This window comes from Syzygium oleosum, unplaced genomic scaffold (assembly GCF_021117445.2).
Source record: "Syzygium oleosum isolate NSW1041296 unplaced genomic scaffold, Sole_v2.1 Sole_v2.05, whole genome shotgun sequence".
Classification (NCBI taxonomy): Eukaryota; Viridiplantae; Streptophyta; class Magnoliopsida; order Myrtales; family Myrtaceae; genus Syzygium; species Syzygium oleosum.
The window spans coordinates 6,420,050-6,490,673 of NW_026607489.1; the positions used below are offsets into that span (position 1 = coordinate 6,420,050).

The 70,624-nt window shown below is 39.8% G+C and overlaps 6 protein-coding genes across 10 annotated transcripts; 1 reads left to right on the forward strand and 5 right to left on the reverse strand.

Annotated features, from left to right (window-relative positions):
- Positions 1-8,668: 8,668 nt before the first annotated feature.
- LOC115676513 (probable protein phosphatase 2C 10) lies at positions 8,669-11,427 on the reverse strand. Of its 3 annotated transcripts, XM_056311131.1 has the most exons (6): positions 11,283-11,427; positions 10,906-11,054; positions 9,641-9,880; positions 9,251-9,527; positions 9,005-9,159; positions 8,669-8,898 (listed from the first exon to the last, which is right to left on the reverse strand). In XM_056311131.1, exons 2-6 carry the CDS (start codon positions 10,942-10,944, stop codon positions 8,758-8,760), a joined length of 852 nt encoding a protein of 283 aa, XP_056167106.1. In that variant the 5' UTR covers positions 10,945-11,054; positions 11,283-11,427; the 3' UTR covers positions 8,669-8,757. The 3 variants fall into 3 exon arrangements, with proteins under 3 accessions (XP_056167106.1, XP_056167107.1, XP_030455320.1); XM_056311132.1 differs by lacking the exon at positions 11,283-11,427 and having other exon boundaries at positions 9,641-9,873; positions 10,906-11,253; XM_030599460.2 differs by lacking the exon at positions 11,283-11,427 and having other exon boundaries at positions 10,906-11,253.
- Positions 11,428-20,164: 8,737 nt separating this feature from the next.
- Positions 20,165-21,587, forward strand: LOC115676318 (nodulin-26-like). Its single transcript, XM_056311616.1, has 5 exons — positions 20,165-20,311; positions 20,565-20,783; positions 20,858-21,064; positions 21,225-21,286; positions 21,380-21,587. Exons 1-5 carry the CDS (start codon positions 20,165-20,167, stop codon positions 21,585-21,587), a joined length of 843 nt encoding a protein of 280 aa, XP_056167591.1.
- A 10,841-nt stretch (positions 21,588-32,428) lies between these two features.
- Positions 32,429-34,068, reverse strand: LOC115664790 (transcription factor MYB93-like). The gene is made up of 3 exons (XM_030586681.2): positions 33,863-34,068; positions 33,661-33,790; positions 32,429-33,477 (listed from the first exon to the last, which is right to left on the reverse strand). Exons 1-3 carry the CDS (start codon positions 33,993-33,995, stop codon positions 32,691-32,693), a joined length of 1,050 nt encoding a protein of 349 aa, XP_030442541.1. The 5' UTR covers positions 33,996-34,068; the 3' UTR covers positions 32,429-32,690.
- An 11,014-nt stretch (positions 34,069-45,082) lies between these two features.
- Positions 45,083-51,607, reverse strand: LOC115664294 (uncharacterized). Of its 3 annotated transcripts, XM_056311937.1 has the most exons (9): positions 51,051-51,607; positions 50,810-50,950; positions 50,468-50,695; positions 49,504-49,711; positions 48,673-48,809; positions 47,890-47,970; positions 45,967-46,033; positions 45,549-45,832; positions 45,083-45,327 (listed from the first exon to the last, which is right to left on the reverse strand). In XM_056311937.1, exons 1-9 carry the CDS (start codon positions 51,407-51,409, stop codon positions 45,309-45,311), a joined length of 1,524 nt encoding a protein of 507 aa, XP_056167912.1. In that variant the 5' UTR covers positions 51,410-51,607; the 3' UTR covers positions 45,083-45,308. The 3 variants fall into 3 exon arrangements, with proteins under 3 accessions (XP_056167912.1, XP_056167911.1, XP_056167913.1); XM_056311936.1 differs by having other exon boundaries at positions 45,083-45,832; positions 51,051-51,606; XM_056311938.1 differs by having other exon boundaries at positions 45,083-45,832; positions 50,810-50,972; positions 51,051-51,192.
- A 2,613-nt stretch (positions 51,608-54,220) lies between these two features.
- Positions 54,221-59,586, reverse strand: LOC115676433 (probable mitochondrial adenine nucleotide transporter BTL3). The gene is made up of 4 exons (XM_030599352.2): positions 58,845-59,586; positions 57,570-57,873; positions 55,479-55,946; positions 54,221-54,794 (listed from the first exon to the last, which is right to left on the reverse strand). Exons 1-4 carry the CDS (start codon positions 59,297-59,299, stop codon positions 54,726-54,728), a joined length of 1,296 nt encoding a protein of 431 aa, XP_030455212.1. The 5' UTR covers positions 59,300-59,586; the 3' UTR covers positions 54,221-54,725.
- Positions 59,587-67,333: 7,747 nt separating this feature from the next.
- On the reverse strand, positions 67,334-69,119 carry LOC115676434 (protein CURLY FLAG LEAF 1). Its single transcript, XM_030599353.2, has 2 exons — positions 68,647-69,119; positions 67,334-68,010 (listed from the first exon to the last, which is right to left on the reverse strand). The coding sequence occupies exons 1-2, from the start codon at positions 68,911-68,913 to the stop codon at positions 67,561-67,563; spliced, it is 717 nt and encodes a 238-aa protein (XP_030455213.1). The 5' UTR covers positions 68,914-69,119; the 3' UTR covers positions 67,334-67,560.
- Between the last annotated feature and the right edge of the window lie 1,505 nt (positions 69,120-70,624).

The following is a 70,624-nucleotide window of genomic DNA, read 5'->3' on the forward strand; positions in this document are numbered from 1 at the left end:
ATAGATCTTATTCTCACGTGTGTTGTACTATGTGTGGTGTTATTCCAACTCCCAACACTGACATCACTGAGAAACTCCAACAGCAGAAACATCATACGGTCATGGAAGTCCATACATAATCCGCCAATTAGAATTAAAAGACCTCATTAATTTTGTAATTTACTCAAAACTGCTTGCCTGTTTCTCTAAACAACATGGCATTCTGTGGCGGCATAGTTCCAACGGGAGGTCATGTCATGCAACTGAAAGCATGCTGTTTAATGAAAGCCGGATCTTGTTAGCAACTGTCCATTCACAGTATCAGTAGCTCATTTCAATGCAGATTATTTCCACATTTATGCCAACCTTTTATTTTTTCTCTTATCAATGGCAATAAGTCTCACGAACCTGTGAGTACATTGAGGAGTAAACCTGCAAAATTTAGGATATCGTTCACATCCCACAGTAACACCCTTGAGGAAGTTCAAAGAAAAGCTTTTTCCCTCCAAAATGAGCAGGACATCGCTCCCAATTAACAGAACACAAAGGACATGATTTTGCTTCCCAAATGATCCAAAGTTACACACAACGTCTATATAGTGGCTACTTTTACCTTAAAATGGGTAAAATATTCATAAAATAGACGATAACGATGAGGACTCAGTAGTAATAAGGGGTTTGGCTTGTCAAGATTTGGAATTCAATATTTTTGATATGATAGGTGAATATCTCTGATGAATTGTGGTTTTTCTGGCTAAATTATCTTATTTGGTTTTGATCAACTGAGTATTAGTAGAGGCCTGATGGGATGATCGATTTGGAAAACCAAGAACCCAGCAATGAGAATGGCCCGAGCAGAACTCAAACCGGCTAAAGTAATAAATCGTAAGTTTTAGTTCGAATCTATTCAGTTCAATTCCTGCATAAATCCAATTCATTAATTTTTCTGGGAAGCATTAATTGCCTCAACCAAAGATTCAATTTTGTGGCTCCTATTGAAATTACTATTTACTACTTCAGTTGTAAGTCACCCCAAATCTGTTTTCTACTGCTTTGATATATAACATTTTGATCACTTGACTTTGCGACGTTGGCGATAATGACGACTTTGGTGCTTTTCCAGCAGCAACATAGTTAGTGAAGAAAGATCACAAGATTAGAGAGAGTTGAGTTGCTTGTCCAAGCATATGTCAAGCCAATTTATGTGTGATTTATGCAAGGCTTCCTGCTAAATCAAGCTTGATGGTTTGCTCTTTTTTGCCTTTCTTCATCCTTTGAAACCCCTTTCTGTTTAGCCTGCCTTGCTCTAAATCAATGCTATTTGTAGCTTTTTGTTTCTCACCTTGATGAGTTCAGTACGTCAATTAACAAAGCCAAACATTAGCAGCAACGATAGACCTCCATACAGGTGATAAAATAAGAGTTCAACATGAGTGATGCGCCTTACTTTCGCTATCCCAGTGGCGGTGATCGGGGGTCCCGTTAACCCGGGGATCAGAAGGACGCAAGGTGAGCATGGATTAAAGGGCCTTAGCCAATGCATTGGTCCAACAGATCCATAATTCCATCGCTTTAATGCCCCACTCGGTTGCATGCCCACTTTACTGAGCTCAGTGCGCCAAGATTTACTTGGAAAGCTCTTTTCAAGAGAAAAGAGAAGAAACAAACAGACAAAACTAGAATTTATGATCAATGTAATCCAGAGTACAAGTGACTCGTCGTACTGAGTACATCGGAAATACCACAAGCCCTCTGTACAGGTTGCAAACTAGAGTGGATACAATAGAAACTTGTAAACGATCTTGGTACTCTTATGTAGATAATTTTCATAGTTCTTTTGTCTCATGTGTTATACTATGTGTTGAAGTTAATCTAACTCCCAAGACTGACATCAATAAGAAACTCCAACAGCAGAAATATAAGGTCGTGGACGTTCAGACATATTCCGCCAATTAAAATTACAAGACCTCATTTATTTCAAATTAACTCAAAACAGTTTGCCTGATCTTCTTAACAACATGGTATTTTGTGGATATGTTGTTTGATCAGGAGGTCATTTCCATGCAACTGAAAGCATACAGTTTAATGTAATTGGATCTTGTTAGTGATTGTCAATTCACAGCATCAGTAGCTCATCTCAATGCAATTTATTTCCACATTTATATTAACCTTCAAAGGAAAGCTTTTTCCCCCTGATATGGCTAGTACATGGATTCCAATTAACAAAGTACCAAGTACATGATTTCACTTTCCAAATGATCCAAAAGTACAAACAATGTCTATTTTGTAGCTACTTTTACCTTAAAATGGATCATATATTCATAAAATAGACGATGTTGATAAGGAGTCGGTAGTGAGTAGACAAAGCGAAACAAGAGATAATTTCTATCAGCTCCGTGTAGGAAGAAAGGATTGGCTTGTCGAGATTTGAAATTCAATGTTTATGATAAGATAGATGGAAATCCCTAACCAATGGCGGTTTTCCCAGCTGACCTATACCATTTTGTTTCGATCAACCGAGTACCAGTAGAGGCTTGGTGGGATGATCAATTTTGATGACCAAGAAAATGTGAACTGACCAATAACCCAACAACGAGAATGGCCCGAGCAGAACTCGAACTGGCTAAAGTAACAAATCGGAAGTTTTAGTTCGAATCTATTCAGTTCAACTCCTGCATAGACCCAATTCTTACATCTTCTGGGAAGCAGTAATTGCCTCTAGAGGTACCAAGTATTCCCTCATCTTTATCTGCTGATAAAAACTTGTTTGCTACTTAGCATAAAATGGAGAAAAGAAAAATTGAAAGGCTATTTAGAGATATATTGTTCATGAGATCTTTGGCCATAAAAACTTAAAAAGTCTCGTCTTGTTTACTTTATTGAGTTGACAAGTGTTCATTACTAGTATTTGGATCTTTTAACTTGAGCATGAATATATTTAGCCCGCTTACACTGTATGACTCACAGTGATCCTTACTGAGGCTATCGCCATCGGTCTTCAGGACCAAACCAGTGCTCTTATTGTTCACCAGGCTTGCCTCGTGAGCTCGTTCACATTTCAAAATCACTACAATGCTGGAAAATTTGAGTATTAAGATGAGCTATTTTGTTATCTGATAGTTTCATTAATGCATCAATTTCTCTTCCAGCCATTGTCATGATACTGCTGAGAACTCAGTGCTGAAAATATGTATTAATCCCCTCTCTTCAGCCACTAGCCCTTTTTTGTTTCCTTTACAATTTTGTGAGAAGAGGGCACTAACCATATCATGTGAACTACATCTTACTTCAACACACTACCATGTTCAACATTATGTTAGATACAGTAGATGATGACTGCACGTCGTCTCTTGAAATTTCTGGATTTCCTCTGTCGATTCAGAATGAGGTATTTTCCCTATTTATCAACGAGAAGTGGGATGTGCTTGAATTTGAAGGGTTCTCCAGATCCTGGGAGAATTTAAGCTCTAGAGTCCATGGCGGTAGGACGACAATTTCGATATGTTTTCGTCAGAAAGACGATGTTTTACGCTTCTCGTATATTGATATATTCTCGACTAGACTAGATCCATCATGGAGTCGGTCGATAATATCGTAGAAACACTCTTCAAGATTTACTGATACGAAATTGCTGCAGTTCATATGGGGATTCACTCAATTTTGGACTGTTGGGTGTATTTTAACCTTGATTATTCCACCATACATAAGAGGACAGCATTTAACATGTCATCCATTCAAAGAGAGATTATCTGGCTTCTCTTAACGGTGAAATGTTACAACTTCAGAGTAATTTGTGAAACTTTAAAACGGAAAGCGAAAATGAGGTATGTGAAGGATTAGGACCAGAAGCGGAAGGATTACCAGACGACAATATATATATATATATATATATATATATATATATATATATATATATATATATACATGGGGTTTCAGAAAAGTGTTTATTGAATTCCCTCATGAACATGAAGAAATTCTTTAACCTTAATACTCAGAATCTTAAATGACCATACATGCCCCTATTAGTGCCGCTAATCACAAAATTTTCTTTCATCGTCATTATAATGTCTAAGCCTTCTTTTTTTTTATTATTAAATTGAGTCATTAAACTATATTTTTCTATTGATGTTATTTTTTTATATTAAGGAATATAAAGGAAAATGATGATTTGGATGGTCACAATAATGCCTGCTAATAAGAAAATTACAAGAGAAAAACACGAAATTTAGCATTTTCGTACATTTTTTTGTTAATGAGAGGACCAGTCGGAGGAGAAAGAAGCTGCTGGCACCAGTACCTGGGTGTGTCAAGACTCCTCCGGGAAGCTGATACATGGATTCACGAGCTCGGTGAAGGTCAGAGCTACCCCTCCATGCCGTAACCCTAGCTCTGCTTGAAGCATTGAAATGAAGTACTTTATGAAAAGTTGAAAGAGTTGAGTTTGAGTAAGATAAATTATATTTAGTCTGAATTGCTTCTAGGTGCAATTGAAATATCTTGGGACGTTCACTCACTTATAAGAGAATGTAACCACTTGTTTATCAAAGTAAAGGGCCATCGGTTGGCGCACTGTGCGCATACCCAGAATAAGGTTGCGGATTGGATTGTAAAGGCGCAAGCCCAAAATACATTTCCTCTTAATTGGTTATGCTCAAAGCGTACTTGGTGTGTCTATCAGTTTCTTCAATGTGAATGAAATGGTATTTCTTACCTACCAAAATAAAGGACCATTATGAACTAGAACAGTTTGATTTAAGGACATAATTAAACAAAAGAAAAATTTAGGGATGACCACCTAATAATAGACAATAATTATCAAGTATTTCTTAAAGTGAATACTTATCCTTTCCTTTTACAATATAATAAATCACACTAAAAATGGGTCATAATTTTTGCAAATTATTTGACTATTTGCTAATTTTGTTTTTTTCCCACTATTTGTCTTCATACGAAGTGCGCGTACTCTTTTGTAGGGTTACTTCGTGTCATTACTAGATTACTCAAATGTTACAAAAGGTTCTTTTCATAAAAAAGAGCGGGGGAAGCCTGAATTCGTGTTAGTTTCAGGTTAGTCATATGTCTCGTGTTTTTTATATTTAGGTTTCTCTAGTTGAATTTATGTCATTTTCAAGTTTTGTTAAAAAGGATGATCCGGACTCTGCCTTAGAGTTTCTATGATAAACTAAATTGTCATGTCAAAAGACACCTCCTGAGCATTCTTAGTTCTGCTCATGTAATTAGTGTTTAAAACATGTTCTGTCCATTTTTTTCCCTTTCGCTTCCTGACTATTAAATTTTTGTAATGTCCCCTCTTAAAGTCTTGAAATTAGTTGCAACATTCTACCAGCATGGACTAATGATAATTTAGTCATGTGCTTGTCATGTGACTAATCTGATCTTTCGTCATGTGTTTGTTTCGTGGAAAATTAATGATTTGGAAAATATTTTCCTAAAAATAATTGCTTATATTGCTTACAAAAATGAATGAACGAAAAATATTTTCGTTATTGATAAAAATATTTAGACATAAATTGTTATCACTAATGAAAATAGGTTTCATTGACTAATTATTTTAAGCTATACAAGCGATCATGTTTATGAAACTTTTTTTTTAAATCATTCATTTTTCGCGCAATAAAAGGAGTCATGGAGTAAACACGTTAGTTTGTACTAAAAAACAAAGTGGGCGTATCGTATTGTAATGTTATGACATTTCTCTTCATTTGTAAGTTTGCTTTTATGTCTTACCCTATTGAAAGCCCTCAATGTCATTTTTTCTCAAAATTGTATAGAAATTTTAATTGATTACTTCTAAGATTTGGATGAAATTAAGAGGCCATAATCGAAACAAAATACAAAATTCGGTTTGGTAGATTTGAGAAATTATTGAAAGTGTAGGCTTTTTATGAAAATTTGCCAAAGTCTAAAGCAGGGGAACATTGCAATCGATTCCGAGATTTTAGGGTGGAAATTGCAAAAATATAAAAGTCGGGGGACCACTCACAACGAGTGCCAAAACTTGGGGGACAAAGTGCAATTCACTTTGATTGTTGAACAGATTTGCTCTCCTTAAAAGGAGCTGATTCGTCATGCGACGAGCACATGACTAGAGATTGTGAAACCGATTTCAAGACTTCGGGGGCACATCGGAAAAGAAGTGGAAAAATTTAGGACAAAAGTTGTGACAAGTGCCCAAATCTTGTCGGCAAAATGTGAATTAACCCCACAAAATTATAGGCCTAATTCCAAAAAAAACCCCAAACTTTACACTTTGTCCCAATTATACCCTGAACTTTTTTTTGTCTCAGAAAAGCGCCGAAACTTTTTAAGTCGAATCTCTTACCTAGTTATAACTCTGTCCAATTAACGTCAGAAAAAAAAAAAAAAAAAAAAAAAAAAAAAAACAGAACAGCAGCTGCGGCGTGGCCAAGCCTTCGCCGGTGGCCGCCGCCACAGCCGCCGGGAAGGAGCGGCGGCCCTCGCCTGGGCCTTCCCGAAGGCCGGCGACCCTCGCCGGCCCCGGGCGAGTCGCCGGCGAGGGCCTGCAGCCCCCGATCTGGGGCGAGGGTCGCGCCCTCCCCCAGATCGGGGGTTGCACGCCCTCGCCGGGCCTTGCCCGGGGCCGGCGAGGGTCGCCGGCCTTCGGGAAGGCCCAGGCGAGGCCTCGCCTGGGGTCGGCGGCCCTCGCCTGGGCCTTCCCGAAGGCCGGCGACCCTCGCCGGCCCCGGGCGAGTCGCCGGCGAGGGCCTGCAAGCCCCGATATGGGGAGGGCGCGACCCTCGCCCCAGATCGGGGCTGCAGTCCCTCGCCGGCGAGGGTCGTCGGCCTTCGGGAGGCCCAGGCGAGGCCTCGCCTGGGGTCGGCGGCCCTCGCCTGGGCCTTCCCGAAGGCCGGCGACCCTCGCCGGCCCCGGGCGAGTCGCCGGCGAGGGCCTGCAGCCCCCGATCTGGGGGAGGGCGCGACCCTCGCCCCAGATCGGGGGCTGCAGTCCCTCGCCGGCGAGGGTCGCCGGCCTTCGGGAGGCCCAGGCGAGGCCTCGCCTGGGGTCGGCGGCCCTCGCCTGGGCCTTCCCGAAGGCCGGCGACCCTCGCCGGCCCCGGGCGAGTCGCCGGCGAGGGCCTGCAGCCCCCGATCTGGGGCGAGGGTCGCGCCCTCCCCCAGATCGGGGGCTGCAGGCCCTCGCCGGCGACTCGCCCGGGGCCGGCGAGGGTCGCCGGCCTTCGGGAAGGCCCAGGCGAGGGCCGCCGCTCCTTCCCGGCGGCTGTGGCGGCGGCCACCGGCGAAGGCTTGGCCACGCCGCAGCTGCTGTTCTGTTTTTTTTTTTTTTTTTTTTCTGACGTTAATTGGACGGAGTTATAACGGTAGGGTAGATTTGGGACTCAGAGCAAAGTTTGAGGTTTTTCTTGGAACAAAAAAAAGTTCAGGGTATAATTGGGACAAAGTGTAAAGTTTGGGGTTTTTTTTGGAATTGGGCCCAAAATTATAGGGATATTCAAAACAAGCCCGCAGCCTCACGCTTGCGACCATGCTAGGGTTTGCAGCTCCACCGTCCCCTATATATACCCCGCAAACATCAGCTCCTTTCTGCCACTCCAGATCCAGAGCCGCGCACGTTTGCTTCTGCGACACCTCTCTCTCTCTCTGTTTGTTCCGCGTTCGCTTGCCTGAATGATGTTACGTGTGGTGCGTGATTGAGAAGTCTTGCCTCTCCCTCTCTGCGTTGCGTTTGTCTGTGTGAACGATGTCATGTTCGGTGTGTGTTAGTGAGGAGTTGCCTCTCCTTTCGGCTGCAAGAAGCGAGATCCGACAAGGATCGATTGCTTGCAGGCTTTGTTCTGGAGGCACACAGTGACGTTCTCTGTTGAGGGGGGTTCTCGTTTTGTCCAGATTAGCCAAAGATCTCTTGCTTCTCTGGATTGCCCTTTCTGCAGCACATCCCATATCAGTTGCCATCTCTCTCTCTGCTTCATCCAATTGTGACTAAGTAAACAAAAACGTTTGTTTTTTCCGTAAAACTCAAAATGGGTCTTCGCCAAGATTGCAGGATTTGCTTCGTCGTCTTGCCTTGCCACAGTTGAGATGTGATAGACGTATGACGGGGAGGACTAATCGTTATTCATGAGTGCAGTGTATACTAAGCTCAATCTGGTTGATCTAGATTGAGCTTGGTATATGGATTAGGTGGTTACAAGCAACAAAATTGCTAAGACATGGTCGGTGTTGTTGATTGTTTGTAAGATACTATGGCGAATTTGGGTAATCTGAGCTGATGAGTTGCTTGGTCTCGGATCAGGCCACAGATTCCGTGGCTAAGATCTGAGCTTAAGCAAGGTTTTGCCCATTTCTAGTCTTTATGAATGCATTCTGAAGAATTAGTTGAGTAAGATTAGAAGTGTTTAGCTCAGTACATAGTGTGAAGCCATTGCACATATGAATGAGATAGTCGTGGAGTTTCTAACTCTCAAGGCGAATAAGAATGAGATATGGGAGCTGAAAATCCGAAACTTTAGTTACTCTCGATCGTGCGGCAAACGGCAAATTAGATGAAAGATTATTCATCGCAATTGAGGATATTGACAACGAGTGGTCGTGGGGGCACAACATTACAGCACAGCATATCCAAAACTAAGATCAAATAAAGTACAACCAAAATAATAACAAGCGAAAAGGGCAAAAAAAAGCACAATGTACATCGGAAACCTTTTACTTGTCCCTATATGTTTAAGTAGCCTTATTGTGATGATACAAAAACAAGAATTCCAAGAAAGAGACACAACGCTATCCTCTAAATCTAACAACAATGCAAGAGATATCATCTTTGCTGTTTCTTCTCAAGGCTTCGTTAGTCAAATGCTTAGCAGCCTTTTGTGGGTCTTTCGCTGATCTTGCAATATCGACTGCCTCTTGATTTTTCACCACCTAAGTCAATCCCAAGAAGAAGGAGATAGCTTGTCAGGAGAGTGTTCCTATTCCTATGTTTACAGGAACTGGATTTGATAAACAATACTAGAGAAACATACATTACCTTCCAAAGACCATCACTTGCCAGGATTAATACATCAGTATGTGCATCAATTTCAGTGTTTCTTATGTCGGGGTCGGAACGTAAATGAGACTTGAGGCCCTTATCTCCAAAAGCACGGGATACTGCGAGCTGCCCATTTACTCTTGGGACGTCGCCTGTGTTAATAATAGCAATGTCATTAATGTACAAGTAAGGATCTTTGCACTTACATTAGAGATTACAAATGTTATGGCTCGGAGAAAGAACCTGGCATCCTGGTGACGAAGCCACCTAGGTTCTCAATGCTGTCTCTCTCTGTACTAGGCTCATGATCCGTTGTCATCTGTATCGCCTTACCCTTTCTCGAGAGGACTGCTCTTGAATCTCCAACATTAGCAACCCACAGCTTTTGATTGTTTAGCAGAATTGCTGTCACGGCAGTTGATCCACCGTAACCCAACTCTGAACTATTTGAGAGAATTGCTCGATCTGTTGTCTCATAAGCTTTTGAAATTGATCGATTCGGATCGACCCAGAATTCTTCCTACATTGATTAGCACAAAAAAAAAAACGGAAAGAATGTAAGGACAACTCCCTTGGAGATTAAATGTTAACAGAAGCACGGAACTTTCAATCGTTTCCTTGTATAAATCACACCTCCTTCAGTATATTCAAGAACAAATGTTTCTGTAGGTATGCAGGAACACTATCTCCCAGATGACCATCATAAATAGCAAACAATCCCAATTCATTGCCTTCAGTCTTCACAAACTTAGCAACATGATAATCCTCCATCGGATGATTAGCTCTCCCTTTAACTAGGCTGAAACCATACTTGACGATGCCATCATGGTTTCTTCCCTTACCGGAGAAAGATGATGCTTGTCCTCCTACATGCTAATGTTTGAAATAATGAACAAAAGTTAAGAAAGAGAAAATCATCTCATTGAGGAGTGAAGACCTGAAAAGCTAGCACAAAACTAACCTAAAACAGAAAGCAAGCTAAAGCAGGTTCAAAATCCTAAGTCACATCATACACAACTAGGTGTAACTTGAAATAAAGATGAAAATGGCAAGAAAACTACTTTGAGAAGACCAACTGGGTTGACAGTTTATCAACCTGAAGCAAAAGAATAAACACACCGATGACTACCAATGTCAGTCCCACCAAGTAAAGCATCGAAGTGGATAGGCAAATGAAGATTTCTGCATTTCTAACTGCTTGGACAAGATTAACATGACCAGTTTTTCATATCCAAAGATGGACTGGAGGACATGTTCCAAAACAGGTTCTTGATTCATGCTCATCATCAGTACAGATAGAAATGCAGACTAAGCTTTCAGGAAGTGCTCCAAATAGCGAGTTTGAAGGAAGACATTGCCATTGAACGTTGCCTCGTACAGATTTTGAGACAACAAGAACAGAACAGAAGCAAGCAGCTTCGGTACAAGGCACTCGAAAGTTGAGAGTCGAGAGTAGTTCAGACAACATGTCTGTCTGGGAAGTAAGTACACAGGAGCCAAAGCACAATTTATTAATACAGACAACAAAATGTGCCTTGCCTATAAAATTGGGTCATAAATGCAAATTACCAAGAGTATCATATGGTAGGTTGCAACTAACCACTTCGAGATGCTGTTGCCCAAATGAAAAACCCAAAATCTAGTTGATTTCAGCAAGAGGAATTAAAGCAGGCAACTTCTTGTATACAATATGTTAAGATGGATATACGATTCACAAGTCGAGTAAAATCCCTGGAGCAGATAAATCAAAGGCACTTAACACCATGTCATCATATAGGAATTAAGGGTGATCTAATTGAATTAGTATCCTCTTGTGTTAGTTTCCACCAGTACAATTGGGATTTGGGGAGATAACCAATATAATTTAGAAATAAAGATTATCGATTGATGTCTGTTACCTGAGGATGAGCAGAATTGAAGCAGCAAAGCTTATCCATGAAAAAAGCCTCCAATAAGCAACAACTACAACTTCTTAAGCTGACTTTTCACCATCCGCACAACCTCCAAACCGTAATCCACCTCAAATCCACGTCTCAGAATTAGGAAACTGCAAGATAAAAATCATCAAAAGCAGAAACACAACCACCCCGGAATCGAAATCAACCCCCTCTGCTCACAACCAGGAAAACCATCCCCAGTGGTTCTTCTTCCTTAGTTTGCACAAGAAACGATGGAGAGAAATATAATGAAAGGAGAACGAGAAAAGAGGGTGGACAAGTCAGAGCTTTTGTAAAGTAATATGCAAAGAAAAGCGGGACACAAAAACTAATCATACCATAGAAAAGAAAGAAAGTCAGAGCAAGTAATGAAAACTGCTCTGTTTTCAGCTTGACAATTCATGGCGGTTTGAAGAGTCTTCACCGTGACGGGAAAGAGAAAAGGAGAAAAGAATCAAAGGAAAAGCCCAAAGCCAGCTTCCCTCCGTTGCCGTTGACTTGGCCGATTTCTACTGTTTCAGTCTGTATCTTTCGTTGGACAAGTCTTGATTGCAAATTGTGGGATAATTTCACTTTCTTCCCATAATGATGACACATTCTTTCTTTTTCCTCCACTAGACCCAAGAAAGATAAGTATAGTGGGATTATATAGCTACGAATATGATCATGAACACTTGAACAGGGTAATGGTAGTTGCATACACCTTTATTGGCTTCTCTACTCTTTATGCATTAACTAGCCCTTTTCCCCATGTTATGCATCGGATTTTGTTACTAATCTCCTAAAGTACATGATAATAAAGTATAATAACGTCAAAAAAGAAATTGATGCTGTTCACTATCCCATTAATATGCATTTTGTATTTTGATTTTGAACTCTTCTTATGTAACATCCGTGTTAATTTGATTATAGCGATCTTTGTAGATGGTGAATAATTTGAATCTCGGAAAATTAAAAATGTGCAATCAATGTAGAGTACTTATAAGTCTAATGGAATGGAACTAATAATTGTCGCGACCTAAAATTTATCAGGCTAATGGATTATTAAGTCTCGGCTTAACTCGGGCCCTCCCAAGCCCTACCAATTCGCAACTTAGGGTTTAAGTTTTTAACATGCAAAAGTTTTCATGCTTGGAGTCGCCACTAATCTATTTGTGGTAGGTCGATTAGAAACCTAAATAAAACATAGGGAGATATATTTTATTCCTACGAACCAGAGATTCTAAGCTCAGGGACTTGGTTACGCTAGATCTAGTCTAACGCCCTTTCGGTACCTTTTCTTTTCAAAAATATTTATGCAAGCAGTTTGGATCCATTTTATTACCTAATCACTAACATGTGAGGTGTTCATGCAGGTGCGCAAACCACCAATTTAACACCCAAGAAAGCAATAAATAAATTACAAGATTAGGAGAATGACGTACCTTAGAGCAACGCAAGCATCTGCATTGCTAGTAGAACAAGGCACTCGAAGTGTTCTTTAGGGTTTGCGCTTTATTAAAATGCAAACTAACCTATATGCAATGACGTGCAAAATATGACATGCGATTAATGCAACCTAGGATGCGAACTATATGACATACGACGACGTGACCTAATTCTAATGACGGAAAACGATGTGTTTTTTCCAATGAAATTCGGAATTAAAAAAATGCCTAAATTAACATGCAATCTATTCTAAAAAAAAAACGTAATTTAACCTATGCTAAAGTGACTTCTTTTTGGTATTTTTATGAAAATTCGAAATCAAGAATTACCCTAAAATGAACCATCGAGATCAGGATAATATCTAAATTAAACTAGGAAATAAATTACTCTAATTCCTAATTTAAATTAAAAATTTATCCTATCGACTTATTCAAAGAAAGTTATTCTAAACCTATCCTAAACATGCATCATTATCTTCTAATAAGATCAATTCAAATCCTAACTAATCTTTTTTTGGAATTTTTTTCTTAAAGGAAATAAATCAAACAGACAGATAACCACCACCACGATCAAAATCAATCCACGTGATCCGCAAGATTTGTTTTATTATCTTTGAATTAGGGAAACGATATAAACCGGCAATCATATCCATGTGGTTATGGATATTGATGGAAGGTTATTTGTTTGAATTTGGGAACAAAATAAAATCTACTATCGTATCCAAATAGTTATGGACATGATAAGGATTTTCCGTGCCAACGAGTATCGTATCTCATGGTTGAGATCAGATAGTCGTCCCGACACGTTGTTAAGTTAGGAATTTCCTAAATTAGTGTATTTTTTGGAATCTTGCGAATATGCCATGCATCATTCAAATATATCTACTAACCAACCAAAGACAACAAAATCACTCGAATTAGGAATTTAAATATTTGAAACGATGTCGGATAAAGTTTCTTACCTAATTTACGGATAACTTCCAAATTCAAGCTTGATGCCAGATTGGGTTTGCGGATCACGGGACGGCCGACTGCGAGTGGCGACGGTGGCGCAGACTCAGCTCGTAGCGGTTTCCGGCTCAATTTGCGGTGGTGCTCGCGAATCACGGGAATTGGCTGACAGTGGTACTCGACGGCGAGGACGGTGGGATGATTAGGCGATGCTCGGCCTTGGCGTGAAGCTTTCTGGTGCTGTGGCTTTGCTTGAGGGACACCTAAAGGAGCAGAACAGCGACAGCTGGACGGAGAAGCTTGTAGGAGTTAGGTCGTTGATCAGAATCTCCACCGAGTATTACTGATATTGGAAGAATGACGTCTGGGAAGCTGCTGGAGTTGACAAGCGGCTGCTTTGACAAGGCTGGGACTTCAATTGCGTCAGGCCGAAGTCCACTGGGATTGTTCGATCAAGCACCAGAGTAGCTGCAAGGATGTAGCGCCAAGATGGGAGGCGTAGCATGGGACTGCCATGAAGGAACGTTGCCGGAAAACCTGCAAACACCACTTAAGAAAAACTCCGTGATATTTGGTGTTGCAAGTGACCGTGAGCGCTGATTCGCCGGTGCCGATGTTCGAGCCCGAGGTGGCTGGTTGTTCGTCAGTAAGGCTCGGCAAGGCTGCTTCGTCGTTGGACGGTGAACAGAAACGTCGTCAAGGTCAGTGTCAAGCACGCAGGGGCATGTCAGAACAACTTGCCGTCGTGGAAGGAGCGGGGGTCAGCTGGCAAGGGGTGGCGCCGAAGAAGGAGTCTCGGCCAGAAGGTGTTTGGCCGAGACCTCTTCTCTCTCTAACCTCACGTACGTGTTTCACTCTCTCTGTTAACGGTGGCCCCTGTGTCTGAATTGCGTGGCCTTCCTTTTTATATGTAAAACAACATAGGGCTCTCAAGGAAAGAACGTGATGTGGCTTCCAATTGCGGACGCATTGAAATATATATATTTTTATTCTTTTCCTTCTTTTGTTATTTCTCAAGAACCCATATTTTCTGACCAATCCTTTATTTCCTTTCTTTAATCTCTTTATCCGCAAGTTTATATCTACCAGCTTGAGTGAATCCTTTTTCCTTAATTCTTGCTCCGATAGCGCTCTGCTTTCCAATTGTTTCTTGATGATATTATCTCAATATCCCCTAATCTGACGTATCACACTCGCAATGCACGTGTCAATTTCGACCTCTTTAGGGAATAACAGGTTGGGCCGAATCTTTAATTCACACGGGCTTGATCCAATTAATTCCATTGGGTTCAGAACCAATAAGTCCGGATCCATCCAACAGCAGTCCAATTAATATGCAAAATGTAATTAAGCTATATGATAAATGCTCCTAAAAACTATATGCTATGCCATCCAATTATTATTTTTGCTAGGTGTCGGGATCGATCCCTAATTTTTCTATGCAATATATACCTAACTGGATCACCAAAATTTAGGTGTCAACAATAATTGTCTTTGCGGAATGTAGAACTATTAGATTAGAGAAATCACATTTTACACCTTGGAGTACAGATATAATTACACTCTAGTGTCCGGAAAAAAAAGATTAACGTGATCCTATTATATGTATATTGATCAATTTCTTGCACAATCCTTGCAAAATAAATATAGCCATTATGGTTGTATACAAAAGTAGTAAAATTTATCAAAAAAGAATTTTGCAATAATCTCAAGTATCTTCTAATAATATGGTTTGATTACATGAGATCAGCAATCAAATGTACATTTGTATTGTGGTTTCGCTATGAGAGACTTGAATGATAATTATTAAATCTATAAGTAAATTAATCATTATTGACAAGAAAAATTAATGATTTAATCGAGTCATTGGATGATGTAAAGTGTAACTTCCTAAAATATGGAATGGTAGATATGATTATTTCCATACTAAAGGCTGCAGAATAAGACTCCTCTTAACTTTTAAACTACCTATTTGCAAAACCTATTTGCACCCGACAATCTTCAGGCTCTTTGGTATCTTGACCAGCTACTAGATTCTGATAGAGTGATTTCATCTTTTCACTTATAATCTCTAACCATTGCGACGACTTAGTACTAGTCATCACCTTACAGTAAGATAAATGTTCATCAATTTCCACCTTGTTACCTATAGTCAATGCATAGGCAACATCTGTATAACTATAACGTACATGTGGTTTAATTTGTCTTCTCTGTTTGCATACTGCAATAGTGTGCTGCGGCTCTATTGGTTGTTATGTATCATCGACTTCAGAAACGACAACGTCATCTACAGTCTCGGCCTTTGTCACCTTTGAGGTTTACGGAGTTTCCACCTTAAGCTTCACCTAGCTGCTAATACCATGATCTGTTTGCTCTACTAATTAGGTCTTAAGACTCCTCTGTCGACGTATAGTAGTCTCGTCGATGATCACATCTCTACTAATACCGGATGATTTGGGATAAGTGCATCACAACCGGTAGCCTACACTCCATGTTCATAACCCACAAATATGCACTTCTTAGCCCTCTGCTCAAGCTTACCATCATTCGCTTGAGTATACATAGGATATCCGAATACTCGTAATTCAAAGTAATCAACAAGTTTCTCCGACCATACTTCCTCATGGGTCTTTTAATTGTTAGCAGATGATGGAGATTGATTGACCAAGTAACATGCCAAGTTCACTGCTTTAGCCCAAAATTCCTTGTCCAGTCCTATATGTGAAAGTATAAATTGAGCTCGCATAAGTAAGGTTCTGCTCTTACGTTCTGCAATGCCATTCCGATGTTTCACAATCCCTTCTTTCTAGCAGAACCTCGGTAAATCTTTATTAGAGAACTCTATGTCGTTATCAATTTTCAGACACTTGATCTGTTTATCTGACTCATTCTCAATCAATTCCTTAAACTTCTTGAATCGATCTAATACATCAGATTTGTGCTTCATAAAGTATAACTATATATTTCTTAAATAATCGTCGATGAATGTTAGTATATATTGGGCACCTCCTTTCGAAGGAACCGGAGATGAGCCCTGGACATCTCAATGAATATATTTAATCGGTTCCTTGGTCGAATGAATAACTGGATAGATTTAATTCGATTCTACTTCCCAAAGATGCAATGCTTCCCTAAGATGCATTGCTCACGTAAGTCTAGCTTTTCTATTTTCTGGTCCTTTAGCGACCCTCTCTCACTCAACATTGTTATATTTGTCTCACTCATGTACCCCATTCTTGTATGCTATAATTGAGCCAAATCGAAGTCTGACTCACCTGATGAAATTGCAGTGGCTCCTATCGCAGTCCCTTCCAGTAGATGATAGAGAGTATTCACTTTCTTTCCCTTCATTACTATCATGGCACTTTGATAGATTTTCAGCACTCTACCTTCAGTACTGTACTTACACCTAATATCATTGAGTGTCCTTGGAGATATAAAGTTCTTCTTGAGCTTTGGTACATAGCGCTCGTCTTCCAGTGTACGCACTATCCCATCGTGCATCTGAATTTGAACTATCCATATCCATACAACCTTTCAGGCTACGTTATTCCCCAGTAGAACTTTACCACCCTCTGCAATATGGTGACTAGCGGACCAATTCCTCTTAGGCGTCATATGATAAGAACAACTCGAATATAGTACTCTTTAGTCTCCCGACAAACCACTAGTTACATACTGGACGACCTCCGCATCATTAGTGCTCTTCTCGGTAATATTCACCACACTGCTTGTGGCATTTTGCCTGTTACCTTTGTTTCTCAATTTTGAACAATCTCTTCAAATGTGCCTCTCCTCGTGACATTCAAAACACTTCACGCGTCCCTTGGACTTTCTATGGAGTGATTTTGATCTGCTTTTACCTTTGTTGCTACTTGATCCTTGGTGTTGATCTCTTTCTCGAATCATTAGTCCCCGCGCTACATCATATACCAGATTGTCATTTTGCAATTTTCTCTACCACTTCTTAATAAACAAGACGAATTTGACTTCTTCTAAGGTAATTGTAGTGCACTCCTCTAATAGTGAATTGGTGAAGTGCTCCCATGACTCCGGTAAAGAAGCTAACAACATCATGCCCTATCTTTTATCATCTAAGGTTTTTCTGACGTTCTTCAAATCCATCATGGGTTTGTTAAACTCATCTAGGTGAGTTCTAATGAAAGTACCTTTAACAAATCGAAACTAAAACATCCTCTTTAACATGTATAAGTGATTATTCAAACCCTTAATTACCCAGAGGACCTCAAGTTTTGCCCACAACGTTGCCGCATCATTTCTTCAACCACCTCTATTAACATCTCGTTTGATAGGTTCAATACGATTATACTCTTTACCCTCTCCATCAACTCATCTTTATTGGCATTTCATGGTTTCCGGCAACATAGCCTTGCCATCTCATGCTTTCGCCAAGCTTGGGATGTTAATAGTACACGCATTGTAATGCTCCATAACGCAAAGTTGTTTCTTCCGTTAAACTTCTCAATTTCTACATTTGCTCTAGACATAATTGCAACAACAAAATTTCCAGACAAGATTAGATAAGAAAAAACCCAATTCAAATGCAGAAAAAGTCTATCCTTAGCTCCGATACCAATTGTTGTAAAATAACGAAGAAACTAACTAGATCTTGCAATTAAATCAACGCGAAATCACCAAAGAAATATTTGAGGAATAATAAAGAATACTAGAGATTTACGTGATTCGATCCGAGTATCGGAACATACTTAGCAAGGAGAGTCAACACTAAATAATCCACTAATAATCGGAGAATAAGAATTACAATTGCTTATATGCTCGAGTGTTTTTCAATATCTAGATTAAGCCTAACCTCATAGTGTTTATAATAAATAACTCAATTTGATGTAAAACTCAGAGCAAAAAATTCATTGCGTTTAGAACCATTGTGCGTCCCCTTTCTTTCTTTCTTTCTTCGCGGCTCGTCCTTTTGAGTCACTGTGCAGCTTGAAGGTATAAACACTGCGCAGTCAAATATATAAATAAATAGGTGACATCCACTTACTGTACGTCTTTGACGAGGTCCACCCTCATACGGTTAAATCTCGGATAATAGCTTTACGCATTCTTGACCAACAAAAAGAAACTTCCAAAGACCAAAAGCACGTCTCTGTACGCATATCACGTGAATATTCCCTTCAAGATAAATCCTAATTCAAATAGGAAAGTGAGATATTAGAATTCATTTCCTAACTGTTTGGTTTTAACTAAGGTTTTTCTTGAATTTTGGTACATGCCTCACGTCTCCAAATGCACTAATAGATAGATATGGACTCTGGTTCTCGTGTACTCTCACACATTCATACACTTGTATTAAGACTTTGGTTGATCCACTAACCCTTAATCAAGTATGTAGATTAACTTCGATAATTGCAATATTGCATTGGCTTGTTTTTTTTGAAAACAAGAGGCAGCTTCTTTTTGTTGATGATACTCGGAGAAGAACTCCCGAGAAACATGTCCTCTTATGTATTAATTTTATCAGTGACACATGTTCCACCAAAAGAAGAAGCAGGCAACGCGATCTGTTTTTGCCTTCTTGGCCAGCAAAACCGAACAAAAGTAAAAACGACTTGAAACGACAAATTGGCCGACTAAGATATCCCGACAATGATAACTTCGCATTATGCGTAAAAATCTGTCAGAATATTTTCATTCCTTGACCTTGGGAAAATTCCAAATCAGTACTCAAAGTGGGGACATTTTCTCAAAAAAGGGTCCAAAGTGGACATAGTGTCAAATAAGTGCATGAAGTGCCAAATCAGTCTCAAATAAGGGCCCGAAGTGCTCAATTAGTCTCAAGTAAGGGCCTGGGTTTGCCGGCTGGTCAAATGCTCATCGGCCGGCGAGCATGTCACTGTTCCGAATGCCGGAATAAAAGAAATTTTGTCTTTTACTTTTTAATTTTTTTTGTTTCTTTTTTCCTTTTACTGTTTTTTTCTTTCCCTTTTTTTTTCCTCTTTTCCCTCCGTTGGCCATAGCCGGGGCCGGCGGAGGTTGCTGGCCTCAGGCAGAGGCCACCCTCGTCGGTATCGGGCGAGGGCCGCCTTCGCTGGGGGCGGGCGAGGGCAACCCTCGCCTGACGCCGGCGAGGGAAACCCAGGGCCACCCTCGCCTGCCCAGCCTAGGCGAGGGTGGCCCTCGCTTGACGCCAGTGAGGGCGGCCTCCGCTTGAGGCCGGCAACCTCCGCCGGCCCCGACTATGGCCGGCGGAGGGAAAAGAGGAAAAAAAAAGAAAAGGAAAAGAAAAAAACAGTAAAAGGAAAAAAGAAATAAAAAAAATTTAAAAAGTAAAAAACGAAATTGTCCTTATTCTGGCGATCGGATCAGTGATGTGTTCGCCGGCCGGTACGCCGGCCGGTGAGCATTTGATCGGCCAGCGAACCCAAGCCCTTATTTGAGACTAATTGGGCACTTCAGGCCTCTATTTGAGACTGATTGGGCACTTTAGGCCCTTATTTGACACTATGTCCATTTTGGACCCTTTTTTGAGAAAATGACCCAACTTTGGGTACTGATTTGGAATTTTCCCCTTGACCTTTGCATTCCATTGGCAGGAATTTTCCTAAACGACAATTGGAAATTCTCCATTCAGCATCATTGCAAAAACCGGCTCATAGATTCCCCAAATACATTCTGTGCATGTGAACATTGAATTAGTCAAGTGTTTGGTACATAAGAAGCCAACGTTTCATAACTAGTATATGTATATATTGATTTTATTCCCATATTTTCCAGGTAGAACTTTGTCAAGACAAGTGAGTTCCTGAGAACACCAATAGAACTGTGGTGAAGTCATTGTTTCTTGTTTTGGTTCTACAGCAATGGCCTCCACACCTGCAAGCATTCATGCAGTCTCTCCAAAAGTCGGGCTATCGACCGAGCAGTCGATCATGGAGGACATCAAGGCCAGTCATGCCCAAGATTTCGGAACCAACGACGCCATTGTTTCTGCATCTTATTTCCAAAAGGTCTCTCCTATATACTAAACCAACAAGAGGGAAAAAGAGTTTCATTTTACCTTTGAGTATATTAAGTCTCACTTACAAAGTTGATAATCAAATTGGGTGGCCAATTATAAGTGAGCATTTAAAAGGGTCATATTCGACGTTCATTAAGAGTCTGCCACGCCAATTTGTAAATAAGCCTGAGGTATTATTCCATCTTTTATTATGCTCTTATATCTGGAGTTAGCTTTTTCTAGCAACATTTCGGTTGGTGCAGATCGTCGCCGAGCTTGTGGGCACATACATTCTGATATTTGCTGGATGTGGGGCTGCTCTTGTAGACCAAGTGCAGAGACTCAACATTGTGGGTATAGCCATCGTGTGGGGCGTAGTTCTGATGGCAATGATATATGCGGTCGGACACATCTCTGGTGCGCATTTTAACCCTGCGGTCACGTTCGCGCTAGCTGTTTCCACCAAGTTTCCCTGGAAACATGTGAGAAAATTCCTTGTGAACCATTTGCTTTGTTTTTGTTTGGAAAACTTTGACAATTGCACTTTTTCTCACAGGTGCCAGTGTACGTGTTGTCCCAGTTAATTGCTGCAACACTTGCAAGCCTGACACTGAAAGTGTTGTTCCATGACCTGGACAATATCCAAGCAACCATGACTCAATACAAGGACACAACTTCTGATCTAGAGGCTATTGCATGGGAATTCATAATAACTTTCACTCTGATGTTCACAATCTGTGCTGTCGTAACTGATCACAGAGCGGTAAGATGCCAAAGCTCGCCGTTTTGCGATTCCCCACCTCTATCATTCTTTTCTAGGGGAACTTCCTTCAAAACATCGACTTGAGGCTTCTTCCTTCCTCACTACAGACAATGGTTTTCTTCTAAGGGAGCTAACTTCTTTGACTGACTGAAAAATGCAGAACAAAGACATCGGTGGAGTTGCGATCGGGGGTACACTGCTGTTCAATGTTATGATTGCAGGGTAAAAAAGCGAGACCGATTATTATCTCCTTCTTTTGTTTTGTCTGCCTTACTGAAAGTGCATGTGCTAACAAAGAATTTTTGGATTTTGTAGGCCAATCACGGGAGCTTCAATGAATCCTGCGAGGAGCATAGGCCCCGCAGTTGCCTCTGGTGTTTACAAGAATCTCTGGGTCTTCATCGCGGCACCTATTTTCGGAGCATGTGCAGCAGCAATGGTGTACGGTGTACTTAGAGTACCTCAAGCAGAAAGATCTGTGGAAATCACCAGAAATGTTTACAATGATGCTTATGATCCTTAGATAAATTAAAATTCGCATTCACAATTTTGTGCTAGAACTGAAATTGCCTCTGAGCTTCATCATAGGCTACTTGGCGCGGTCCTACTGCGCCTGGATTGTGGCACTGCGCTTGAGACGTTCAAACTAAATGGAGCTTCTTTCCAGTTCATCTCAGCTCAACAACAAACCAGAAGTCCCAAACAAAACTCCTCCTACTTCGAGATACTGCGTGTCACGCCCCGAACCTCGAGCGCACTAACATCCCACCAAGGTCGTTATAAATGCGACGTCCCAGGATGCATCGCCGACCCAATCGAATTACTAATGATTAAACGCATGCGGAAGCGAACTAAAACTCCCAATCACAACAAAATGGATAGTCAGGAAAACACACCTCAATTTAAACAACATCATCAGCAATACATTGGGTTAATATATTACAAGTCCGCCACGCGGACCTTCTCGATTACAACCGGAACAGGTAGAGGTTAAACTAGCTCCTCTATCTACGAGGATAACCTCAAAAGGTGTTCTCCCTCAAAAAGCCGGTTCCCAAGGAACGGTACGTGTACTCATATCAGATGACCTGAAAAGTGGTTAACAACAACGGATGAGATAAATCTCAGCGAGTTCACGACTAAGCCTCAACTAGGAGGTCAACTCATCTCGGATGTACCTAACACATGCAACGATACATCGATGGCAGACAACTCAATATAGAACATACACGTACTTCACAACACAATCACAGGCAGCCTTACCTTGCCTTGGCACATGCACACGCCTTATACATTATAATTCACCGTATGCCATGATAATGCAATAAGCATATAATGTAATCAGAATACGCATCAACCTTCTCAAGAACAATGCATTCACACGTGTCCCGATTATAAAGTGAAACCGCTTCGGCCCGTCCCATACCGTACTTAGCAATTTCATCTTATAATCAAGCGCAATGCCACCACAATCTTTCACGTGTATTCTAATTACTACAGCCACACCAGGGGCTACGGCACAACCCGCGATATTTGCCTCAGGTTGGCAATCTTTCGGTATATCCGGGCATCGTCCCGCCCCATCGGGCACGGCATCGTCTCACCCAACCACAATAACGGCATATCCCATAAATGGGTTCATTCCGAATCCGATTCGCGAATGACTACGTCTCCCTTGCTACCAGCGACGACTTCCAATTGCCAAATTGGGGACACCCGTTAGGGCCACGGCCAAACCCTAGGTTGGCGGTCATCCGGTATACGGTTTTCCGATATAACCGGGCACGAAAGGAACCTTTAGGTGATCATGCACACATAGCAACACTCAGGTTCCATCATTATAATTTTCAATAGCCGATGCAAACATGATTAGTGCTAACACGTTGAAATTTCGCAACTTCCACACGTAAAAATGTACTAAAATATTCACACGTGATTATGCACGTATCAATAAATTCCCAAACTTGGCATGCTTCTATATTCAAGTATCCACAACATATTTCTCACATAAAACTTAACAAATAAACCCGACACCTCAGGTTTTATTAATTAAATACCCGTAATTCTATATTTCACCATAACCAAACAATTCAATTTGGCATACAAACCAATATATAAGGAAAATTCTAGCTTAGACATCACAATTTAAGCCTAAAATAAACACTATTTAATTTCGGAATTTTTACAAAAATATTAATAAAATAATAATATTTTTAATTCCGAAAATTAATAAAATATTATTATTTAAATCCCGAAAATTAATATAATATTCCAACCGCTTAACAACTAATTCATAATTAATTAGTACTAAACATAATTAATTTAAACTAATCCGCTCTAATCAAGTTTAACATACTAAGCAAGGAATTAGGGCGATAACTCATCCGTTAGCGAATCCGACGACACGAGCGCGATGGCGGCGGCGAGGGCTACGCCTTGCATGGTCTGAAAACGACACGGAACGACGACAGTGGCTGGGTCTCGGCTGGACAGCAGCTTTGGGGCGGCTGTTTTGCCTCGGCGAGGCTCAGTTAACGGCGGAAATGGCTTGGATGAGGTGCGTTCGGCTCCGGGGCGGTCACGGCTTGTCACAGCGCTCGACGGTTGGCTCCACGGCAGCAAAAATAGCAGCCAAGGGGCTCTTCTTGCTGCTTCAGCCGAACCAAAGAAAGAGGAGGGAGAGTTGGACGTGACTGAGGGGGGAAGGAAAGAGAGAGAGAGAGAGTGGCCGGTCGGGGGGGGAAGAGAGAGAGAAATGAGAGATATTTTCTCTCATTAAAGCATGTCTCGAGTCTTCTTTCGTGATCAAAAAATGCACAAAAGTCTTCTCTCTCTTAAACGCCTTTGTTTCTTTATCATAAAAGCTAGAAGGGTATTTTGGTAATTTCACAAGGTATAAAAATATTTATACACGTATACGAGCTAGAATTTTGTACGGACTCGTATAAATCAAATTTGGGCTCAAACGGACTAGGAATGGGCTTGAAAATGCTAATGGGTTCAACTTGGGCTTGAAATTGGGCTTAATGGCTTAATGGGCCTCATTGGCCCACTTGGGCTTGCCTTGGGCCCAAATGGCCGAATCACATTGGGCTTGAGGCCCAATGTGCCTTCGTCCGGCCCACTTCCTCGTGGGCTCAAATTCTCGGCCCGTTAAATCCTTTTTCGAGAATTTCGAGCAAACTGATAAACGAGCAAATCAATGAGGCGGTGTCTAATAATTTAGTTTTGAAATCCTCGGAGTTTCGACATCCAATTTCGGATTCTAATTCATGGTAAAAATCAATCAATTGCGACTTTAGTATATCTTAAACTAACGGGCGGCTTTTAGGAGTTACGCGAATTCGACCTGTAGTTGATTCGATATCAAACCACGTTTAAGTTTTCTCGAACCATGGATAATCTCGATTGTCATGTAATTGCGATGGGTCAATCACTAGTTCCGAAGTACGCAATCATCAGTCAATGGGTTTAGGATCGTTCGCAATACATACAATGGTCAAGCGGAATCACCCGCGATTCGATTGTATGCTATTGGCGAATCGTTCTATAACCATCTCTTGATCGGTATATAATGGCTCAAAATTGTCCCTCGTCAATCCTTATGGTCGAATTGTCAATCCCTGGTCGAGTTCTCAGGTCGTGCGTATTTAATTCCTTAACAGTCTTTCCCTATCGGTTAGTCTCTCATGAGTGATCAATTCAGAGCGAGAATTACCAATAGTACATCGATTAAAATCATCATTTCATTACATCCCGAATAGGGTCAAATTTGAGGATGTCACACTGCGTATTTGATGTTCCTGATCATTTAGGGAAAGCGCTTGTCCATTATTCAGCATATGTAGTTTTGCTGAAGTAATATGATTTCAGAATCGACAGAATGTAACAGCTAAATAACTCAGACATATTGTTCACTGGTTTCCTTTTTTCGACTATGCTCTTTGATTTTCCAACTAACCCATCATCTCAAACGGAAGAAACTTGCGAAGGAGCAAAAACCTATGCGATATATATTAAAAAACAGATTCTTTTTCAGGTTGGTAAATTTCTGAAATTACTTGGTAAGTTTGAAGAATGGTGGGTGCAAAAAAAAATGTCAATTACCTGATATTCTACTAACTTACTAGCATTTTTATGTTATTACTATTTTTTTTGATAGTTGACATATTATCAACTGTTTTTCTTTTACTAATTTTTATTTGTCTTTCTTACCAACGTCTTAAATTTATCAAATCTGTGAATACCAAATTTATTTGAGTGACATACAAACTTCTTTCAATCAAATTACCAACTGGTTTTAATGTTATCAACTGTCAATTGAGTTACATAGCCATGTTTATGTTTTTACTTTATTAACTTTTATTTGTTTACCAATTTTTATTTGTCTCTCTCGCGAACGCATGAATTCTTTTTAACTCTAATATGATTTTGCCAACCGTTATTTGTATGACAGACTAGTTCTTCTCCCATTAGGTTGTCAACTAATTTTAGTTTACCAAGTCTGATTTGAGTTGATTACCAACGTCTAATTGTTTGTTTGAAGGGACCACAACTCTAGGGAAAATTTCATTTTGGTACTCAAAGTGGGGCCTTTTTCTCAATTTGGTACCCAAAGTGGATATATTCTCAAATTGGTACCCAAAGTGCCCATTCAATCTCAATTTGGTACCTGAGTTCGCCGGCCGGTCAAATGCTCACCGACCGGCAAGAAATTTACTGTTCCGGCTACCGGAACAGTATTTTTTTTACTTTTTTATTTTTTTTCCTTTTTCTGTTTTTTTTCTTTTCCTTGTCCTTTTCTTTTTTTTTTCCTTCTTCCCTCCGCCGGCCACAGCCATGGCCGGCGGAGGTCGCCGGCGTCGGGCGATGGCCGCCCTCGCCTGGGCGGGCGAGGACCGACCCTTGCCGGATCGGCGAGGGCGGCCCTCGCTGGGCGGCGAGGTCGCCTCGCTGCGTCGGGCGAGGCCACCCTCGCTGGGTCGGCCCTCGCCCGACGCAGCGAGGCGACCCTGCCGGCCCGGGCGAGGGCCGCCTCGCCCGGCGCCGGCGAGGCGACCCTCGCCGGCCCGGGCGGCGAGGCCGCCTCGCCCGACGTCGGCGAGGTGACCCGCCTCGCTGCGTCGGGCGGCCGACCTAGGCGAGGGCCGCCCTCGCCAGATCCGGCGAGGGTCGGCCCTCGCCCAACGCCGCCCGACGCCGGCGACCTCCGCCGGCCATGGCTGTGGCCGGCGGAGGGAAGAAGGAAAAAAAAAAGAAAAGGAAAAGGGAAAAAAAAAATAGAAAAAGGAAAAAAATAAAAAAAGTAAAAAAATCTTGTTTGGTAAGCGAACAATAAATTTCTTGCCGGCCGGTGAGCATTTGACCGGCCGGCGAACTCAGGTACCAAATTGAGACTGAATGGGCACTTTGGGTACCAAATTGAGACTGAATGGGCACTTTGGGTATCAATTTGGGACTATGTCCACTTTGGGTATCAAATTGAGAAAAAGGCCCCACTTTGAGTACCAAAATGAAATTTTCCCACAACTCTATAAGTACTTGAACTTTTGCTCGTTTTAAAATTGAGTACTTAAACATTATTTTTTCAATTAAGTACCTCAACTTTGCAAATGTTGGTCAACGTGAGACATTCATTGAATAAATTGTCATGTCATGTAATGATATTGATGGGGCTTGCTTCATTAGCAAAAGTTAAGCCCAGTGGCTGACGTGGCTTGCTTATTAAGTAAGAATTATGCATCTCCATTTAGGTGATGGGTGAGAGAGAGACAGAGATGATTTGAACGATCTTGGCCTATGATATCATTTGTAGAGGCTGCATGGAATGTCGATATGGACCATTAACGACTATTTATGGGCTTCAGTATCCAATTTGGCATTTTTCGCTCCGCCCATGATTTTCACGGAGGTTTCATATTGGCTCACATTTAAAAAATTGAGGTACTTAATGTTTACATACTTAATTATAAAATGAGTAAAAGTTCAGGTACTTGTAATGTCATTATTATTTTTTAAAGTGTAACCACTTTTCGTTGAGTTGCATCTACTATTTGTAATGCTTTTCCAACTCGTAAAATATGCCAACTCTTTTTATAGTGGCCAACTTTATTTAAAGTGATTGCCAACTTTTATTTCATTAAGTTACGTACAAGTTTTGCATTATTAATTCTTATTTGAGTTAGCTATTGATTTCTATTATCGGTGACAAACGCTATTGGGTTACCAAATCTCATTTGAGTTTCTTATTATTTTATTTACCAACTTCTCCACTGAGTTACCTCTTTTTTTAATTCTTATTCAAGGCATAGCTAAGAAATGCAAATAAAAATTTATAAATAATTAGATTAATATGAAAATTGAAAAGCCCATATAAATATGGGTAAGTAACTTAAATGGGAGTCGGTAACCCAATGCTAAGTGGTAATTTAATGGGAGAAAATTTGGCGAGTCATGCTCATTTAGGTTGATAATCTCTAAAAATAGTTAGCAAATGTAAGGGGCTGCTAATTAAAGCAAACAAAAATTGATAACTCGATAAAGAAAAGTTAGTAAATTAAAAAGAAAAACAAACGTTGCTAGCAAACTCAAATGAGGGTAGGTAGCCCAAAACTAGTTAGTATTTTAATCTAATAAAAGTCGATGAATCACTCTAATTTAGGCTAGTATTTCCATATACCTATTAGTATATTCGAAGCGTTAGTATGTTATGCAAATAAAGTTAGTAATTTTACAAAAGTGTCGGCAAATTATGAGCAAGCTACCTAGAGAAAGATCGACGGTCATTTCTCTAACCAAATATTTTTTTGATACTTACCAACACTTGTTAGAACTTAATGGCACAGAAAAAAATTCCGTATTTAATCAGAGTTGACGCGGCTTGCACTGAACAAATGGCAAGCACGGATCATACAGGTCGAATAGTCACACGATAGAAGAACGCCCAACACAAAGATGCAAGTCACTCAAGCTAATTCAGCACACTTGTTTATCGAATTTTAGCAAGAAATCACAAAGGTTTTAGATGAACAAACGACTTGCTTACCCAATAACCCTTTTTCAAGAAAAGAAGGGCATTGAGAAGCCCATGTCAACACATGAGCAAAGCCCAACCAAAACAAAACAAAGGACAGATATGGAGAAAGCAACAGAAAATGGCAACCCAAATGTGAGATAGCAAAGGAGCCATCAGCCTTTCCGAATTCTGCAGTGAATCTGCCAAAAGGCTTATCAAAGTAATGGTGATAGTGCAGAAGGCACATGAGTAACTTACCGAATATGAGACTATCAGTGGCCAAAGTGATGACAATCTCATATGAATAGCGACCGATAGAATGTGGTCTGAAATTTAGGGGAGAGGTTTCTTTTATCGGCCCGAACAAAGTGGCTAAATTGTCCAAAAAGTCCTAGACCTAATATATGACGGCCAATTTAGTCCTAAACATTTCAATTTTGCTAGTTTAATCCTAAACCATTTACGGTTTACCAAAGTAGTCCTTCTAGCCAATTCTAACAAGAAATAGCTGATGTAGACGCCGATCATCCTACGTAGCATGGCCGGTAAGCATCGAAGTAAACCGCCGCGTCAGAGAATTCCTACCAAAATTGGACAGTAGGACTAAATTGGCAAATCGTCAAAAGGCTTATGACTAAATGAGCAAAATTAAAAAGTTTAAGATTAAATTGGCTATCGTATAATAGGTTTAAGAGATAATTATCCCTAAAAAAGAAGTACATGGGACTATAAGGTTGCCAAAAGCAAAGTACAAGATACCACTTCACAAGTGAAATAAATAATGAGTCATTGACATTTCGAAGTAGCATTCATGCATTCTCAATTCCTAAGCACGCTTGTGCATTACATTCATTACATCATGAGTACTACTTTGGGAAATGAATCGTGCGCTGCGTTTGTACACATTCATGCATTCTCAATTCGTAAGCACGCTCGTGCATTACATCCATAACATCATGATTACTAAGTTGGGAAGTAAATCGTGCATTGCGTTTGGACACATTCATCCAATGTCCAAACGGAGGTAAATCATGTCTATGGATTTGTCATTTGTTCATTGAGATCAAATCAAGAAAGCATGCACGCTACCACCCGCCTGGGTGGCGCTGCTGGAAAGGGCACTCTTCCTCTCGCAAAAGGTTGGGTGTTCGAATCCCGGGCGCCGCAGGGTGACTTAACCGGTGCACGTGTGTGGTGGCTAGCACGTGTCGCCCCCAGGGTTTACCTCCCGGCTGTCGGCCGTGCGGGGGTTCCCTGGGTTACCAAAAAAAAAAAAAAAAAAAAGAAAGCATGCACGCTGTTACGGCAAGCATATGACATCCTAATACCAATGCATCTCATATAATAAAATCGCAATTTGACAAACGCAATCTGCACATACTAAAATCAAAGAATGAGTATCCGAGATTTACCTACCGGGATTAGAATCCTTGTCATCACCGAAAAAAAGGTGTCATCAGATGCTAGCCCTTCTCAATGCGTATCCGAGTTCCCAAATCTAAGACTGATTTTTTTTTTCCACATAGATTAGTAGCCTCGCGCACAAGTAATTACGAGTTAATTATTAATCACTTGCATTAGGGGAGAGGAACACGTTAGGAACCTTGAAAGCGACTTAGGTGGGTACGTCTACGGTCTATATATCAGGTTTTGAATGGTTATAATTTTTTAAAACATAGACGTCCCAAATATGCCCAATATCTCCAGATTAATATAAAACCATGGCTAAATCTTCCTGAAATTGGTGGTTTAGTCAGCATATTGAATCGTTAAAAAACTACTATATCGTCCTATTGAAAAATAAATACACGTGTATTTTTTATGTTGCTTCATTGGCAAGTTAGCCTCTGATTGCTACTCTACTTCATAAGACAGAGTTGGGAAAATTTTCTAAAATGTCATAAACCTGTTGTACTTTGGCCAATTTAGTCATAAACCTTTCAATTTTGCCAATTAAGTCATAAACATTTTCATGTTTTGTCAATTGAGTCAATTTGGCTAATTTTAATGGAAAATTGCTGATGTGGATATCAGTGCTAACGTGGATGATTTTTTTTGAAAATTTGAATTTTTTGTTTTGTTCTTTTGTTTTGTTCTTTTTCTATAATTTTTTATTTTCTTTTTCTTTCTTTCTTTTCCTTTTTTTTATACTAGATTAGGTGACGACCCTCACCGGTCACGGGCAAGGGCCGACCGACCCTTGCCGACCATAGGCAAGGACCGGCAACCGTTGTCAGCCATTGTTGATCACTAGGCAATGGTCAGTTGGCCCTTCCTATGATCAATGAGGGTCGGCCGGTGACCCTCACCAGGCTTGGAAGGAAAAAAAAAAGAAAAAGAAAAAAGAAGAAAAAAATACATATCGGCGCTGGCCGTGTCACGGAGGACGGGTGGCGTCCATATCAGTAATTTTTTGCTAAAATTAGCCGGATGGACTCAATTGGCAAAATGTGAAAATATTTATGACTCAAATGGCAAAATGTGAAAAATTTAGGACTGAATTGGCCAAAGTACAATATGTTTAGGACTTTTTGAACAATTTTCCCCAAAATGTCTCCATCTTGATGTTTCCACTTGCTATCTACCCTTCCCATGTCGTTGCCAACAACTATATATTTTTGATGCCCTAACCGGATTCAATGGTCGTTGTCAAGGTTAAAGATCGAATTGATTACTAATTATTGATGAAGGGCCTTCGTCTAACATAATTGCCATGACCTAAGCAATGGGGTCGTATTAGGTGACTAAATTACAAACTTAATTGCTCTTTAATATAGGAGACGAGGGATGAGAAGAAACCCAAGCATACGTGTGTCTCATTGTTTTCCATGTTGCTTTGACCTAATCATCTCTATATCCAACCTAGATTTGTCCTCGAGTTTCATCGAAGCCCATTCATATGTTGGCGTGCGTAGATAATTCGATTTAAATCGCAAGCTTTTGTCGACGATGCTGTACGTGGGGATTCGGAGGAAGTACAGAGTCAGTCGCTTCCAGGAAAAGAAACAAAGAAACAACCAATGCCAAAGAGTATGAAACAAGGTATCCTACTGCTTAATTTCCTTCATTTTGTGGTACGGAAACCAGCTTATTCAAGAACTGCTTACCTACATTCACACAGTAAAATCTTTTGAGTGTATACTTTAGCATCTTGTTCTTCCACCTAAGTTAGATGATATTTCCAATTTTCTTGGCAGGTCGCCTGATTAGTTACCAGGCAACAATTTCAAATTAATGAGTAGATTATTCACAAATTAGTTGATCATAATGTCTACCCGAAATTAGACGAAAGTCCGAGAATTAATGTTGGCCGAGCATCTACATCGCCTTTCGCAAAAATAAATAATAATCGTCGCAAATTTGTGATGGGAATTTCGCTGGTTAATCATCGAATTTCTGGAAGTGAAGAGGGATCGATAGGCTGTTCAGGAAATTCCACGAAAAAGATTTTTCATAATGGAGAGAAAAGTTTTGCCAATGAAATCTATCACGTGGTCGTCTTCTTCAAATTTAGTCTTTGGCTCCTAATTTCTGCAATCCTAAATTTATTGTGATTGGCGTCGTTGCTAAAAGTATATTTTAGTCTAATTTACTTGGTTAATTATATCAATAATTAATGTGACATGCAAAAACACTGAACGCAAGTGTTCAATGTAATTTCGATAAATAAGTGCTATATTCTTCAGCATTTTGATGTAAAGTATGTCCGTCGCCAAATTCATGCACTTGCTCTCGACAAACTAAAATTCTTCCTTCGGTACTCATTAATTTCTTGGATGATTAAGATACCTAGAAATAAAATGGAGAAAAGCAGTTGCTAAAAATAGAAACGGTCCACCAGATGATCCTTTTTTTTTTTTAATTCTGCATAACTTTTGGACGGGAATTTCTGGGTAACAAGATATTATTAGAAAATAGGAATTAAGAATCAAGCTGTTAAAATTTGTCAAACTATTTTAACATGCCGAATTAATTGTTAAGACTATTTTGGTGCTATATAAACTTCCAAAAAGAGTCACGCAATAGGAAATTTATGCTTAAAAATGAAAAAGAAAAGGCTCAACTAGTTTCAATTTTATAATTATATACTTTTACTTGCTCATGTTGCTAACCTTGGCAAATTGGTCACTGTTCAAAATTGAGTAAGATGTTCTAAACATAGAATTGCAATCTAAATGGAAACGATAAATACTTCGAAACCAACCAAAGTAATGACATATACATACACATCTTGTTGTGGTTTTCCTTCTTTTTCTTTTCTTTTCCTTTCTTTCCTTTTCCTTTCCTTTCTTCATCATTGCTCTCTCAGAGGAAAACCAACATATAGAATTAACTGCTGGATGAAAAGGGAAATCTTCAAAGACAATTGTCTCCAGATTTTGTACATCAACATATTATGTATATGACGTAAAAAGGCATATAAGACTCACGTGTGAGCCTGAAAAACATATGCTTGTATGTGCAACTTATACCACTATAAAAGTTGAACTAAACAAATATTTAAGCAGGCCCCAAAAAAAAGTAAGAACGATAGAAGAAAGGGAAGAAAAAAAAGTCGATGAATAAAGAAACCACAAACCAATCCGATGCCTTGGGAATTTAAATTCTTAACTAAGAAATCTCATTTATGAGAGCCTCATCAAACAAATACTCAGGCCAAGATGTGGTGGATCCTCCATAGCTGGAAGTCGTGCTGCTCCCTTCTCCTGGATTGTTGTTGCTCGTTGAAGTCTCGGTCACGGTCTGAGGAACTGCTGGCGGAGATAGAAAACCCCATTGGTGATGATGAGCATCAGATGATTGGTTATTATGGTGATCGCCTTGGTTGACAATATTGTATTGGCCTGTCTGTTGATCACTGTTTGACGAGGTCATATTAAAATCGAAAGGCACTTGTTGGTCCGGCATATTACTCAATAGGTTTGGAACGATGGTAGAGGTTGTGCAGTCGAGAGAAAACGGGGACAGATTCTCCATTTGCGATGAAGTGAGGACTAGATTGGGATCGATCTCTTTCATGGGGGAGAGAGAACTGAACATGCTGAGGGCATCGATTTCTGAAAAACCTGTTTGGCCATATGGGCTAGTGCTGGTCACAGAAGGTGGTGATGTTGCAGATTGGAGGAAATGCTGCAAGTATTGGAGTCTGGCTAACTGAATAGCCTCAGTTTGCAGTCTCATTGCATGCTCATCCAGTGGGTTGTGGTGGTTGCTTAGGAGGTCCCTCAGGTTGGCTAGGGCTATGAGATGTGGCAAGCTCGAGAAAATGTCTGTCCTCGGTTTGTGAGTCATGGGGTCGAAGCCCATCTGGATCAGCTTCTTCTTCAAATGGGTATTCCAGAAGTTCTTAATCTCGTTGTCGGTCCGGCCTGGTAGGTGCGTGGCAATCGCAGACCACCTAAGGACAACGAATATGGAGAACAAAGGCTGTTATTACCATTTCATTGATGAATCACGGTTATTAGCTATATATTCAAATTAAAAGATGTTGTCGCATAGAAATGCTTAGTTGTGATTATAGTAGGCACTCCAATTATAATGGATGGCAATAACAATTAGGAAAAGGGCATTTGTGAATTACTTGTTTCCTAGGATGGAATGGAGATGTAGGATTGTTTGCTCCTCTTCTTGAGAGAATTTGCCTCTTTTGATATCTGGCCTCAGGTAATTGGTCCATCTCAATCTGCAGCTCTTGCCACATCTGTTTAGACCTGCAAAAGAAGAAGCAAAATCCTCAAGCTTTTGGAGAAATGAGAGAGAGAGAGAGAGAGAGAGAGAGAGACCTGCAAGCTTGGGGAGGGCTCTCCAACTTCCATGGCCATGAATCTTGATGTGATCAACGAGCTTCTGATCTTCCTCAGGAGTCCAAGGTCCTTTCTTGAGGCCTTTCTCGTCACAGCATGGAGACCTTCCCATGTTCCCTCTCTCTCTCTTCTTCTGGCGGTGAGTCTAATTCTCTAATAATTTTATGGCTCTGCTTTGGTTGCTTCTCTGTGGTGCCGCCTTGTTTATATAGGATCATAGATTTAAGTCCTTGAATATTTTTATTGTGCCCAAACACATGGTTGACATTTTTATTTTGGTGAGATACTTGTTGAAATCCGTATTCCACCTTGGCGAACATCACAGAGATGTTGACAGGTGTTAGATTGACGAATTTATCCCTTATTATCATGTTTAGAGAGAAGCCCGAAGGTCTAATCAGTGCTTCGTCTTTCCTTTCTGTTTCGCCGAAATTTGATTCAACAATCAAATACCTTTCACCGAAAGTCGATTTTCAAATTTTATAAAAGAAAATAGGTTCTATGGCGGTTCTAGATAAGAAATATCATAGTTGACAAGGGAATTGATAACTTTACTTCCAACGGAATTGATACACAAACTGCGCCGAAATTTAATCGACGACAAAGCTTGAGAACATAAAGATGCAATGCCGAAATTTAATCGACGACGAGTCACCCATGAACTACAACAATGATGCATGCTGGAATTTAATCGATGATGCGGATCTAGAAACTATAGCTAAGAAACATGGCTAAATTAAATCGACGACACGAATCTGGAAACTATATATACAGTGTAGAAATTGAAAGATAACATATTTGTTTGTTTGTGTGCAAGGGCCTTTGAAGAGTATGAAGAGACTATTTAAAGCCTATAATTGACGGTTATCAATGGAGATTATAAACATGGTTATAAAGGGAGGTTCCAAATAGATGTTACAAATGGTTACCGACCGGTTACATCGACAATTACGTTGACTCTACTACCTTGACGGTTTTTCGACTCGACTGTCTTAACAGTTGTTTTATTCCACCACGTTGACAGTTACCTTTGACAGTTGAATTCTAGATTGTCGATTCATCAAGTTATCAATAATTCTGTTCGTAAATAATCAAACTTTGCTTTTATCGCCTAAGTCTATCACATGTATATAATAACCAAAAGTTGGTCATTTTTTGGTGTAGACACGTTCCATGGTCGAAACATTGTGGAGTGACACTCAGTAATGCATCATTTAATTTAATATATGTTTAAATGTAAATGGAAGTATTTATGTACGTATAAATGCAAATCTTCAATCTATTTGGTGCAGTTTTCGAGTCTCGCTAGTTGAGCTTGAGCCCTCCTTGGTTTGAATAGTTTGAGAATATGGTTAATCAAAGAAATAACCGTTATGTTTAGTGATGACATCGACGCAGCTGCTGAAAACTTTCTTAAGCATTCGGATAAGCAGAAGTTCAAGAGGCAAGCCCTGGAAATGAATTTGAACGACCATAACTTTTAATTCGATAGGTGTTACGGGGGTACTAATTTGGAAAGTTTGTTCAAATGATATGCTGTGGTTGAACGGGTTTCGCCCTTTACAAAAGTTTCAGGTTTCCAAAGCCATCATTTAGACGTGTTTCGGAGCACTTTTCTATTTGCAGGCCTTTTTGCATTGCTTCTGTCCGCTTTTTATTTTCTCATTATTTCTTTTTCTACTGTTTATTGTAGAATTAGTTAGAGTTTCTTAGGGTTAGGGTTGCACCGGCATTTATTCGTCATAATCAATAGAAACACTCGGTTTTACCATGTTTCAGAAATAGAAAAAATTGAGAGATTTCTCTTTGTGCGCTTCGTGCGTGTGCCTCTTTGTGCATATATTGTTTGTGCGTGCGTATTTATTGTCCTCACCGCGTAAAATACGGACAAATGAATATTCTAAGGATGGTACTAGGATCTTAATGTAGAACTAAATTCAAGCTAAAAATTAGTAATCATTTCAGAAAGTATTATTTTTCGTGCATGAAAGATTAGAATAATGATCCCATAACTACTTAAAACTTTCGCTCATTTTTGAGTCAAGTACATAATTTTTTTTCAATCAAGTACCTCAACTTATTTAAATTGGGTTCAACATGGTCCTTCCCTTCAGTAAGGTGTCATATCATAGTTCAAGTTCTGTTCCGACCAAATGAAACGATAGAAAATCACGTAGATTTGTCGCTCCGGGGACTACGATAAGAGCTATACATATATGACACTTTGTTATTATATTATCCGATACTCTTGCACTCAACAAGAGTTTTTTTTTTTTTTGATCGAACAACAAGAGTTTAGTCGGTCGTCAACTACCGTTGGACACAATAGACGTCGGGGAAAAAAAGGAGCCCTTCCTTTCAAAGCTCCATCTAATGGATCAAGTTGAGGATTTGTATTTGTCATTTGTATTTTTTTGCTGTGGTCGTAATTTCAATAATTTGTGATTGTGGCAGGTCAGTGTTGGTCAAAAGAAGCTCTCGTCTCGGTGAGAATCTCGTCCATGCATGCACGCAACATAAAGAAGGCTTCTTCCGTCAGCGTCAGCATGGAAACTCCCTTAAGTATCAACTTGTATTTTCTTTTCTTAATAATTCATTGGATGACCCTATTCTACGCACAGTAGGTTTTTGATCTGTACAGTACATATGACCTGTTCATACTCCCAGGTCTTGATCAACTTTAACTTGCATATTTTTCCAGTTTATAATCAACTAGTACTTCATTTATTAGAAGAGACTTAGTATATAATTATCCAAGTTGGTATTATTCAATTTCGGTGAGGGACGTAGGGGTAGAGAATCTTTTGAAGGTACAAGAAGACCGACTAAAGTAATATGTTTATTGGATTTCAGCATACTTTCTGTTTAATTGGCATGCATGATTCAACATCGACGAGCGACAGAAAAAGAATAAAGAAATTATCTAGTATTTCTTTTCCATATATAATAAATGGTCGAAGATCTGTCTTCACAACCTTCTGTTCATATTCCCCAGTGTTGCTGGTGAATAAACATCATCCTTAACGACACTTTCAGCACCTAATTAGAAGTGATTGTGCGCCAGAAGAAATCTAGAGAGGATGCATAAAAGTACTTACTATGTGATTGAAAATGTGGTCAAGACTTTAAGAGGGTTCACAACGGGATGTGTGATGACCTAAGTCGATGGGTGTGGTGCAGTTGGAGGGAAAGTTGGTGCAGCAAACACCCACAAATTTGCATCATTATTACAATAAACTATAAGCAAGCACGGGTTTTTAAGAAGATATCTGTTATATTAATCATCGATATTCTAGATCACATATTATCCTACATACGATGGGAATACGATGAAGGGAATTATAGTTAGGGACGTGAGATATACATAATCTTGGTTCATGCATGGACTCAGTCTTAGATACGTATACGTATTGTTCACCAGCAGTTCACGCCACGATCGATGACAGAGGAACCTTCGTGAGCAAAGCTCACGATCTGAGTGACCCTACACGAATCTTCATGTTTTAAATTGTAGGAGTTGAATAATCGAAAACAAAATGTAAAACGCATTTAGTTTGTAGGAGTTGAACATAGGACCATCGCAATAATATCGAGTAGAATCGTGGGATCATAGCCAATGTAACCTTGTAAAGTACACAGAATGTTTGTCAGATATGCACGATCACAAGAGATCCGGAGAAAATGAAACATCCCAATTACCTCTAACAATATCAAGATGATAGTAAAGTATAGTTGCTTTATTTTATTTGGACATACAAGCCGGACGAATGCACTTATGCCATCTTCCTCAACTAAAACCCTTTTCTCTTGGCCGCTGATTATCGCAAGCAAGATAGGTTTGTGCATGTGTATATGTAATCTAATAACGATTTGATATGGCTACAATCTCTAGACAAAGTATTTGTGCTTCAAATGGCATAACATAACTCAACCATTGATTGGGGACCACTCAGACAACATAGCTACTCTTGCCCGTATGTATATGCTAAGTACAGCAAATTGACGACAACTAGGGTTTCAAATTCTTGCTTTGGTCTTCTTTTTTTTTTTGGGGGGAGTGACATTCATATTTGCTTTTGTTTGACCAAAGCTGTAGGTTGCAATGTTCTCAAGGTTGCCCTTGTAAGACGTAAGCTCTTAAGTATTCATTTGCTTCAATTTAGACCCGGCGTCAGCAACTAAACTTAGGAGCAGCCAGAGGACTGAAAATGACTCTTGGTTAAATTCCCATTAATTTAAGGAAAGCTAACTTTTCCCTCTGAACACCCCATTTTTTCTCACCGCCTTTGGGGCAGTTAGTAAACGGTTCAGCTGACTCAAACGCAGAGACGAAGGCACACACATCACATGGTCCTTCACTCAAGGTTTCCTTGTCCCCTGGACCCAATTGAAATAATGTCCTTAATAGGACATAGAACAAAATATACAATACTATCTTTGAACTGTTCTTTTTTTTCTTTTTTTCTTTTTTTTAATTTAGGGGTATGGGAGTGAAGACTCGGCTAGTTGAAGGCCTATGAAATAGTCTGTAACCCCCATGAATCGATTAACCTTAGCTCTTTGGTCTGGGCAAGTGATCCAAATCGATAACAATTTGTACGCATTTTGTGTGATTTGAACAGGGTGAACTCTAGTTTTTTTAAATTGAAAATCTTTTAATGCCTCAACCAACCGTCCTAACCTGTTATTTTGGGTTAGATTGAGTCCCCCTTTCGAACATGGACGGTTCTATTCTTCCACTTCTTTCAGTACAAAATACTTGAATTAGTGTAATGTGAAAACATATGTCTCTCTACCAAGCCACATTTAGCTCCTTCCTTATTGCAATTGACAGTCATGATAGATTTAGCTAAAATTTGTGGATTAGAAATACGTGTAAGTGGTTATCAATGAACTTACAAAAAATATTGCCATGGAAGAGTAAAGTAGAATCTAATCTAGGTTTTTCCTTCCCCAGCACAAGGGAGTAGGAGTGAACAACTAATCTGGTTCAACCCGGAAATCGGACTGAACCAATCTTGTCCAACTGGTTCGTGGCCGGTTCCGGGAAGAACCAATCCAATTTTTGATTCCTAAACTCTGAAAGCGGCCTTTAACCAGCTTTGTTCCAGCCAGATTCTTGTGTCAGAACCATTCGTTCGACCGTGGAATCGATTTCGACCGCTGGTTCGACCCTGTTTCTTATGCCAAGGCAATGCGACTTGTCATAGCTGTCCTCTCAGAATATCTGTAATTGGCCAAAGAGAGTGTCCTATTTAGCCACTATGTCAAAAGACCTCCGACGCAGGAGAATTCTGCTCGATAATATCGGAAGTTTCATCACACTCTCCCAGACTTGTAGCATTAACAGTCGATGCAGAATCACACGAACACATTGGACTCTAGAGGTGACTCGAACAAATTTAAGCAGTGAAAACATCAGTATCTATCTAATATTTTAGAAAAACAAGATATACGGACGTGTGCAAATTGGATTAGCTACTATAGTTATTCTTATGCAAATTGGATTTGAAGAGGTGGTGATGTCATTCAGTGTTGACAATGTGCACATTAAATATACGCTGTCTGTCTAGAGAGTCAGTTTGTCAGATAAACAACTGGTTTGCTTAATCTCTGGGTTTCCAACCAGCCAACAAATGAATCCAAAACCAGATTTCGTGGCCATCTGCTCATTGGCCTCCACTTCCACGCTCGTGTCTGTTCGAATCCATGCAGATCACATAACAACTGACGACGGTCCGGCGCTCCTGCAGAACTGGAGGAACTACCTAATCGTAAGTTTTCCGTATACGAAAACCCCAGAAAAAAAATTTATTAATTTCTCTCTAATTGTGTCGGCATATGGAATTGCCAAAGCGTGCATGGGCTTGTCTTCTTATGGTCCGCGGCGCGACGCGCAAGCTATGATTAGAATACTAGATAGGGACAATTTCGCAAATGATCCATAAACTTTATATCAATTACAATGTCGTTCATAGACTTTTAATTTGTTCGATATGATCCATGAACTGTAGGTAAAAATTCAATGAAGTCCTTCCTTTGCTCAAACGACAAATCAGATGTTGTTCTAAATGACGTGGATTATTATGAGCTGACTTGGATTAGTGAAAATGATGAGTTAATAATCCATTTACTTTAGAAAAGTAAAAAAAATTGGCCGTTGACATGTCCATCGCTATTTTTATGACGTGGAATATTATATCCTGATTTATACATGTAACATTTTTTTTTGTCTACCGTTCAAACTTAATGGATTAGAAGCCACATCAACATATTCCTTTGATATGAATTAACGGAAGGACGAGAATGAACATTTTCATACAGTTTAGGGATTATATTGAATATTTACTGATATCATGGATCACATTGAACAAATTAAAAATTTAGGAACGACAGTACACGTAGGACCAAGTTTGGGTTCTCAAATATGAAAATGATAACCACTATCTAACTCTCATCTGAGTGTGCGGATCAGGAAGATAAGATATTTAAGACGAGATGAAGATTTGATGACATAGGGTGGGCAACATTGGAGATGCTTGTCCAATAAGGTAAAAGGACAAATGAGTAACTTGCGCTGAGCGAATTCCTTCACAGATAACCAAATTAAGACTAAGGGGATGCAAGAAATATGTTTGACTTCAACACCGCTTGTCGTGAAAGCGTCTTCTTCCCCTTTTGGCGCATTTGCTAGCTTGGGTACTAGAGTGATTAAGATCAAATGCATCCTAACTGGTATTTAGCGGCACGTTGCCAAACACAACTTCTGATAAGGATGAACAAGAATTCGAAGTTTCTATACACAGGTGATCACTAGATCGCCAGTCATTGTCTAGGCTCGCCCATGATTAAGAGAACGTGGGATAGCGTTTAGGTTTGGGTGGGTCCGGACAAAAAATTTACTAATTAGGATTTACTTCATAATTAAAAATAAAATAAAAGTTATAAATTTTGGCCGGTCCGGTTCCTTAAGTGGAATTGGGAACTAATCTCCTCGGGAACCACCTGGAACCGACCGGTTCGGTACAGTTTGGTCCAATCCGGTTCTCGGGTTGGATTGGAACCGATGCACACCCCTGCTAAGAAATACACAAGCTTTAGCAAATTAGGAAAACTATTACATAGATTTAGTGGAACCACATAATCAATGGTTATGATGGTGTGAATCTATATAAACTAAGTCTATGTACTAACCTCACAGTAAATTACATAAAATAGAAGACGTATACTATTGCAGCTATGCCACAATGCAGATTCGTTCCGCCACCACCAATGACATAACCAGTAGTGACCGTGTGGCGACCATTGACGACTGATTTGAGATTTATCTTGCATCTAATCATAGAGCAACTTTACCGATTATGTCATTGGTTTTTCTAAAGAAGACAAGGCCACTTTTCCAATTTTATATACCCGGAAATAGAAATCACTGCTACTTTTCTGTACGGGGAAATTAAAAAAAAATTATTCATTGTACGATTTTGCATGGAATCACTTCCACCCTTCGATATGATCCAAGATGTGAGCCCTTTGCCTGTTCTTCAATCCGGTCCTCAAGGTGGTTGATTTTATCCTTGGGATAATATTATTGAGCAATTGATAAAAGAAAAGTTTAGAACTGAATTGGCACAATTACGATAGGTTTAGGACTGTTATGATAAGTCTCCCATTTTGGATGTGTAATCGATTTGATGTCTTTATTTGGTGTTAGGCAATTCGTTTTAGAAACCAATAAATACATGGATATCGTGAACCCTCTAGGAACTCGACAGGAACTGGACAACTTAAGTGATACACAAGTTTGATATTCCATTTAAAAACCTTAGTAGGGTTTGGAACCGGGTTAGAGAATAGTCGAAACATATCGGAATGAATTTGAAATCAGATCAGCGGCAGATCACAAACCTGCCTTGCTGCCGTCTTCCAGAATTTCAGGGCGTTCCTTGGCTTGACCATTTCATGCTCACGCAACACGTACTATAGCACTGTCAAGTGGATGCAACCTATGACATATCCTGTTAATCAAAGCAATGCAAGCGCCAAATTTAGTGCTTAATTAGGCTAATTATAATCGCTAATGAGCTGCGTTGATGGGGGCAACGATGATGAAGGTATGGAATGAAGATCCTCGAGATCTAATTGACATAAGGGAATTCGTTTTTTAAATTTGGGTTGACAACGTGCATTTAGAAGTCCGACATAAAAGAACAGGAGAAAATCAAAGTCCGTACGCCAGCCACTTGATCTGACCATGCAATTGTGTTCAGACTTTCCAAAGTCATTCTACAGTAGTTGAAGGCAACCTCTCCCTAGAATTCAAAGGCCTACGTGTGTAGTGAATAGACGATTTCGTTTGGTTTGGTTGAGATTATGATGCTTATGATAAATGGCATATATAAAGGCAACATGAGAGCATATATTATCTTTTTTCCTTGTTAATAAATATTCATTGGGTGTTGAATGAAGACAATTCATGTGTACAGGGAGAAGTACAAAAAAAAGTTTGAACATTTTGTATTGATACAAATTCGGTTATAAATATTTTAATTTGATCAATTTAATCCTAAACATTTTCATATTGATACCGATTTAGTTTATTCGGCCAATTTAGATTGGAAACTATTAACATGGACGCTGTCTGTCCTACATGATACGGTCAATACTGATGTGGACATTTTTTTAATAATATTTTGAATTTTTTAAATAATTATTTTATATTTTTTCCTTTTTTTTCCTTCATTTTGACGAGGGTTGCCCTGTCCCTCGTCGACCACTGGGCAAGGGTTAGCAAGCCCTCGGCGGCCAAAATGAAGGAAAAAAAAGAAAAAAAATAAAAAAATTCAAAATATTATTAAAAAATGTTCGCGTCAGCGTCGACCAGACCATGTAATCGGCGTGCACGTCAATGATTTAGGACCTAATTGGACCCATTTTTACTCAGAAGCTTAAGCCAATGAGTCATGAGTCAATTAGAATATATATTAACTGCCCCATACAACATCAATTCTCCGATGTGAAACTTCTTTAACACAACTCACACTCTAACTCTAAAAACTAGCTCTAAGGGTGAAGCTTTCCCTCACATTTATAAACTTACAATTCGCCTCTTTCATAATCGATGTGGGATAACCCCAACAATCTCCTTCTCATGCATTGGGCTTAGAGTGACTATTGGGTCCAGATTTGCTGATAACCTGAGATCTGATATCAGTGTTGGGTAGTCTTGGACAGATAATCCCAACACACACAACACTAGATAATCTTTATTTTAGGGTGTGTTTGTTTGAGTGAAAGAATTTTGCGTGAATTAATTTTCTGAACTTTCACGCATTTGGTTTACTGAAAAGGATCGGTCACCGGAAAACCATATACGGGCAAAGAAAATATGCATGCTTAGGTTTCGTTTGTTTCTCGGAAAATGAATGACTTGAAAAATATTTTCCAAAAAATGATCGCTTATATTGCTTGCAAAAATGAATGAACAAACAATATTCTCATCGTCCGCGAAAATGTTTAGACATAATTAATTATTTCAAATCGATTAATTTTAGGAATTTTTTTTCAAATCGTTCACTTTCCACGAAACAAACAGAGTCTTAAAGTTAGGAGAACGAATTTCCTAACTTGAAAAGGGGAAAACATTTTTCTGAAAAATGATTTTTCAAAAAGCATCTCTCTTTCCGGTGAATTTTTTTTTCCAAAACAAACACACCCTTACATACATGAGTTGATAGGTCCTCCACACGAGTGGTTTACATAGCAGTCTTTGCTGGTTTTGATCGGCGGACTACCGACGGAATGATTCCCAAAAGATTCGGCCAATTCAATTGCAGAACGACACGGTGAAAAGAAGATCTGCTTCTAGGTGCCATTGATCAGCAAGGCGTCCTCCGACAAAATTAATCCATTCTCATTTTGCGATGAATACGATATGGATGTTTGATGTATCATCAGTCGGTACTATACGCTATATGCCACTTAAACAAATTATTTGGACCTAAGTCCTTGCATTGAATTTACTTGACATCGAACCCATTTCATATGATGGGAGTTGCCGGTGTATTGAGCGTTGCTCTCCTATTAATCATGGTACTACCCTGGAAAACGCTTCGATTGGAGATGGTGATAGCGCAAATACGTTTTGTGTTTCAGCCCGATTCAAGACGAAGAAACTTGTTCAGTAGTCACGACTTATCGGGTATCGTTCCAATCTTTTCGGAGTTGCTTTTCTCAACAAATATTGGTTTCATCTATTTGAGTTTGTTTGAAGAAGTATAGTTTTTCATTTATTTGGTTTCTAATGTCAGTGAGATTTTCTTGGGCTAGATCTCAGTGACGCATTTCGGGTCCCAAGGTTTAACTGCCTAAGGGGTTTTGGGGTATAGCTGTCTTTTACTAAGATTAAGTACATCTATCTAGTTTTAATTTAGGGCTAATTCCAGGAAAAAGTATCGGCTTTACCTTGAATGGTATTTTTGGTCTGAGGAAATGGTGCAGACTGGCCGGAGAGATTTAATCTGGAGATTTTTTTGACTTATCAATGAAGTGGAGGAAATCATGAACAACTTCACCCTTATTTTTCAAGCGGTGGCTCAGAAAAGAAGATAATAAATAGTGCTTTAAATCCAACTAGCAAGCGACGTGGATTTATTGCTGATGTGGAATAATCACGTTGGACAATTAATGATACCAAGTGATTTAAGTGAAAGTTGGTGATTTTTTATGAGGCAAAAAAAATTTGGGCCTGAATTTTCATTCAAGCTAAAGTTGGTGTTTTTTTTTTTTTTTTGGGAATTAGGCCTTTAATTTAAGAATATTGGGTGGAACTTTTAGACTTTCAAAAGTTAGAGAAATGGCATATATACTCCTAAATATGTGTTCTCGTTAGATTTTAATTGAAAACCCATGACTCGCATTGAAATTGTTAACATTCATATAACTATTGTTACATAAAAATAAAGCACACAAATAATACAACCTAATTCAGTTTCGCATAACACTAACACATGGACATAGGTTTATGATTCATCTATATCTGGATAGGATTACAAAAACTTTTAGATGATTAATCAACAACTTGGAAATAAAAGCAAAAAAGAGGACTAACCTAAATTCACATAAAGGTATTGCCGAAGTAACTTCAACTAAAAGGTAAAAGTGCTTAGCTGTTCACAAAACAAATATAGAGCACAAGGTAAATGCATACAACTAAAACAATGCAAAATTTTGACTTGTCTTTATTTACATTAGAATGTCTACAGATAAGTCAAGTTAGTGATCTACTCAAAGATAAGTCAATCGAATCGGGAACACCTAGTATTACTTCAGGCATAAGGTTGGTGATGTCTGAAAACTCTATGAATAGTTCTAACAGCTATGAAAGAAATTCCAGTTGTTCGGAGAAGTTACAAGGCAAAACTTGGTGTCATTTGCTACCCCATAACCTAATTAATAACACTATGATAAAAGTTAAACACAAAGGTTGAATCTCGGCATCCCGAGCCTTAGCTTCTTTCGAGCACAAGAATACATAAGCTACAAGAGGGCAATAAGTGAGAGGGAACCTAAAGAATAAGTTATGCTCTGTTTTTGACCAAAAAACAAATAAATTATGCTCTGTTATCAAGTCAGAGTAAGAGATGAATTTTCGGATGATTGTTTGCACCTTGGTGTTTCACAAGCAGGAGGAGGCACGCCGAACACCCAATCGAGAACGTTCAAGTACTTTGAACGGAATACTTCCCTCTCCTGTGCGTAGCAGTGCATAATAATGGCCGTCGATATGCTAAAAATGACCACATCGACTCTGGTAAGACGCCTCGACTTTGGCAAATATCCGACATCAGCCATGCATGTAAAGAAGCTCTCGATAGCCCGTGCAAGGCAGTACAGTGATATCTCGATGCGCCTGCTTTTCTTTTCAATAGCCAAGGCCAGACCAGTAGGCAACTGCCGTGGACACGGGTAAAATGTTAAAAAGGGCAGATATACATCCTTAGTAGTACATATAACGGAGTCAAGAATTTACATCTTACCTTACCAAAAAAAAAAAAAAAAATAACGGAGTCAAGAAAGAGCGTTACCGTGCCCATGGCCAACATGGGAATGTTACATTTCTTGAAAATCCTGAAAAGAATGCATGTCCACATCCTGCAATCAAATGAACTTTTTAATTGATTTTTTCATTATCTCCACCGTCAAATTAAAGTTCAAATGCATTGAAAGATTTAGATGTATCAGCAAACGTCCATCTTCAGAAAGCTTTCATTAACATATAATGGGGACAATAACGCATCTACACGCAGTTTGATCAAATACTTCCACTAAATTCTACAGACCAAGTCTGATATCAGCAATTCTAGTGTCCAGCGTGCAAAATAAAGTTGTATTAGCAAAGTTCAGTCCATCCAATTTTCTCACCCAAGATGCCACTCTTTCTAAACCACTTAAATTGACATGGGATAACAACCCTCTAATATCACAATCAATGAGTCTGGAATGGCAGTTATAGAGACCCATATGTAATTTTTGAATTTGGCAATCATTTCTAAGTTATCAATAAAGCAAACATGCTTTAGAGGAAATGATTCATAAAATAAATAAGACAATGATAACTTACTATCTTCTACTCATTATTATTCAAATATCTCCATCAATGTTGATGACACATTCCATTTCAAAAGTAACATCATTGATCATGAATACAAAGTTTTAAACCTACATCTTCTGGGTTCAAACATAGAATGTGATTGAGAATGAATACCTAAAGTTGTCGCCATATGTTGCAAGACAAACTTTGCTTTAAGAAACATTGGCCAAAAAAACAAACATACTTTGCTTAAGGAGTCATATTCTACTACCGATATTATGTTCAAATTAACCACCGAAACGTATTTGAATTAGATTCGGTTAAGAAATAGGAGGTATGTTTCTCCGATAATTCACCCTGTCAAAAATGAACTCTTAGACCCAGCGGAACTCACTGCTGATCTTGACCTGTTCAAGAATTAGACGCTGCTCTTGTTCATGGATGTATTTGTGAACTGTTTCTATATGAACATTGTTTAGAGCTAAGTTAACCATTTCAGGCAACAGAATGACACGTACTCCAACTCTTAATATGGAACTATTCGAACTCCACTATAACAGAAATTCTACCATTCATTGTGACAACAACATTCTCCCGGCTAAATATATTGTATTTTAGTCATGTATATGTTGTTTTAATCCCTATGGTATCACAGTCACAGACTACTTTTAGCACCCTTGAATCTCTATTACCCTTTATATAATAATTTTATCCTGCAAATGGCTCCATAAACACAGAAAATGTGCTTATCCCGTATTTGGTCATGGACAAACACTATAAATAATACCTTACTTTCTTATACATTAATCACAGAAGAATGCCGCCTTTTGATACAGCACCAAGTTACAAGTCCTTTGTCATACGTTTAACAGTTCTGAAATGATATATCGATTTCTTTCTTGCTGATTATAAGACCATCTAACATGGAGCACAACAGAAATTATAGGTTGAGATACATCCAATCAGAGTGTTGGAACAGCCAGAATTGAAGCATCAATTGGCAAGATAACATCCTAATATAAAATCATTAAACTCGACAGGCAATTAGCAATCTCTTTTTTAACAGAGTAGATTTTACCAGAACTACAGTAATGAAAATATTATGAAGTCATTTGAAATCATTATTTTTTATAATAAAAGAACTACAACCAGATAGCAGATACATCATCATTTCTAATATCAGTAGCTAGCTATGATTATCATCAATGAAAAGTAGTTAACATTTTTTAACAAAACCAAAAGATCAAATTCAAAGAGGCAAACATCCCAAAGGATGAATCAGTAATAGAAATAGCAATGCCCCATGAGTTCCTCCCCAAGCCAACTAACAGATGGTAGAAAAAGCGCTCCTAAATTAGTAACATCCTCTTGGATCAACTGAGAAAAGAAGGAAACAACAAAAGATATGATTACGAACCAGGCAGATGCACAATAAACTGATAGAAACAAGCTTGATCTTGCAGTTCCAAAGAGACCCTTTCCCAGTATAGTGTAAGGCCTGTATAAGGTTTGAAGAGTATAATGGTCACAATGAGCAAGCATTCGAAAAGTACTACAAGGATCCCTCACGTCTCACTAACCAGACAGCAATTATGTTGGAATGTGAAAGAGATAAAGCATGTTAGAGAGATTGTGAACTAGACAAACAGCAGGAAACTAACACATGCATATTTCATGCACGTTATATCTAAGCAACAACGCCAGTAAGATAGAAGCAGTATACTAGAATGTGATATAGATGATGAATAGGCAGAATTAGTCAAAACAATGTGGGTATTCAAATCAAAATGTTGATAATCAAGCTAAAGAGTTGAATTTTTTACCAAAAAAAGAAAAAGCTAAAGAGTTGAATTGGACACGAAACACTCACCACAAAAGGTTGAACTTAAATATGTAAGTGCAAAAATGCGAGAATTTGCCGCATAGTTGTGCAGGCAACCAGATTTTTAATAATTAGTATTTTCTGCGGAGTTACTAGAGACAGCTGGCACTTATGAAATTAACAAATCTTACCCAAGGAAAGAAAGGATAAAAGTGACTGCCATAGTGCCTTAAAAAAGTATCCACATCTACTGCTTTTCAAGGACAAATCAATGTAAATAACAACCGCCTTTAAGTTAAGACTTCTCTTTTCATTATCTCCTTCCAGAATAATAGACACTAAAAGAGATCAACTGTAGAGAAGAAAAAGGAAGCCAACCTTTTTAAAAGACCTTTCCGATGAACTATCAATGCAGGAACAAGATAAACTGGAAGATAAACTGGCAATGCTCTTACATAGGCTTCAATCAGAAAAGAAATAGCATGTGCACTGCATGACTGATTTCCATGTACCATCTGTTCAAAGATTATATCTCAAAGTCAATATAGACAAAACGGTGTTGAGGTAGAGAAAGTTCCGAACACTGCCATGCTTGAATATCTACTGAGATCCCCTGGGATCTACTCTAAGTAGCTGCCTCAAGGAACGGCTCAAGAACACTAGAAATCCAACCATTTTACACATAATGTATTATAACTAATATCATCAGGCTACAAAGTCCAAAGACAAACTCTTTGTGGAGCAACTTGGGTGGAACCTATCACATCTACCCAATAACTCTGCATAAGCTGAATAGGAAGGCAAAAATTGCTGCACTATTGCAAGCTAGGAACATGGTCCGTGGGGCAAACAAGCACTGGTTCCAAATTTATACACTGGATTATGGATGTTTTGCATTAAGAAAATTGTTCATAAACAGATGTTGGGTCTATCTCATTACTTACAATGGCATGAACCATATGCCGACACCTTCTGTGTTTCAGTATTAAGCTCCAAAAGGATAACAATTTAATAGATTAATGTTTAAGCAAAAGAGAAAACAGAGAGAGAAGAACAGCAGGATATCTTCAGTAACAAATAAAACATTCAAAGGGCATATCTGTCTATGTGGCATTTTATTCCTGTTAAATGATGTAAAGGTTTTAGATCGATGTCAGAGAGTTATTCAAGGTATCACCAACACAGTTCACACATATATAGGAATCATACCGAGCAGGGAATCTTCATCTCTGGATCAAGTTTGATATCAACTCCGGTAGATTTGTAATACTTTTCTATAGCCTGCAAATTCGTAAACGGTATGCCAGAAGCAATCTCTTTCACCCCTTGCAAAATGGCAACATCTTTTCCACCATGTTTGTTGAGGAAGGACTTATATGATGGAGGCAAACTTTCTTGCTTTAATATGTACGCAGACCTCAAGTAAGAAAAAGCACCTCCCATAAGAAAAGGACAATAATTTTAAGGTTCTGTAATTAATTGAAGCTAAAACGTGTTCAAAATGCATGCACCCAAAAAATTTAGAAACCAGTCTCGGTCCTTGACTGTCCAGAAGCCAAAATTTATGACCAACCTTTTCAACCAAACAAGCAAAATTATACGGCCAGCTCTCTCACTAAAAGTGATTAAATGATCAAAACTTTTCACGATTGGGAAACTACCACTACTCTGATGTGGAACAGAACTCACTAGATATTAGCAACCAAGGAAAGTCATTTCAGAGTTTCTTGGCCATCACCATATGGATGAGGACAGATTCGACCAATATGTAATGGAGATCCACTAGCTATTGTGGGCAAAAATATTAACGACACTTGATGGTCTACATCGGCATTATTCTAAGTGGCTCTGTGTGGATTCCGGCAACCTAACAGTGGTTCTACATTGGATCTGTTATTTGGCATCCTTACAATGTTCTCACAGAGATGAGTTAGCTCATGCTGATAGAATGATAATGGACATGTCCCATACAATCTATCGGAAAACCACGAGTAGATACAATTTCACATATTAGCCATGTTACAAGTTCAAAAGGATAGAATGCATTGCACCAAAATCCTGCCTGAGGAAAAAGGCTTCGAAGAAATTTGAAGCATTTCAACATCATCCCAATCTGCAGGTAATGTAAAGCAAACCATCGATAAGAAAAAGTAACACTCCATATTGATCTTACAGAATCTGCGACGAAGATAGACACATAAGGAATGTGTCTCCGTGCTTCCAGGTAAGAGGCCTGCAGATTTTCCCAAATCTCTTGCTTTTAATCCCGCACCGTGAAGCCAATACAGCCGCACGCATCAATATGTAGATGGCCAAGCTCGTATGCTGAGTGTTCAGTCCCGTGAGCAGCATCGAAGGCCCGGCTATCGCCCCCGCCAACAACGCCCTCCACTTCCCGGTCCTAATTACCAATAATATAATCTCACCGACGAGTAGCGCAGCAATAATCATACGGACTGATCATGAAGGAAATTCAGAGAAATTTGAATTCAGAAGTCAAAATAGGGGAGCGTGCCTGCGGTGCCCTCCCAAAGCAGCAATAATTTCGTCCACAGAGACGAACGTGCCGGCGAAGGTTCCTAGAAAAAGTCCATATCTCAAAGTCTCCTTCAAGGCTATTACAATGGCTTCTCTATTCGAAAAAAGCTCAGCTTTCCTATCAAACTCAACAGCACGAACTGTAAATAAGTTCAAATGCAGATCCTATGAAACTCACGGTCGAACAGAGCAAGTCAAATCCGAGCAAATCTTATCACCTCATGGACGCCGATAATCTCCTCCGCCTCAATCTGACGAGGACCGAGAAGAGCGCCAATCCACCCTTGAGGCCAGCTCCGATCGAGAACCCCTTCGCCGAAGCAGTGACGATCCTCCAGACCTTCTCGGAGTCCGTCAACGTAACCGAATTGAGTCCCAGCAAATCGCCGTAAGAAGAGCTAGGAGGAGGAGGATGAGGACGGGCATCCGCGCAATGCGAGCGGCTCGTCTCGTCGTCAGATCCGCCGCGACGGTCCGGGCCGCCGTCCTCGCCTGCGCCTCCGCCTCCGCCGTCGCGGGGGACGGCGACGTCGCCGGGAGGGGGAGGCGGCGGCGGCGGCGGCGGCGGCGACGGCATGGAGGCGGTGGGTGGCTCCGGCGTGTCCGCGTCTTCTCTACACCGGGTTTCGCCAAGCGCGAGAGGAGGTCGAACGGCCGGTCGCCGTCGCAGGGGGAAAGTAACAGCGACGGAGGGAATCTATGCGGAAACAGTGTAGAAGAAGAAGACGACCGTAACGAGGAAAGGCAAAACGATCGAGCCACACGTGTGCGGAAGGCAGTTCGTGCGAGTTTCCGTTGCTATATTTGCGTGTTTTTTCCCCCCCTTCGATTTTCTCTTTTTTTTTATTGCGCGCTTTTTTTTGTTTTTTTGTTTTTAATTTCGAGCGCAATAAATGTGTTTCTAGGATTTCATTTGAAAGGGGAAAGAAGATGTGGCAGAGAGTAGAGGGTGGGAGGGACAGTTTCGCATGTATTAGCTAGAAAGAGGAAAGGAATGTGATCCGGTGTGCATGGTTGGTCGATTGTCCCCTGCCAGAAATTATTTACTGAATGTACTAAAATTAAGTTTATTCTGCGGTCTCTAATAAGTGGTACCGCCGGCGGATCGAAAAAGAATCACAGCCGCCCATGTCGAGATCGGGAAAAAGTATCGGAAAAGTCAATTTAATTCTAAACATTTTAATTGTATCAATTTAATCATAAAATTTTTGGCCTCGTGCCAATTCGATACTTCCGGCTAATTTTGGGTGGATATTATTGACGTGGACGCCGATCGACTTATGTGGCATCACTGATGATGACGCGAGCAATTTTAAAATGATACTTTAATATTTTTTTGATTTTTTTAATATTTTTTGATTTTGTTTTCTTTTGCCGGTGATCGGCCCACCAGCCATGCCTAGGTGGGCTAGCCTCGTTTGGGCGAGGGTAGCCATCACCCACCACGGGCGAGGGCTAGCCCTGAGCAGGCTAGGGTGAGCCGCAACAAGGGCTCCTCCTCTCCAGATCTAGCGAGGATAGGCCTCGCCACATTTGGCCTGGGGGAGGGCGAGCCCCAACAAGGGCTCCCCTCACCAAATCTAGCGAGGCCGGCTCTCACCTAGGCTAGAGTGGCCTTGCTAGATCTGGCGAGGGGAACCCTCGCTTGGTCTGGGCTCGCCCTTGCCTAAGTAGGCCTTACTTGTGGTGAGTAACTCGCCCGGTCACGGCCAGTGCCTAGTCACCGGCAAAAGGAAGAAGAAAGAAAAAAAGAAAAGAAAGAAAGAAAATATTAAAATATTATTAAAAAATTATCTATGTCGGCACCAGTAGTGTCACATAAGTCAACCAGCATTTACGTCAATAATATTCTACCAAAATTAGATAAAAAGGACTGAATTGGCACACGATCGAAATATTTAGGACTAAATTGATACAATTAAAAAGTTTATGACTAATATAATAGGTTTATGAATTTTTTAACACTTTCCCCGCCGTTATATGTTATGCTTAAACCCGATGGTAAAAGGTTATATGGGCATGATCAACTGAATCTGCACCACTGAAGATGATGGGTCTCGTGCTGGCGATGAGACTTTCTTCGCATGTGAGTAAAACTATGGATAAAACAACAACAAAACTGAAAACTAGCTCGCAATTACTTATTTTTCTCCTTCCAACACTGTTAGAAAATCAGGGAGATGGTAAAGTCAAGGAGTGAAGCACAAGTTCTTTTAGGATAGCATGATGCATCTAAATATTTCATTAGACTCGTCTCATGAATTTATGTAAATCGCACCATTCTCGCGAGTTGGTTAAGGCTCTACCCATAAAATGGTCGAAGTGACTTGTAAAGTTCTTCTTGACGAGGCACGATTTGATGACACAACAAAACTTGATCGTGGTGCAAACCGGGAGCGCCCGGGGGGGGAAGCCCTCAAACCTACACATTACACGAGCTTCACAACCTTGCCATTTTGCTAAATATCCTCATCATACTATAGTCAATCGTTTATAAGCATAATAAATCCACAAATCTAATTGATACTGGTACGTTTATTTCGTAAAAAATAAATGATTTCGAAAAACATTTTCCCAAAAAATATCGTCTAAAAAAATGAATGAATGAAAAATATTTTTTATCGCCCACTAAAATTTTTAGTTTCTGCTTGACTTTCAAAATGTTCAGTAATGTCCACAACGTCAATCTAGTTTCAACTTTGTCCCATCATTAGTACACGCTCAAAACACTTGTTATTGAATACACATACCCTGACCGATTTCGTCGAATCCGATAGTAATGAACTGATCATGACAGATTTCGCTCATGATGATCAAACTACTAACCACCAGCTCTTCTTACTCTCTTTTCCTTAATTGACATGTATCATGAGATGTTAAAGTCATTCATTTAAGGAAAAATGACACAAACAGTCCCTGAACTTTAACCCAATATGCAATTTGGTCCTTGAACTTTTAATTTGTTCAATGTAGTCCCTGAACTTTAACATAATGTTCAATTTAGTCCCTAAACTTTTAATTTGTTCAATGTGGTCCTTGAACTTTTAATATTTGTTCAATTTAGTCCCTGAACTATTTGAAAATGTTCAATATAGTCCTTCCATTAATTCAAGTGCAGGGACTATATTGAACATTTTCATATAGTTCAGGGACTAAATTGAACACATATTAAAAATTCAGGGATCAAATTGAATAAATTAAAAGTTCAAAGACTAAACTGAATATTAGGTTAAAGTTCAGGGACTACATTGAACAAATTAAAAGTTCAGGGATCAAATTGCACATTGAGTCAAAATTCAGGAACTGTTTGTGTCATTATCCCTTCATTCAAAGAACAGCACACTGGGCGTACCCTCAATAAGACGACTCGTTCGCGAGGCACGCATGATTGAAACCGAAATCGGCGTCTCAGGTAGTCTTGAAAGTTTGAACATCAGAGCAAATCGGGAAAAAACCTCAACTACAAAGCTGTTTCATGCTCCAGTGCAAACTGTTAAATAACCCAGGACAGCAACAACACTGCCTAAGAATCATTCCAAGGAGATATAGAAGCCTCCCAATTTTTCCCCAGTACAGTTCTCTCTGGTAGGAAAACCTGTTACTTTTTTTCTTTCTGTTAGCAATTGTAACCCCCCCAATGTTTCATTCTACTGGTTTATTGCAACTCGTAGACAAAATCAACTCTTGTGCGTAGACATGAGAAGAACTTCGCGGCAGCTGACGAATTGAGGTGGGTTTTTTTCCATCTCTCTTTCCACAGTAGATAAGTGTTTTGAGGACACAATCTGTCAATTCAACTGATAAACTCCCACCATCAGGCGAGTCTAATACTGGCGATCATTGTACAGCTCGTATGCCAGGTTCATTGGACGGCCAAAGGTGTATAATTCTGTTCATTCCACTTTCAGAACAATCTTCATGAATTCGTATACAAAGTAACTAATCGCAGCGGAGGGAAGTACCTAAAGACAACACAAGCATCAGATCTTTTACAAAATACTGCACATACAAGGAACAGTTAGTAGGTTAGTAGAATCAATATGAGCATCAATGAACTCTGAGGACAAAGCTAGAACATCTCTTTCTTTTGCTCGAATTGATGAGGACATATTTGATATGACAACAACTGGCATGCATAATAGAACTCACTTACCTCCAACTTAATCATATTGACTTCCTTTCCAATACACAATAATCATCTTGCTAAGATAAGAGTAAAAGACCCTACACCTCCTTACTTCCTTCTGTCTCTCATTGACTAAATCATTTGAGATTCCACATGCATATGCTACTCTTGATGCAGACAACAGTAAATAGTAATGAGCAATACGTAAAATTTCAGGCCAGTTCAACAATTTGACATGAACCATGACATCTACTGACTCGATAACTTCGAAATTTTCAACACGCAATATTGTCTAACTATTATGCATCACATCATCAAATCGACAAAAATCGCCAATCTCAAAAATGAAAAAAAAAAGGGCAATTTAATGACAACAATACAATAAATTGACACCAATCAATCAAGTAAAGCCAAATGTAATGACGAATATTCAACTATTAGAAGCACTCGTAAAGCAAAATGGGTTGGCGGAAATAGTTATAAAATCAGGGTACAAGTCCAGTGAGCTAGATATATGTACCTGTAACAAGCTGGGAATAAGTCCAGCATAAAGAGCTGGAACTCCTCCGTTCTCGATAATCTGGGCACAAGTTGCAACAGCACTCAATCTTGTTGCCTGCACTTGCAACTGGAGCCGTCTCCTAACTACTTCAAATGGGTATGTAGCTGCTTCGGCACAGGCACCGGATATAGCACCATAAAACAGTGTCCTTATAGGCCCCAACTCCAGCTGGTCCAAAGCATTCAGCTCCTCCCCCTGTTCACTCAGATTCTGGATCCGTTGTCTCCCCTCCGGTGAATGCAGATAAGCCGATTTCAATATATCATATACTCCATAGAAAACTGCACTTGAAGGAGCCATGCTAAGTATGGAAGGTACCAAGCCCCTGTAAAGGGAAAAGAATCCTTCGTTGTGAATCATGTAACGGAAGGCACCACTCACACCGCCCAAGGCTTCTCCACCGCGTGCCACCAGCTTAGTTCTAATCTACAAGAGAAACAGGAGATCATAGGGTTCTCAAGCTTAAGAACGCTAACAGCAAAATGGGCGAGATTATTAAACACTGAAAGTTTAGTATAAAAATATAATGATTGAAAATCTCAACAGCCGACTCTACTAATGAAGAGTAAACATTAAGCATTCCTAATTGGCATGGTTCATAGTCCAAACCTAGTTAATTTAGAAGGGCTGGAGGGGAGAAACAGAGGTAAACATTGCCAATTTGCTACTGTAAACAATGAACCCCTTATCGTAAACTTTTAACAGAAAGATATCGTTACTCTTGTTAGCTGACAAGCTATTCAAGTCCACTCAAATCTAACAGTGTTGAATGAAAATGAGGATACACCAATATTATCCTAGAGAGCAGCACCACATCAATCATACTACAATCTTACAAGGACGGATACACTGTACACCATCTAGTTATTAAATGGTACATGAAGGGTAGACTAGGTTTGCTGTAAGTAATAACAATCATGGTAAGCTTCTAGCCATTTGCTTGGGTCCATTTATACTACAATCTTACAAGGACGGAAACATTGTACACCATTTAGTATATCCAACGGTACATGAAAGGTAGACTTGGTTTGCTGTGACTAATACCATCACAGTAAGCTTCTAACCATTTGCTTGGGTCCATTTGCTACGTGACATTTCATTTTCTACATTGCTCATGCATTTTGTCCACTGAGGTCACAATACGGCAGCCTCCATATATTATGATTAAGTGATGGAGTCTAACAGAATGGAGGTGCCATCAGTCGATGTCAAATCGTGTAAATCAAGCTTAAGGCTATGTTTGAAAAGCCCAGCAGAGGAGGAAAATGAGAGCTGGGTGTGGAAGAATATGGTAAAACTTGAAATTTTTGTGAAGAATTAGAATCTTCAAGTATTCTGTCATTCCTGAAAACATTAAGCTTGAACCACCTGTATATGTTTAATTCTAGATAAGTCAAATAGGTATCACCTACAATTCGATCAGCTGCAAATGTTTCAATAGATTGACATGCCTATTGTTAAAGAAATCCAAATTGTGCAGTGCAGTGAATCAAAACGAAATATTTACTCACTATTTCTAAGCTTTCATCAGCAGACAACTAAGAAGCATTAAAAACACCCTTACTGGACCTTTTAGCATTTTTTTACCTTCTTTCTGCATGATACATCAACCTATTCTTTATCTTTCTTTTCTTCTTGAGTTTTCTTATTTATCAAATTAAATAAAGATATGTAGAGAAAACATGTCCTTGAGTCTATTGTGGTAGGACATACTCCAGCATTCGTATCATAATTTCATAAATGAGCTTCTGTTTACTTTTTGACAATTTTTAGAAGGCTCTTAGTAGTTGCCAACGCGGCATATCTGGACTAGACTAGATACCGAAGATTGAGGAGTGGCCACTATCAATCTCACACATCTTTCATTCACTTCTTCCTTTTTATATCTACTTGTGCAGTAGAGTCAACAACCAAGAAAAATAATACTTCTTACACTAGAATGATCGTGCAATGCCATAAGTGTGAATACTTCTCAGGGGTAAAGTGAGTCCAAGAGCTAAAACTGAGAGAGAGAGAGAGAGAGAGAGAGCGAGAGAGAGGGACTCATACAGTGTCTAGTGGTAGGCAAAGGACAGTAGCAGTGATGCCAGCTGCAGCACCAGCAATAAACCTCTCAAAATTTGTGGTTTCATCATTTCCAGAAAATCTAAGCAATTGCTTTCTGTAGGTATCATAAGCATAAAAGTTGATAGCCTTAAATGGAGCTGTCCGGAGAATGTTGACTAAATTTCCCTTCCAAAAGCCATGTAAACCTTGTGAAACTGCAATTGTCCTGACGAGCTCAACAATATTTTTCTGTTCTCCACGAACTATATACTCCAGCTTTAGTCTCTCAAGTGGAGCAACAAAAGTTCTGACAAATCAACATTCATCACAAACAGCCACAGTGGAGAAGTTAGCATGAAAGAATAAAAGACATCGGAATTCACCCCCTTACACTATTATTTATTATACAGTATTCAGAATCTTCCATATAGAACAAAAGATCTGCAGCTATATCTAAACCATCTCTCTTTAATCATAACAAATTGCTGGCCTACGTGATCACAACATTGTTATCAGTGGGCAAAAGGTATCGCTTTTGCAAAAGTTAGTCTCTGCCTAAACATGCATATGCTTATAACCATAACGACATCTTCCTCAATGCATTACTTCACATAACATGTTTCGATCGAGTTGGCACAAGAAAATTAATTAGCTGTAAGACGAAAGAGGTCGAGTTTCAAATTGTTTTAAGTGTTACTTAACAGTGGTAGTTCCACATCAAGATTCAAACTTCATAGCAGGACCAATGGCAATTGCCAATAACGTGTGAAAAGCTAAAATGGTTTCTAGTAATGATGCTAGGTAACCTATAACAGTGGACCAAATTGGTTGACAAACTTGAGTGACAAATTGTAAGCCGACATTCAAGTAACAGTGCCGTGTTCAATGCCCCATAAGAGTCGGCCCGTCACTTAGTTCGTAAAGTAGTCAAAGTATACCTACATAAATTTGTTGAACAGGGGCAGATGCCTCCTAAAATCAAGATTTGGTTCTCCGCATCATTCACACGGGGGACAGGTATCATCATCCATCACAAGGATTTTCCATTGTTTTGGGTAGAACACAAGAAAGATCGATGCATACAGTGGGTTCAGCCCAAATTAGAATAAACAAGGAAAAGCATTAGTTGATGGACATCTCATCTCGTATGTGTTTAACCAATGTTCTTGCTAATGATAGGCATGTATTCCCCATTTACCGACATAAACTCACATAACGAAAGTGGCACTTCCTTTATTCGAGAACAAAAGATAGAATCTAGGAAAAGAAATGACTGACCTCGAAACCATGGCCGCAATGGCGCCAGCCCACAAGTGCTTAGTGGTGTTCACGGCAGCTCTGCCTCTCCCTCGCACCGTCACCTTCCTCCTCTTCCTCTCGGCAGAAACGACACTCTCCGACGCCTCACGCTCCTTCGGGCCCGAGCTCTCGCCTCCATCTTTCTGCGGCAGGGCCACCCGAGGCTCCTCCACAATCCCATCGCCGCCCCTCAAGCTCACCGACAAGAACCCGCGGCGACAAGCCCTCGTCTCCCGCCGGCACGCCCGAACGCTACAATTACTGCGCAACGAAATCAAACGGACGAAGGAGGAAGGCAGATCCGGGTCAAGAAACAACCCCCCGACGACCGAGACAGCCCGGCCCGAATCCGAGTCCCCATCCGACGGGCCTCGAGACCCATCTTCATCCGGCAGTATCCGCGCGTTTCGCAAGAACAGTTGCGGGCTCGGCATTGCGGGCGAAGGAAAAACGGAACAAGAATCGAAAGATGCAAAGGGAGGTGCCTCGTCGAGCGAGCCGGCTCAAGAAGAACGGAGAAATTGGAGCGCGGACGTCATGGGTCGGCGGCGGAGCAGCGAAGGGACGAGATGTGGGGTCGAAGGAGCGTCGGGAGAGGGAAATGGCGGGTTCGGCCTCGCTTCCATCGCCGCGCCGCGCATAGGAAGGAGCTCCGCGATCGACGGGGCTTCTGTTTCTCCTGATAATTTTGTTCTTGGTTTTGCTTCTTCCTGTTTATGGTATGGGAATGTTTTGGATTTTGTAGGGATGCCCTTGTATTTCGCGTGGTTTCCAGGAAGTGGCCAGTAAAAAAAGCAATTGCTGCATTTGAAGTCACATACTTCTTCTTCCTCGTTGCTCAACATTCAATCCTTCAAAAAATCATTGCGTTTTTGGTCGTTTGGATTCAAATTGCGATGAGATAGAATAAGGTGGGATTAGAAATCCTCCTAATGTTCTCCGATTATGAAATATCCATCATATAATTTGGTATGATCTGATATAAGATTGAAAATTTCTGAAAATTTTCCGTCATGTCCAGTTGCTTCAGCCTCCAATCGCCACTAGATGGCCCGTAGTGCCTCGAGCCCCGAGCTTGCCGTTCCATTTGTCACCCGGCTTCCTCATGGTCGCCATTATTTGTGCAAACCGCGCGAGGATCGCGACCTTGTGTCTATGTTGCAGGTCAAATTCTGATAGATTTGGGAGTGGAGGTGCTTATAAGGCAAAAAAAAAAAAAACAAAAAGGGACAAATGTTTTCACCATGCTGGAGCAAATATTGTTCATTTTATGTCCAAAGTCAAATATTGGAATTATCCGTTTTGATTACACATCAAGGTGAAATTGTCAGGGCCCATATTAGATTGCATTAAAATGTCAAAATATCCATCCAAATTTATAAACGAATCCACCCAATATATCATTTTCCATCAATTTACCGCAGAGCTTTAATCCGGGCAATTAATTAGCTAACAATCTTCGAGTCCACTTCATATCTAGATCCAAGAACATTAGACCGAAGGCTTCCACAAGGAATCCGGATTTGCCCAATAAGTCCACTATGCATGCACAACATTCGATTTTGGACACGATTCGAAGATTAGACTCCTTTTCATCTTCAATCGTCGGAACATGATTGATTGGCCGACGATGATGATCGGCGACAGGCGACAACGATTGCGTGATGATCGGTAGTGATGATGATTGGCTGTTGTGGTAGTCCTTGTTTGATGGCTGCCGAAGCCATATCCAGATGCATCACTTTATCATTCCATGGTTGGAGGATAGTGGGATTGTTGAGTTATTTTTTAATATTTTTTTATCCAATTCAACTTCATAGCACCCCTATCTCGGATTTTCTATTCGGAATTTTATAAGGATATATTCGTATTTGTACGATTTGGAGCGGGTCGTCAAACACCAAATATGATAACAAATTATCCTATTTAAGTCCATGCAATCGGTCCATTTTTTACTCAGAAACCAAAGCGGACCGAACCGATCATGAAAACAGGTCCAATACTTTGTTCCTGTGGAAATCTGTCCGGTTTTCGGTTCCACACCGGTTCTTGGTCAAGAATCACCTGAGAACCGGACCGAACTAGGAACCAGTTCAAGCAAACCCTAATTTCTTCTTTTCTAGCTGCTGCCTTTTCATTCTCTCTCTTTTACGAGTTCTAGTCCATCCCTCTCCTCTCCAGTCCACATCTTTCTCGCTTGTGAGTCGCGACTCCCTCTCGCTCGACGCTCGCTCTCTCATTTGTTGCTCTCTCTATCTCTCTCGTTCGCCTGCCACACCAGTTGATTTTCATCACGAACAACAATCATAGAGAGGTAAATAGCCTAAGATTTTTGTCTCTCTCAATCGTTGATTTTTGCTCGATAAAACGAAGGCGATGTAGGCTTTAGTTGCTGCTGTTGCTGGTTTAGTTGTTGATCTGCTTATGTGGAATGAACTAGAGGGGTTAGGGTGCTAGTTGCTGCAACCGCGGCTTTGGTTCATTAAGAGAGCCGGTTACAATCTCCTCTTGGTTGCGGCCAATTTGCCGTTCCTTCGAGTTCTTCTTGGTGTAGTTTGTATAGATGAACTATATACCGTATGTTTGGCCTAAATAATGGGAAATGTTAAACATTTGGGTGTAAAAAAATGAACCGACAAAAAAAAAAGAACAGGTTTCGAATAGACTCAGGAACTGGACTGGAAAAACAAGGTAGGTTACAGATAGGTTTCCAAGGTCTACCTGAAAGTTTTCAGGTTCCAAAATCTAGAAACTAATTCTAATAGGGTAGGTTCCAGACCACCCTGGAAATGATCACCCCTAGTCCTATTCGGACTCAAATATGGACTATCAAATGTAGCCTTAGTTCATATTCAAAATGAATTCTCAAACATCATCTTCTTTGACACTCGCAACAGATTTTGCCTCATCTCCAATTCCACCACAAAATAGCTGTCGTCCCATAACTCCTGGTTCAGGTTTCATTCAACTGAACAAGACTCGATCTTGTACTATTGTTTAGGACGAAAAACATTCAGCATACCTTTATACATTAATGTTGTTCCTGATATCGACATCTGCAAATTTGAGCCATCCAAAGTACTAGGTGGCCTTTTGGCTTGGTTAAGCTAAATTTAGTGTAGAATCTCCCCATAAACAATAAAAAATAAGATGAGATCCAAAAATCATTCAACACAAAGAGTATAGTCACACAAATTAAGTATCGATTACGGGACAAATGGTGGCCACTTGATACTTTGTAGGGCTCAAATTTGTAGATGTCAATATCAGGAACAACAATAGTGTATAAGGGTTCGCTGAATGTTTTTCGTCGTAAATAATACAAGATCAACTCTCGATAAATTGAATGAAACCCAAACCCGAAAGCTATGGGATGATGGCAATTTTGTGGTGGAATTAGAGATGAGGCGAAATCTGTTGTGAGCGACGAAGAAGACAATGTCGGACAATTCATTTTGAATATAAACAAGAGGATATGATCTTCGGATGGATTGAATATTGAAGAATGAGGAAGAAGTTGTAACTTCAAATGCAAGTTATTACTTTTGTGATGGCAATTGGTCATACTTTGACTTGTTGACAAGTTTATATAATTATTGAATTCACCCCTCTCTATCTACCTTGAAGCGCCAATTACTTGGAAGCGCCGGAATTTTTCGAACCTTTCCTATTTTTAAATATTTTTCTTAAATTTTGCACGTTCAATTAGTAAAGTATACGATAATAAAATAAATCAGATAATTAACAACCATTTCGAATGATTGAGAAATCCTATATAAATACCTATTTATTTTGTCATATCTTATTTTGTTTATCCTTACAAAATACATTGTAACTTTTTCCTAATTAAAATTTTGTTTGGAGCAACTTTTATCATTTACTTTGCTCATATCTTGTGATGCACACACCTTCACTTTTCATTTTTAATATAAAACTCCTCAAATTTGATAGTTAAATCCACATATAATTATTCCATAATTATTTTTATGTTAAATAACACTTTAGATATTAGTGGGAAAGTCAAAAAGTTACTTTTGACTTTTAATAAATCCAAATAAAACAATAGCATATCAACCCGGTGCGATTAAGGGTTAGTGGTTAGGGTTGTGCAACTGGATCGATTGTTTCCGAAAATCAGACTGTACCATCTTGAAAACTGATCTAGTTTTAAGTTCTCGTTAGAAAGTTCAATTCCCAGTTCCAAAGTTTTTGAACTGGTAGGAACTAGTCTGGTTCCCGATTCAAAATGAAGGACCACCTGAGAACCGGTTTCATAAAGTCTAAAAACCCTAATTTCTTTTATATTTCTTTTTTTTTCTCTATTCTCTCCGTCCTCACTCAGACATTTTATGATTCTCTCTCTCTTTTGCTTGCGATTCACCCTTTCCCTCGCTCGCTCGCTCATGGCTCACCCTCGTTCGTTTGAACCTCGCAACCCTTGCTTGTTCCTAGCTCATCTTTGATTGCTCACCCTCGTTCATTTTTTACTGTAAACCATTTTTTTACTCATATTATTTTGTTGTGAAAAATGAAACCATAAAAAGGAACAAAATAAAAGCAGGTTCTTGGGTAGTCCTTGGAATCACGCCGGAAAAACAAAGTAGGCTTTTGAGGTCGGTTCCAAGGAAAATATGATAAGTTTCAAGTTCCAAAAACTGCAAACCAATTATGATAGGGTAGGTTCCAAACCTAGAATCTACCTACCTTGAAACCAATCACTCTTATTCGTGATGGCCATTTTCCTTTTAATATATTATATATATGTTATTGATATGAAGTGAGGGCAAAAAGGCATTTGATACAGAATTGAAGAAAATTTGCACTTTAGCCCCTTGGAAAGTGTTGGAATATTTATATATTATAATGCTCGTGACAATGCAACGCAAAAAGTTAACGAAGTTAATAAATGTAACAAAAAGTTAACGATGTTATTAAGGAGAGGGAGTTCAAATATTGCATAACCGCTCAACAAGAAGCAAACCTACAGCTAAAACAACAGTCAAGCAACAGAGTCACTAGCTGCAGAAGTACGTCGAGTGTATACTCCTTTGCGTTCCAAGAGGTACACATAATTAACTTCATCAGGAGCTTGGTGGAACGGTTCAAAACATTGTTTTGCAGGCCCGTCCACACATTTGTTTTGTTATCTATATATGAGGCAGATTCGATAGTGCTGCATCTCTTCCAGTTGTCCTGCATTCATCTACTGTTTTATACGTGAAGGCTTGCACCACATGCAATCTATCAGATTAAATTTCGAGGAGATGGATATCGGTGAGTAAAGCCAGCTTAATCCCATCCCTCAGAGCCCGCATTTGAGCCTCAGCTGTGCAGGTGGTGCCAAATTTACTAACAAACTTTAACCCAGAGTCCTGAGCTATCTCGAATCACCTACACCCCCTGCAATGCCAAGCTCCCTACTGATTGAGACATCAGTTTCAAGTTTAAATTAGCCCAGTGGAGGAGGAAGCCATTTAACAGGAATTGCAATAGACGTCTGGCATTTAGTATTGCTGCCCTAATGGCAAGTAATTCAGCACTTTTCGCCTTGGCATTTAAGGCCAGGTTGCCCATCTATTTCAAGTTTCGAAAACCAGAGTGACCATAAGGAATAGAATAGAATATGCCAAGGGACTGATGAATTACTGTAACCAGACCAAGATCAAAAATCAGTTGGAATCCGGTCCTTTAACGGAGGATGGAATGAAGAACTAGTGAATAAGGAATTCCCTGATCCTGCCACATTTGATGTGCAGCTGAGCAGCTTCTCAATATATGTTCAGGACTGTCCTCTTCCCTGTTACAATGAGTACACATGACGTTCATGCTCATACCTCTCACCGCTAGCACCATTTTCGCAGCAATGCGATCATTAACAACTAGCCAAATGAAATGCTGAATCCGTGGTGTGGTTTCAGCCTTTCAGATCTACACAAAACATTCCCTATATCGTGTGCCACGACTTTGTCCTGTTGCAAGTGCAGATGCAGATTTCTTGCAAAATGACCCATCATCCGAGATATTCCAGTTACCTGGTCTTCTCCCTCGATATCCATCAAATAGTAATATTAGAAATCATCTCTTAGAAAGCTTCGGGAATATCAAAGGAAACCTGGGAAAAGTCCCAACTCTCATCCTCACGAAGGGAGTCACCAATCAAGAGATCTTCATTTCTTGTTAGCGATCCTTCAATACAATGTCTTAAGGTTCTCAAGCCACATCAGTTTTTATCCTAGAAACCAACATGAGATCAAGTGATCAAATGTCTTATTTCCTTTTGAGAAACCTTGTCCCCTTCCCACCAGTGCCCTTCCGACTAGCACAGGTCTTTCCATCAATGGGTGTCCTCTCAGAATAACTGTGGAAGTATTTTCCCCTTACCAGAGCTGAACAATTCACTTTCAAGTCTTTGTGGATCGTCCATCTGAGTTTAGCTAGAAGCTCATATCACGCAATCTCATTTGACAGAGACCTAATCCAACATATTTTCCTTTCTCTGAGCCACTTTGTCACAATTAACCAAATGCATTCTTTCTCCTCCAGTCAACTTGCTTTTCGTCCTTTTAATGGTATCCTTGGAGCCTTTGGCTAGTATCCCTCTAATATTAAGATCGAAACAAGATACTTCCTTTGTTTCCCTAGATGCCTTAAAGCCCAGTTTACTAGCAAAAGAGATTCTCTTGTCGTCATCCATATTAGCAGAGAAAGAGTGCGAACAGTATATTCACACACCTGATCGTGATGAGCAAAAGCAGGGCCCTCTCTAGAGGCTCTCACAAGTTCTCAATGTCCTTCAACACACTCCTGTTCAACGAGTAAAGACAGAATTTCCCTGCAAAGGGGGAAATAGGATCATCTTGTTTAGTCCCACGGCTTGGAGCAAAAGGTTCCATCCAAACCCGGCTTAGGACAATGGATGTGTGAGAAGTGGTGAAGCAATTCATAACAAGGTGGATAACCATCAATGGTATAACGCAACTGCTCATTTCATTTCATACTATGCTAAAAAAAAAAGAAAATCTCTAACCTACTTTTAGAAGGAAAGTATATGCATACATAGGCAAACATGCATGTGTTCCGAGTATTGGGCTGGGTAGCCCATGCATGATGAACTGATCAAAGCAAATCCACAGAATGCTAACGGGTGCCTTGATTTTAATTGAGTTGAAACACACCACATGGCTCGCCTTTGAAGAAATAATTGGGCCGTAAGCGCCAGTTCGAGCCCACTGGCAAATCCCCTTCTTCGGCAAAACCATTTCATCAAATTATTTTAGTTAAAAAAAAGTTATTTCAGCTCCTAAGAAAGTATATCAATTGACCGACCTCTTGATTTAAAAAAAAAAATTTTCTAGTGAGTATACATATAAATGCATCCTTGGAAGATCAGTGACATTCTTCATGAGCTCCATTTGATGGAATTGAGGAATGGTGCCTCAGATTAAGTATACGCTTGTCTGCATGCTACTTGTTTTATGTCAGTTGTTTTGTCTCCGGACGATGAATTAGGTTCATAAAGAAACTAGTTGTCACTATACTCTGCGCAGGTGCTTCTCTTGTTTGGCGTCAATCCTTCCATTCATTGGAACCTACCCTTGAAAGTGGTCATCATCCAGTCGTCTCCTTTAGGTTAATGGGTTGAAAAGGTTATGGTGCATATCCCAGTGTTGTAAAGACGATTCGCAACAATTGCCAAAAAAAAGAAACTGACCATATCATTAACCATTTGAAAAGATTTTCTTTACCAAACAAGGGTTTTTCTTACATCCCCTTGTTTGGTAAACTATTAGATTTAACAATTGGGCACAAACATATCCTATCCAATAAGTTGTGTTTCGTAAACCTAAATTGGGATTGGATAAATAATGAAAGTTTATATAAATAAGCTTACGAAAAGAAAAACTTAAATTAATCTACTACGGAGAGAGTGATCACTGCCCACGGGGGTTGCCATTTTCGACAACGATGATGACAATTGGAGTGGTCGTTGCCTCTATCATAAAGGTAGCTTGAGACCACCGTGATAGCGGAGAGACTTAGAGAGAGAGAAGCAACCACCATCTTGTGATGGTCTTATATTTGTTATCACGGCACGGTGGTTGTCGACAGCGAGTCGCCGGACAAAACGAATATCTATTGTTCTTGTTTCATAAAATTCATTTGCTCGTTTCTTTAAAAGAAAAATTGATATCCAATCTAGGCCGTATACAATCATCCTGCCCCAGAGTCAGAACAGACCATTTGGATTGTTATCTGGATATGTTTGGATTTGTCCATTTAAGGTGTGTCGTCAAATGCCGATTAGGATAGTCTTCATCCTCTCCGGCTTCTTATCCGCGTCACCAAACGCGCCCTTAAAGCATAGTGGTCGTCACCCATCCATTTATCCATCACCAATTCACCATTTCAATCGGGTCCATTCAGGACTCATTTGCCTAGGACAAAGGGAGAGGAAACAGAGTAAAATGTCCTTGTAAATATATATCATACCATATCATATCGTACTAGCTATCATTACACTCATCTGCGTTAGTCCCACTTCCCTTCTTAGCTCTCTCAATCTCTCTGTTCCTCTCTCAAAGCGACAATCACAGCACAAACTTCTTGGGTTACGTATATATTCATCACCCGGATTAACCTAGTACTAATTAATAAACAAAGCTTAGGGTCATACATATGTCTCAAACTATCACTATTAGCATAGGAGGCTACAACGGCCCTTGAAGAGTGTCCGATGGCTCTGGTCTGGCGGGTGCAAGAACTTGCAGTTGGGACATGTCGGAGACGACTGGCATAGCATCACCAGCATGTGACACCTCATGCAAACTGTCGTGACCATATGATCCACCTCCTCCTCCTCCTCTTCTCCTTTAATTTCGTCTCTCGTCTCTAATCCCAACCACGATCGCACCTTTTTCACTTGTCGTCCTGATTTTTTCTCTGAGAGATTGCTCGAGTGACGCATTGTCCTTGAGAATAGGTCCTCATGATCGTCTTGCTGGTCGTGGTTATAAGGGAGGTTGAGCTCGAGGTCTAAGCTCACGTGATGACCAGGACGAGCTGGGTGACCTGTGTCCGAGGTTTCTCTAGGATCTTTTGACGTTCTCTTGTGTGTTCTTGTGTTGTAGAAGTGTATCTGTCCGGACTGCAAAAGAATGGAGGCACGTAAATTGCTCAATTAGTGTCTGCAGTTTCCTACAGCAGTCTGTTGCTCTGCCCTATTCTCGGTGATTAAATGCGTGCAGATAAGACGTGCTTTTCACATAAAAATCGACCATTAGGCAAACCATACAATGGGTAGAATAAGAGGAATTTCAAATTAAAGAAACACTGAACTTCTTTAAATTTTCTACGAGGATGAAGAATGAATATCCATCAATAGTTTAGTGTAATATCGAACTTCTTTTGGCCATCAATGATATTCGCTAGATTGCAAAAACAAACGGAGGATATGACGTTGTACTCGTTCTCTCTTGGTAAAAGTTGGACCAGGATGGAGAAGATCATCACTCAAATCACGATGGAATATAGAAGATCCAAGTCAAGCGTCGAGATTTTATGCATGTTGCACAGATTAGCGCGGAATAGATAGGATCTACATCCATAATGACTTTTCTTTCGTTTTTTGAAAGCATCATTGCTCAGAAAGGAAGCAAAAATCCTTGTCAAAAACTTTCTATGAATTGATTTTGTTCCATGGATCAAAAATATGTCTCCACGATTTTTCGAGACCAATGAATCCGCACGATCTTACACAAGTGTTAACATGAGACTAATATACCTGAATATCAAGGTACCGTTGCCACTCAGAAGGCAAGGGACTTTCGAGGTGGAGCTCGATGTCGAGCACTGTCCTCGTGGCTTCTGCTGTCTCCGACGATGACGGCGATCGTTTCCAGAAGGGTTCTTCAGCTCCTTCTTGCCGTCGCCCTCGCCGTGGTTGTTGCGTCTCTTCCCACTTTCTCTTTTTGGATAGACTCTCCAAACCTTGAATGATCGTCCCCCTCCGGTTCGGTGAATGGGGTGTCGAATTTTGAAAAGAAACCATTATTGCTTCACCACGAAAGACTCTCTCTCTCGATCTCGAGTGTGAGTGTGTGAGAGAGAGATTAGAAGGTAGAGTGAAAATGTTTTAGAGGAGGGTTACACGAGAGGGAGCGACTTCTCCTTCGATCAGCAGTTGGAAGTGTGAAGGGCTCAGCTTTAAGAGAGAGCCCACATCTGCATGACGTTTGACGTGTGTTCCAAGTTGGCTCTTCTCATCAATTTCTTCAACTCTAAGCTGCTCTCTCTCTCTCTCTCAGCTGTCTAGCTTCCAATGTCTAGCTAGTGACTGAGGATGTAAATTAATTGCTCATTCAATCCCTGCTTAACTAACATGTGAGGCATTGGAGTACTTGTTGCATCCACCGAAATCTAATAGATCAAAGTCAATCACACTTAAAAATCTGCGGGATCTATACCAATCCCACTAAATCATACAAGTTCCTGTGCAGTTTATGCCCCGTCTAAATCTAAATGATATTATTTCTTAAGGCATCGACATGAGAGATATGATTTTATTAACGAGAGCTCTTGGCACTAAGGCTGTGCAACCGGACCGATTCTACATGGAAATCTGACTGTCTGCTCTTGGAAAGAGAATCTAGTTTCCGGTTCCAAAAGTTTGGAACCAGTACTGTGTGAGTAGGTTCTAGGTTCTAGGTGTTGAACCCACCCTCTCATTTGGGAACCGGTAAAAACCTATTTTATGAAGTTGGAAGAAGATGATTATTTTTCTTAAATGAACTTAACTTCTCTAGTACTTTATATTTTTGTTTGTTTTGCATCGATATTTTACTTTGAGCCATTTTGTTGCTCACACAATTGTACAATAATTGCTATTTGTTTTGGTTTTTTTTTTTAAATGAAGCAAACGAAAAAAAAACAATGTCGGGTAGACCCTAGAACCGGATCAGACAAACAAGGTAGTTTTCAGGCTGTAAAAACAATGAAATAATTCTAACATTGTAGGTTGTAGGTTTTTGGTTTGGAACCTACCAACCTTAGAATCGATCACCCCCACTTGGCACACAAGTTAAGCAATAATTATGCGTGTTATGAGAAAAATCGGTGCATAGAAGATTGTAATATATCTCTTTCAATTATCTAACAAGTGTCTCAAGAGCACTTTTGAACAAATATAAAGAAAATGTACATGCGACATTGGTTGTAACTGGTTCAAGGGTTGACTCAATCTGATCACTAGAGACCATTCCCCGTTACCTATAAAACATACTTAGGTTGCCTATTTATTTTGAATTTCAATAATCGAATTCTTTCCTTTAACATATGAGAATTTCCATTTTACAATTAGGGAAAATGGCATAAACAGTCTCTGAACTTTGATCAAATGTGCAAAGTAGTTCCTAAACTTTTAATTTGTTCAATATAATCTCTGAACTTTAACCCAATGTGCAACTTAAACTTTTAATTTATTCAATGTAGTCACTGGACTTTTGGTACATGTTCAATTTAGTCTCTAAACTATATAAAAATGTTCAATGTAGTCCCTAAACTTGAATTAATGGAAGGACTACATTGAACATTTTCGTATCATTCAAGGACTAAATTGAACATGTATCAAAAGTTCATGAACCACATTGAACAAAATAAAAGTTCAAAGGCCAAATTGAACATTAAGCTATAGTTTAGGAACTATATTAAACAAATTAAAAGTTCAGAGACTAAATTACACATTGGGCCAAAGTTCAAGAACT

Coding starts and splice junctions, on each gene's coding strand:
- LOC115676434 (XM_030599353.2), bottom strand. CDS start 68,913: ATGGTTTCTTTTCAAAATTCGACACCCCATTCACCGAACCGGAGGGGG. Junction 68,011..68,646: donor AACGGTACCTTGATATTCAG/GTATATTAGTCT, acceptor ATTCTTTTGCAG/TCCGGACAGATACACTTCTA.
- LOC115676318 (XM_056311616.1), top strand. CDS start 20,165: ATGGCCTCCACACCTGCAAGCATTCATGCAGTCTCTCCAAAAGTCGGG. Junction 20,784..20,857: donor CCAAGTTTCCCTGGAAACAT/GTGAGAAAATTC, acceptor TTTTTCTCACAG/GTGCCAGTGTACGTGTTGTC. Junction 21,287..21,379: donor TTCAATGTTATGATTGCAGG/GTAAAAAAGCGA, acceptor TGGATTTTGTAG/GCCAATCACGGGAGCTTCAA.
- LOC115676433 (XM_030599352.2), bottom strand. CDS start 59,299: ATGCCGAGCCCGCAACTGTTCTTGCGAAACGCGCGGATACTGCCGGAT. Junction 55,947..57,569: donor TTTGCCTACCACTAGACACT/GTATGAGTCCCT, acceptor TTTCTCTTGTAG/ATTAGAACTAAGCTGGTGGC. Junction 54,795..55,478: donor TTATTCCCAGCTTGTTACAG/GTACATATATCT, acceptor TGTTGTCTTTAG/GTACTTCCCTCCGCTGCGAT.
- LOC115664294 (XM_056311936.1), bottom strand. CDS start 51,409: ATGCCGTCGCCGCCGCCGCCGCCGCCGCCGCCTCCCCCTCCCGGCGAC. Junction 50,696..50,809: donor GCTTTGGGAGGGCACCGCAG/GCACGCTCCCCT, acceptor ATTGGTAATTAG/GACCGGGAAGTGGAGGGCGT. Junction 46,034..47,889: donor GTTTATTGTGCATCTGCCTG/GTTCGTAATCAT, acceptor ATTTGATTGCAG/GATGTGGACATGCATTCTTT.
- LOC115676513 (XM_056311131.1), bottom strand. CDS start 10,944: ATGGATAAGCTTTGCTGCTTCAATTCTGCTCATCCTCAG. Junction 9,160..9,250: donor CTTCGTCACCAGGATGCCAG/GTTCTTTCTCCG, acceptor TTATTAACACAG/GCGACGTCCCAAGAGTAAAT. Junction 8,899..9,004: donor CAAGTGATGGTCTTTGGAAG/GTAATGTATGTT, acceptor GGATTGACTTAG/GTGGTGAAAAATCAAGAGGC.
- LOC115664790 (XM_030586681.2), bottom strand. CDS start 33,995: ATGGGAAGGTCTCCATGCTGTGACGAGAAAGGCCTCAAGAAAGGACCT. Junction 33,791..33,862: donor AGCCCTCCCCAAGCTTGCAG/GTCTCTCTCTCT, acceptor CTTCTTTTGCAG/GTCTAAACAGATGTGGCAAG. Junction 33,478..33,660: donor CATTCCATCCTAGGAAACAA/GTAATTCACAAA, acceptor CGTTGTCCTTAG/GTGGTCTGCGATTGCCACGC.